This window comes from Heterocephalus glaber, unplaced genomic scaffold (genome assembly GCF_053883595.1).
Source record: "Heterocephalus glaber isolate CG9 unplaced genomic scaffold, H.glaber_assembly_v1.0 deba00001564, whole genome shotgun sequence".
NCBI classification, from domain to species: Eukaryota; Metazoa; Chordata; class Mammalia; order Rodentia; family Bathyergidae; genus Heterocephalus; species Heterocephalus glaber.
In genome coordinates, this window is record NW_028258351.1 from 22,040,918 (window position 1) to 22,112,405 (window position 71,488).

At 39.4% G+C, this 71,488-nt stretch overlaps 3 protein-coding genes and 1 pseudogene across 10 annotated transcripts; 1 reads left to right on the forward strand and 3 right to left on the reverse strand.

The window, feature by feature from the left end:
• Positions 1 to 2,063: 2,063 nt before the first annotated feature.
• Positions 2,064 to 16,885, reverse strand: Sco1 (synthesis of cytochrome C oxidase 1). Of its 2 annotated transcripts, none has more exons than XM_004857544.4 (6): positions 16,622 to 16,885; positions 15,281 to 15,371; positions 12,460 to 12,564; positions 11,508 to 11,600; positions 7,927 to 8,042; positions 2,064 to 2,988 (listed from the first exon to the last, which is right to left on the reverse strand). In XM_004857544.4, exons 1-6 carry the CDS (start codon positions 16,883 to 16,885, stop codon positions 2,842 to 2,844), a joined length of 816 nt encoding a protein of 271 aa, XP_004857601.1. In that variant the 3' UTR covers positions 2,064 to 2,841. The 2 variants fall into 2 exon arrangements, with proteins under 2 accessions (XP_004857601.1, XP_004857600.1); XM_004857543.4 differs by having other exon boundaries at positions 12,367 to 12,564.
• A 4-nt stretch (positions 16,886 to 16,889) lies between these two features.
• Positions 16,890 to 31,909, forward strand: Adprm (ADP-ribose/CDP-alcohol diphosphatase, manganese dependent). 4 transcript variants are annotated; one of them, XM_013076804.3, is made up of 5 exons: positions 16,890 to 17,045; positions 24,658 to 24,911; positions 26,254 to 26,871; positions 28,096 to 28,212; positions 31,144 to 31,909. In XM_013076804.3, exons 3-5 carry the CDS (start codon positions 26,271 to 26,273, stop codon positions 31,446 to 31,448), a joined length of 1,023 nt encoding a protein of 340 aa, XP_012932258.1. In that variant the 5' UTR covers positions 16,890 to 17,045; positions 24,658 to 24,911; positions 26,254 to 26,270; the 3' UTR covers positions 31,449 to 31,909. The 4 variants fall into 4 exon arrangements, with proteins under 4 accessions (XP_012932258.1, XP_012932259.1, XP_004857596.1 ...); XM_013076805.3 differs by having other exon boundaries at positions 24,658 to 24,906; XM_004857539.4 differs by lacking the exon at positions 24,658 to 24,911 and having other exon boundaries at positions 16,948 to 17,045.
• On the reverse strand, positions 20,358 to 23,298 carry LOC101701423 (la-related protein 7-like; annotated as a pseudogene).
• Positions 23,040 to 49,432, reverse strand: Tmem220 (transmembrane protein 220). 4 transcript variants are annotated; one of them, XM_087191838.1, is made up of 7 exons: positions 49,310 to 49,432; positions 48,819 to 48,848; positions 44,264 to 44,324; positions 42,985 to 43,053; positions 41,778 to 41,901; positions 40,646 to 40,705; positions 23,040 to 23,421 (listed from the first exon to the last, which is right to left on the reverse strand). In XM_087191838.1, the coding sequence occupies exons 1-7, from the start codon at positions 49,400 to 49,402 to the stop codon at positions 23,343 to 23,345; spliced, it is 516 nt and encodes a 171-aa protein (XP_087047964.1). In that variant the 5' UTR covers positions 49,403 to 49,432; the 3' UTR covers positions 23,040 to 23,342. The 4 variants fall into 4 exon arrangements, with proteins under 4 accessions (XP_087047964.1, XP_012932260.2, XP_021094147.1 ...); XM_013076806.3 differs by lacking the exon at positions 23,040 to 23,421 and adding an exon at positions 34,232 to 35,606; XM_087191839.1 differs by lacking the exon at positions 23,040 to 23,421 and adding an exon at positions 38,454 to 39,290.
• Positions 49,433 to 71,488: the final 22,056 nt, after the last annotated feature.

Consider the following 71,488-nt stretch of genomic DNA (forward strand, 5'->3'; position numbering starts at 1 on the left):
ATGGTGATTTAAATTTTTTTTCCTTCAACTTTTCTGTATGTTCCAAAATTTCCTATAGAGGATGGTATATTTATAGAAGAATGAACAAGATTTAAAACACATCTTAAAAATAAACAGGTGTTATTAGGAAGATCTGACTAAAGAGGTAATATTACACCTTATTAATAGGAATAATCACCCTTATCACAGAGTAATGTAACTCATAAATAAAAATATAACTCAGCAATAAAAAGTATAAACTAAATGAATGAAAAATGCTTCACGAGTGACTATTCTTTTGAAAGAGGACTTGCACTCACGTACACATACACATTTAAATTGTATAATAGGTAAAAAAGAAAATAGTTGTTTGGGAGATTATGGTTAAAATTTTAATTTTATAAACCTTGTATTTAAAAACATAACAGATTTAAAAACATGCAGATGCATTTACAACTTCAAATCATTTTATTGGGTTCCTGTAGCCTTCTAACTCAGGTGGGTGTTTTACTGGTACCCAGCAAATCTTGTACCCAAGGTATCAGCTGCTTCATGAATAGCCACATGCATTACTTTCATGCCTCCTGCACTCACAGGATTCTTACATAGTTTTCAAACAAATGGCATTTCTTAAAATATTAATTGCACTAAAGTAAAAACTCTAACCTATTCAGATCTGTGAGACCTGACTGAATGGCAGCCCTGACTTTGATTTCCCAGGATGCAGAGTCAAGAGGTTGTCCCTCTGTCCCATGGAACCCCAGAGTTGGATGTGTTCACATTGTCACCCCAGGCATCGCATAGCAGTGGAATGAGCAGGAACCAGAATAGAAATTGAGACTCAAGTTTTGTGCCTAATAATCTAGGCATGCCCTTTCATTGAAAAGGATCATTTCGGAGGCCCCCAGCCCTGCCTCTATCCTCCTGGCTCTGAGCCTTTAAGCTTGACACTGGAATAAAGAGCAAGTGAAACATTTCTTAAAAACTGCTGTTCCCTTTCTGGATCATTACTCAAGCTCCAACCTGCAACAGCTGAGAATGAAGACTACATTTTATGTGAGAGCAAGCTTGCTGCAAAGTGATCCACACAAATGTCTGTGGCTTAAAACAGACCATCTTTTTAAAACGTTTGACATTTTAGATCTTTAATCTCTTTCTTGTTAGAAGAGACCAGTCTTAAAGTTCCTCACTTTCTTGGTAAGGTTCCTGAGAAAGTCATTCCAAACCAACTACTTTTGGGATGAACTAAATCTTGTATTGTTTAATGAATAAGTTATTGTACTGGTTTGCTAGGGCTGCCTTAACAAAACACCACAGAGTGGTTAACCGGACATTTATTTTCTCAAGGTTTGGAGCTTTTAAGTCCAAGATCAAGATGCTAGCTGGGTTGGTATTTCTGGAGGCTTCTCAAGACTTGTGGATCTCTCCTGTGTTTTCATGTGGTCCTCTCAGTGTGTTGTTTTCTTATTCTCTTGACATCAATAATATTAGCTTAGGGAGGACCTATCACAATAGCTCCATTTTAATTTACTTACCTCTTTAAATCCCAATAGAGTCATGTGTTAGGGACTTCGACCTAAGAGTTTTGGAGGACACAATTCAGCTTAAATAATTAGTTTTCTTCCCCGCCCCCCTTTGATACATGTATGGTGGTACCTTGGTTCACAAACACATTTGTGAATAATTTGGTTCAAAAGCAGAACTGTTTGGCAAAATTTTGGTTTTGTTTGCAAACTCTGCCATCAGGTGATGAATACAACCATGGCCATCTTTTTTGCACGAACACGAACATGGTCATTTTCCCCAGAATTGTGGGCCTACTTAAGTTCATGAACTGGGGTACCATTGTATTAAGTTTAACATTTAAGTGTTGAGCTGTCCCCAGCACCTGAGTCGCCAGAGATACTAGTTTGGAATGCAGGTCTCTGAATCCTACCCAAGACTCAGTGAATCAGCTCTGGCCTGGGAGCTTGTATTTAATGAGCACCCATCTATCCACTCAATGAGGGTCTCTGTGCTGTGTGCTATAGGCTGGTACCCACACATCCACTCTTTACCCAGGAGAGAAGTCATGCTCGTCCAAGTTGCAAATCTGAACACACTTTTATTTCACACATAGTAAAATCTGGTAAGTGCAGAAAAATATTCTGCATCGCATTTTCATGATCAATCTTCTTATTTCCATTTGGCATAGAAAATCTAGCAGATCATTCAGTCAGAAAAAAAAAAAAATCACAAAAAAACCCATGGAGGAATCAAACTAATGGTTTTCTCCAAACAGTAGATTTTTCCTCCTCACTGGTCAAATCAGCATCTGCTGATGGAGGAATGATATGCAACATGACAGTGATGCTGGTTATCACTAAATTTTTGCTTTCAAGTTTAAAGATTAACTTTGAATAGCAGAGAGCCTGACCTAACAGTTATTAGCCACAAAGAACTCAAGATGAGAAAAGCAAGAGCACTATGGAAATTACATTCTTTTCTGTAAAATTCAGCTCTACAATCTGTATAAGAAAGGGTCCAAGACACTGACAGGTGGCAATGTTGCTCAGAGGGCCCTATTCCCAAGGGGACTTGCACCACAAGCCTCTCCCTGCTATGGCGCAGTGAGGTAGGCTCTCCACTGGCCTTACTTTAACTTGGTCCTCTGGACCCACAGTGGCTACTTGGGAGACTGGTGCAATCTTCAGTTCCAAGAATCTTGGCTGAACTCTAGGTAATATGCTGTGTAAAATACATATGTTTTCATGGTATGAAGGCCATTCTTTAGGTTGCACATATGTATATACTAGTTCTTGGGAAGACAAAGCTTCCTTCCTCTTTGGCGAAAGAACACTCTACCCAGCAATGCAGCTTTGGCTAGCTCTTCTTCATATGTGCCTTCTTGTGGGCCCGCATGTGTGCAGCAATCGAACCAGCTATTTCTGCATTCTTCTTGTTCTGGCCAAAATAATCTAAAAACTCACCATCTGGTCCAATCAAGTACATTATTATTGTATGATCCACCTGCAGAGACAAGGGAGGAATGTGTGACAAAAAGATCACCAACATAAGCTGCTTATTTTACTGAATGAATGCTGCAGGATAAGAGAACTTTTTGTTAACACCTAAATAAGCATTGCAGCATCTATTATTTACAGAACAAGCCTATGCTTATTATAGAAAATTCACAGCAATGGAGAGCCTAAAATTTTTTGTGTTCCAGAAATCTGCACCAGCTATCGTTCGTAACACCAGCGAGCATCTGTAATTCCTTGAATCTTTAACATACTCAGGCATGAAGTCTCTGGACAAAGCACTCACCTTCTAGGATATGGTTGCTGCTGGTCTTTATAAAATGCTTATGGAATAGTACACTTTTGAGTAAAAATCTCTCCTTTGTCTCCTTAATCACAGTATAAAGAGATGCCATATGAAATTAAAGTGCTTCTGAGAAACTACTTTCTTTAGTAAGTTCTTGTATATATTCTTGTATGTTTTAAGAAGAACTGGTTCTCAATCATTACTGCCTAGCTTCTGCTTATCATGTTTTAAGTGAAGTCAGAAAGCTAACCACTGGTTCAATTCTAAAATCTATAAATCCTAACATCATATTTAGTCCTGATATTAGTAATTCAGTCACAAACAGGAAGATGTGTTTTTCTCTACTAAAAAATTTTTATATCCTACACGGAACAATCCTGTCTGAAGTAAATCATCTGGAAATGCCTCAGAAGCCATAAATGGTACACCCCCGAGGAGTCCTCTTCAATCTATCATCTATTTCTCTGACAAAGTTCTTAAAACATTCTTAGCTCTAACTGAAGTTTAGATTGGTCATCATTGTTTTTAGTTAGTTGCTTCCACAAAATCCAATTTTAAAAGAGCCAATTTGGCACTGTAAGTTCGAGGAATTTATTGCAGTCTTGACTGCCATTTGGCAAGACAGGAAGAAAGAAATGTGATCACACATACCAAACTAGAGACACTCCCCTAAAGATACCCTGACACACATTATATGTCTGTGAGGTTATTCCTTTATATATATACACATTCATAGGAGACAGCAAATGGAAAGAGCCACTTGTCTACCCCATAAGGAAAGAATGCCACTGAGAGAGTTCCAACAGCTGGTGAATTCATGTGTTGTGAAAGGATTTACCGTAGGGCAAGATGGGGCTTGATGGTCTCCACACATTTGATAGAAAAATCAGAATTAAATCTCCAGATCTTCCTTCTAGACTTACTCTGCAGTTTACATCTCTCCTTTCCCCATTTCTTCTTTTTCTCTAGTCTCTTCCTTAAAAAGCAGAATTGTAGTATGTGGGACTTATTTTCTGAGTGTTTTTAATGTAAATTATTTCTTATACATAAATAGAAACCTTCTATCCATATCTATCAATCCTGTCAGTGATCACTTCTTAGTATTCATTTGGGATGGGGACAGAACAAATTGATATTTGTTCTACTACAGAGGTACTCAAAATTCTAGCCACTCCTAATATAGAAGAAGTAAACAAGGAATTATTAACACATCCATTCATGTCACCTCACACCTGAGACAGGTATACAACAGGCTGGAGTGCGTAAATTGTATAACCAGTGAATGCCTGACCTGAGACCTCTGCCCATTTTCAAAATCACAACCTTATCATGCTATCATCATGTTGCCACCATCTCTAATTCTACTGGAAAACAGCAACTCAGTTTTTCTCATGTGTAACTTTCAAAAATATGTATTTTTATTGTTTGAAATGGTATATACATGCACAAAAAAATGCAGTACCTTTATATACTTCTTTCTATTCTGAACTCCCAGAGTATCTCAGTTATTTTCAGAAGGGACCACTGTACTTTTCAAGAGGTATGTTCTGCATTTACTGTTATACATGTATATGTATACATCTACTACTACCTATTTTTAAACACAAGTAACATGTCATAATTGCTTTCTTATTTAACTATATATGTCAGTGTTCTAGATCAGTCCAGGTATAGCTTTTTAAAGAATAGTTGCAGTGGGCATGGTGTCACATGCCTATAATCTTAGCACTCTGGAGGCTGAGGCAGGAGGATCACAAATTTGAGGCCAGACTGGTGCAACTTAGTAACTTAGTATCTCAAAATAAAAAATAAAAATGGCTGTGATGTAGTCAAGTGTGAAGGCCATAGGTTCAATCACCAGTAATGCAACTAAACACAAATGAACAAAAACAACAATAAAAGCATTGTTCCAAATTAACTCCAACTGTGTATTTCCTAGTTTTCCAATTTTGACAAAAGGTTTTCAAACTTTTTGACCATATCTTAAGTAATGAGTGAAAAATGGCATCTCATTAAACTCATATTTCTTTTATTGTGAAACAGCATCTTGTGTTTGAAAGCCAATTGTATTCTTTTTTCAAAAGTATTTCCTAATTTTGATAATGCAATAACATACAGATTTAGATTTCTAAGGAATCCTAAATGTTTGGCATGCTCGTTTATACATATTATCAGTATGAAGACTCCATACAAAAATTCTGTAAGTTTACCTCCTATTGCTCTTGCCTGAGATTATGAAAATCTCATTCCATTATAACTCAAGGTTAATCTTTAAGGCACCCCATCACTCATGGGTCCTTAAATCTTAGAAGTTTCTCAGACCATCTCCTACATAAAAATCGGAGGCCTCAAAGCACAAATTCATAATGAAAGCCTAAGAAGCTGGAGAGTATCTCCCCCTATTGGTTGAGTTAGCAAATGTACAGCAGTGAATTCACTTTTGTCAAAAGGTCAAATTCTTATGGCAGTTGACTAGTATTATCTCAAAACAGGATGAATTATAAAAGGTCAAAGAAGTCTCCATAAGTCTTGCATATTTTCATTTTAATTTTTAAAATAAAAAAACTAATATCCATGTTCTGCATTATCTGTGTTATGAGTACAAATTTCAGGGCCCAAACTTGTGTTTATGGCTTCACTGCTACCTGGCTGTAAACTACTAGTTTATAAGCAGATCACATGAAAATGTTATGTTTTTGCTGCATCAAGATCAACCAGTCAAAGAATAGTACACAATCAAAGATTCCAAAGTATTTAAAAAGGAAGAGAAAATTGTGGAGGGGCGGTTGATGGTATAGTTGGACATCTGACACAAAACCCATTCCTAGGAGCACTGTTTTGGTTTCAGTAAAGTATCTCATCACTTTAACTGAATGTTTTAAATTTGAGTTTTATAAGCTGTTTGATTTTATTTATAACATTTCTGACTATAGTCATGAACTGTTCACACAAGATGAAAGAGTACTAACTAGTTTAGGATTGTAAGTGTTTACACAACTTAACAAAAATCCGTTAAGACTGAAGTCAGACTGAAGTGCTCCACCATTCCCACTGTCATCCCCAGTTAAACTCCAAACCAGTTAATGCAATTTGTAGAAAAGTAAAGAAGTCTGAAAAGTCCTTTTTTGCCCATGGCTCCCTCTCTTAGCCCCTGCTCCCCTCTGTTCTTCTCTCTTGCTTCTCATGCTGCCAGTACAGCAAGAGGAAACCACAGCAGGGTCTATCTACTTTCCTTAAACTTAGGGCTAAAAGGAAAAATGCTTTTTTTCTCTTGTCCTTTTCTCTCATGATCCAAGTTTCCCTAATGCTATCAGGCATCAGATCTGGGAGGTATGATTACTGTGTAGGCTTATTTGAGGTAGAGGACCCAGAAGCCTTTTAATTTAGGCCTTTGGGTACACAAGCATACAATGTGCTCTGGGTTCAGTGACGGAGAAGTCACAGTGGGCAGCAGAGACAAAGTACCACAGTGAGATGTCACCTCTGTGTGTTGCTCTAGGGACAAGCTGGTGGATCCATGATTCAAGGTCCTAGCCATCGTTCTTTCCATAAAGCCAGTTTTGCAGCTGGAAAGCCTCTTATGATTAATCACTTTGCCCAACTAATATTATGGGAAAACCAGAGTATGAAAAAGAAATCTGCAATACTACAATACAGTATCAAATCTTAATGCGATAGGAAACTGTCCATACTAAAAGAAAACTCTGTGGGCAGGGGCAGTGTTTATGCCCTTGTTGCTACAACATGAAAGTACCGATAAGAAAAAGAACAAAGTAGCTTGGGCATCAGTTTAAGATTTGTGGGGCAGCACCAATGAACACGAAGACAGCTCTTTAACGCAAGTGCTACAGGAATACAACTTAAGAGAACTTCTGTTCATTATTAAAAAAGCATATAGTAAACCTAATTGTTCAAGGCACACAGCTGATATCCAAGTAAACCTTAGAGAAAGCCTACTTTCTGATAGCTTGCATCTTTCCTCTTGATTTTCAGAATATTCATTCAACCTCAACTTGCAATTCCCCGTGGCCTAGAACTGCTTTTATAAAGGAGGATGGATATTCTTACACCTCCTCATTGAGGACTCAGAGATCACCAATACAGTGTTTTTACCTGCTTAACAGTTTACTCTAGCGTCACTCGGGGCAGCATGTTTCTTTACATACCAACTATCTCGAGTGTCACCTGGGCAGGTGTCATTTCAACCAGTAGATTCTTATGTTGAATAAATTTGATAAAATTGTTGTTTTTATATGTCCTGTTATATTACCTTATAAAATTAATGAAAAAATATGCAATTTTGAGTCATCTTGTATTTAAATAATTGGACTGGTAAGTGGTTAAAATGAAACTAAAACAAGCTTTTTCTCCATTTGATGGTCCTCTTTATTTCCAACATTGTATCCAAATAATGATTTTATAGTGACTCAAATTTTATGCACCACTAGAAAAGAAGTACAGGCAATTAAATTATGAGTAGTGAAGATAAACAATCATCTTTAAAAATAATGCTTATTTTCTTTCAAATATCCAAAATTCTCAAGGAATCTGTAATAATCTCAGAAGCCAGCTATTTAAAACTATATGAATATTTGGGGTCTGGGAGCCAGCCCCTGGGTGGAAAGCTAGGTATTAACTTACTATGTAGTCTTCATCTTCATCCTTGGGGCCAGGGCTGTAATATACTCTGTATGCTCTGGCCACTTGATCAATCTCCTCTTTTGTGCCAGTCAAGCCAATCAGTTTGGGAGAAAATTCTAAATAAAAAATGAGAAAGGTAAAGAAAAATGAGAAGCAAACAAAATAGCCATCTCTACCTCAAAAAAACAATACCTGCTATAAGGCAGCCCTAGTGTTTTCTTCCTGTGAGTCCTCAAACATTTCTTTTTTATTCAAGGGAAAAGAAATTCACATAGAACAAACTGAGCTGAGGGGCGGGGATTTAGCTCAGTGGTTTCACCTCCTGCCTAGCAAGCACAAGGACCTGAGTTCTATCCCCAGTACCAAAACAAACAAATTGAGCTGAGCCTGGTGGCCCATGCCTGTATCTCAGCACTTGGGAGGCTGAGGGAGAGGGATCACCATGAGCTCAAGGCCAGCCTGGGCTACATAGTGAGTTCAAGGCCAGCCTGAACTACATAGTGAGACCCTATCTCTGAAACCAAACCAGAACAAAACAAAAAACAAAGAACAAATGAAAATTCTTCTTTGTAATATATTGTATGTCAATTTTTTATGATGGTCTAGTAAAGATCTGGAGGGAATAAATTTAGTTATTTAATTCACATTTTCAATTCGTTTAAAAAATACATGTAGTTGACATAGTCAAGTTTAAAACTATTATTATGAATTATGTACCACAGTTTTTCACTGAGTCATGAAAAAAAGTTTGCTTCACAATTAAGATCATATCACACCACACCAGATTATTTGCATCTTGTTTTCTAGCAAATAATCTCAATACAGGTACCAGGTTCTACTTTTACTTTTGATAAGGAACTGAACAATTAATATTCATCATTCCAAAACAACAATTACAATAAAGTTCAGGGCTAGGAGTAAGTCACTCATATTACGCATGTGCTGTTAGGTTGCTGGAATGTACATAAGTGGCTCAGTGGAAAAAGTCACTTAAAAAAACTGGATTCATGAGGTTACTGAAATGACAGTTCAACATTTGACAGGACCTCCTTCTTCTAAAAGTATAGAAGCCTTTGTTCCTTGGCTAATTCTTTTTAAGTTGGCTACTAAATTATTCAGGTGCTGAAGAAAGCAGGCTGTCTTGTCTGTCTTTTCTGCTCACTCGAGTAAATAATAAGGGTGAGTGAAGCCTGAGTTAGCTACATATCCAAACATATTTTAACTGAATTGCTGAAACTGCAATATTTTCTAAACACTAACTTAAAATTTTTCACTCTTCCACTTGAAAAACAGAATTAGTAATGCATGTGCGTGCTGTTGAAGAAAAGTATTGTAAGGTTTTGGCATTTCAGTTAGGTATGGCAATTTACATGTCTACTCATTTGGGGATATTATGGTTCAGTTAATATATGATAAAAATAACTGCCAATATAACACATTTAAATGTATTACCCAGTGAGTATATTATATGTGGTGCTTTTTATTGCTTTATGAAAAAACTTTGTTATTGCTCAAATTTCTGACAAACCTGCAAATTGTGGGCATAAATTATACTTAAATATATAAGTAAAACTATAAACTTTAAAGAGAAAACATAACCCTTGTAACCTTGTGTTAGGCAAAGATTTCTTATATATCAAACAAAAAGCACTATATATAAAGAATAAGCCAATATATTTGGACTTAAGCTCACAAAATGTGGGGAAAAGATGTGGACACCAAGGACATACAGATAACAAGAGGATGAAGGTTCTGAGTGTTAATCTTCATTACAGGTATCATTAAAATCATAATAAAATACCACCACAAGCCTACCAGAGTGGCTACAATTAAAAAGACTGCCAGCAGCAAGTGTGGTCAGGATGTACAGAAACTGAAACTCTCACCACTGCTGGCCACAGATGTAAAAATGTACAACCATCTTAGAAAACAGTTTGTCAGTTTCTTCCAAAGCAAAACATACACTACCTGACCCAACCACTCCACATGTAGGTGTGTACTCTGGAAAAATGAAAGCATGTGTCCACACAAAGATTTGTACATGAATGCCATCTGCAATAGCCAAAAGCTGGAGAAAACCCAAATGTCTACTAATGGACTAGGGCTCAGCAATAAAAATGAACAGGCTATGAACATGCTACAACATGGATGATTCTCAAAATAGTTTTTTAAAAAAAGTATAGTCTGTATAATTCCATTCACATAAACTTGTGGAAGGCAAACTAGCTTATTTTGACAAAAGCAGTTTAATGGTTGTCTGGAGATAGGAGGCAGAAAAGGGAATTGGGGTATAGAATTAGAAAGGGCACAAAGAGCCAGGCATGATGGCCTATGCCTGTAATCTCAGCTCGGGAGGCTTAGCATGAGTTTGGTTTGATTAGCCTAAGCCACATAGTAAGACCCTGTGTCGCCCCCCTGCCCAAACCAAAAAGTTCTACTCCTCTTTCTTCTTCTCCTCATCTCCTCCCTCCAGCCTTCTTTCCTCTTCCAGTGCCAGGTACTGAACCCAGGGCCTCAAGTATGCTAGACAAGTGGTCCACCACTGAGCTACAGTACTAGTCCTGACAGGATCATTTTCTTGATTGTGGTGATGGTTTCACAGGTGCATACCCACATCACAAGGTAATAAACTATACACTTTAAATATGTACTTTTTTTTTTTTTTGGTACCGGGGATCGAACTGGGGACCTTACGCTTGCAAGGCAGGCACCAGAACCACTGAGCTAAATCCCCAGCCCTAAATATGTACTTTTTATTATACACCAATTATACCTCAGTAAATCTGTTAAAATAACAGACCCTTCACAAAACAATTTTAAAATAATCTCAAAGTTCTACAGGATATGCATTTCCATGTGTCATAAAGTAGGCATTAGTTTTTCTGATCAGTCATTAAATCAATTTCACAATACTTTAAATTCAAATTGATTTTTAAGCACTTACACTGAAGAAGCTTGAGTTTACAGAAAGTAAACTTGCCTAACCTTACAGATAAACTAGAACCTGAGGACTCACCCTCAATTCTACTACAATTTATCATCAATAAAATCACCTAGTAGATTTTAATCTGCCTGTACTGAGACATTTGAATCAAAATTTGTACATTAAAAATTATGAAGATGTTTCTGTCACAGTACATGTTTTGGCTTTTCAAAACACGTTGAGTTCAAAGTATGTTTACATCTAGTAATTCATCTTTAATCTTCCAATGTATACATTCTCAGAATGTGTGTTTCTCCTAATTTTACCAAAAGAGAATGAAGTACAGTACTAGAATTAGAAGCAATATATCTTTACTCCTAATTCAAGGCTCTATGAACTTCGTTGACACGAAGTTCAAGTCCAAATCCCTCCTCTCTGACAAAAGAAAAAGAGTGCTGCACAAGGAACTGAGAAACCATTTTCTCATTTATGTATCGACTAGCCATAGCCAAAACTCTGAGCACCCTCCATTTATTTGCCTGTAAAATCAGTCCATTTGTTCTGCCTATTTCACGAGGCATGATAAGGTCCAAATAAGTTGATATTTCAAAAACTGCAAGAGCTAAACAGATGTGAAGTAATTATTTGTAAAATATACCTTTCACATAATTTGCAATGGTTTCTTTTGTGTCCCTTTCTGGATCAATGGTGATGAAAAGTGGAGTTAAATCTGGCAGACTTGGAATACTATCTGAAAGAAAATTCCAATTAGTCAGTATTCATATGATAAGGGAAAAGACAAAGAAAATCAACAATGGCAGGAGAGGGTATTAAGTGCTATAGTGCGGTATTAAGGAAACACAGGGAAATCTAACATTTGAGTGGAGAAGACAGGAATGAGTAAAAGTGGATATATAACCCTGTGAAATGCCTATGCTGGAATTAAACGTTACCCTGGCTATATTCTCTTATCCAATCTAATCCAATATTTATAGTGTATTCTTCACCACTTATTTAAAAGGAGTAAATTATTTAAAAAGAGTATTCTGAAACAATTTAAGATTGTTTAAACTGGTGCTAATAAAATACTGCACCACTGACTATATATCATTGTAGATCTCCTAATCTAACTATTACTGGAAAAAAGGCAATGGGAAGACCATAATAAAGGAACACAAAAGCAAAGTTTAGGGAGGCCCTGGCCATAATGACATTTTTTTTTTTTTGGTACCAGGGATCGAACTCAGGACCTTGCACATGTGAGGCAGGCAGCAGAACCACTGAGCTAAATCCTCAGCCCTACTGACATTTTTAAAGTGATCTAACATTTAGTATCAAAATAAGCTTTCTTTGATGGCGAGTCAGGTCACACAATCAAAGCAACAAACAAGGTGAATGTTGAGATTTTATATTTTTACAGATCAAATAATTATACCCCCTAACATAACACAAAAATGTGAAAATGTAGTAACATTAAGTAAAAATACACAGTGGAGAGTTAGTAATGCCTTTCTTACCTATTTCATCCACGACTTGAATCATTTTTTCTAGTTCTTCTGGACAGATATCAGGGCAATGAGTGAAACCAAAATAAATCAATACCCACTGACCCAGGTAGTCCTTGTCAGTTTTGGGCTCTCCAATATGGGTTGTAAGGGAAAACGGTCCCCCAAGTAAAGGCTTCCCAATGCTTCGATGCCGTTTCTTCTCCAGCTCTTAAAGAGACACCAAGAATGTCATTCTAAGCACAGGTACTTGAATACTGAACATACAATCAGCGCTATTCTAATAATTGTGTGTGGGTAGGGTATAAAATATGGAGGAAGTTGTTTCAGTTTTCAAGAAATCTTTTCAGAAAAATAACCATAAAACAATAAAACAAGTTCAAATTAAATTCTATGGTATGTAGTGAGCACCATAAGAAGGTACTTTTCCTTCCAGAACAATTCAGTCCCACGTCATTAGGTGTGGCTGAGAGTGGGGCAAGGGTCAAAGGGACCTAGAACAGAGTCTGAGACCAAGTTGGGTTAAGAGTGGTGGCTGGCAGGGGATCCTGGGCCTGAGTGGGCAGTGGTGATGGGAGCTCATTTACATACAGATGATTGATTTTAAAAATTAAATATATTACAGATAAGAGAGTTACAAATGGAAAAGGAATAAAACTATGGGCAGGGAAAGAACTACAATGAACCTTGAAGCATTAGAAAGAAATCTAAAGTACTAGTCTGTTTATGATTTCAATTTCAATATAGTATATACATTCTCCAACTAAAAGGAAACAGATTTTTGGAGAAATGGCTGATAGCAGGATTGAGGCAGAAGATGAGCCTGGACCCTCTTGTGGCAGAAGTAAGGAAGAACTCAAAGAAGAGGAGATATGTCAACTGACAAGAAGCCTAACTGAAGGGGCTCCCACTAGCTAACTTGGGACACTCTGAGTATCAAAATAAAGAGAATAAACAATCACTGTATATATAGGACACCATGAGCTCATATTGACATAAATGAATAAATTCAGCATTTGACAGGAAAAACACATGCAAATAAAATGTGAAAATACCTATCACAAAATACATACAAAGTCAAATTTTCAGGAGAGAAGGCTGATAGACATCTTAATAAAATGATCAAACGGAACATTACCAATAATGAGACAAGGTGAAAATATGAGGCATCTGACTAGATGCAATGAGGACACAGCACTGCTTCTGTGATATTTCTGCCAAAGAAGCATGACTTCACTCCAACCTGGAGGAATCATCAGACAAAACTACACTCCAGGATATTCTACAAAATAAGCAGCTTGTAATCCTTAAAGCTGTCAAGGTCACAAAAGTCAGGTAAAGTCTGAGAAACTGATGGAGACTAAAGAGTCGACTAGGAATAAGGTGTGTTTCTACTATAAAAGATCTGAAGTAAGGCCAGGTGTGGTAGTGCACACCTGTAATCCCAGCACTCTGGGGCTGAGGCAGGAGGACTGCTGTGAGTTTGAGGCCAGCCTAGGGTACACAGTGAGTTCACAGCCACCCTGAACTGCATATGCCCAGACTGTCTGAAAAAAACAAAAAACAAAAAACAAAAAACCGAAAACAACAAAACCAGGATGTGAAGTAGCAAAACACGAAGACTAAATACGAAATTGTCCTAAGACTTAAGAGTAGTAACCTGACTGCTAATCTGTTATTTTTCTGATTTTGATGTTATATTGTAATTATACTGGAGTGTCCTTGTCTGCAGAAAATACAAGATGCTTTACTGTGTAGCTGGAAACAATGAGGCATCACGTTACCAAATACACTCAGATAGTTTAGGAACACTTTAAAGATTGTCTCATAGTAAACTTTTGAAATAAAACAAATATTACTATGGGCGAAATTCCAAACTAAAGTCAAAAGAAGCTTGTGTATTTTGAAACTGTCTCTGCTGTTACTTTTCTAGCTTCTAAATTTTTTGTCTGTGTGAAACTTAAAGGAACTTGCTAATTAAAATGACAATCATATTAATACTGCTTATTATATAGTCACCTTTTTATACCAATAGCATTACAGAACCTATTTTGCTAAAATTCTAAAGCTTATGATTTATCACCTCCAGATCTGAATATTACCTTTTTTGAATATAATGGCATCAAATAAGATGCTACATAATTAAATCAAATATAAGCAGTAAATGAATGATTTACCTGAAACTTCCTATCTTAAAAGTTCTGGAGCAGACACTAACATATTAAATTCCTTCCTTTTTTTTTTTTTTCCTCCTGGACCTTTCAAGATGCTACTTTAGAGCAGTAATTGGCTTTCTTCAACCATGGTCAGCTTCTGGCCTTTTCCTCTGTGGATAGCCACTGGCGTACAGGATCTACTCACACTGTTCTACATGCCTGACCCCTAGGAAGCCTTCTCAAATGTGAAGGTTGAGCCTTTCTTTGGCCCTCAAGCCCCAGTTTGCTCTGAACCTCTCCTCAAAGAATCTCATCTAGCGAAAGCCTTTACTTCTGAGTCTGTTTCTCCATCATGTGTACCTCAAGTGTGGGGCAGCATTTGGCCATTTCTCTATCCTCTAGACTTCATACTGCCCACATTCAAATCTATCCACGATAAATCTTTTAGCATCTTTAATGGTATCCTGGACTGGATCTTGGAAAAGCAAAAGACACTGATGAAACAATATGGGCAATCCCCACAGACCCTGTAGTTTTAGTTTTGTATCAACATTTTTTTAAATTTTGATCAATGTGCCATGGTTATGTAAGATTAACATTATGAAAATCCGGATGAAAGCTATACTGGGAAAGTTTTATACTGTCTTTGGAACTCTTTCTGTAAAGCTAAAACTATTTCAAAATAAAAAGTTAACAAATAACAAAAAAAAGATGCTAATACACAGCCACGCAAGATTCTGTTCAGACCTGAACAGATGATATCTACTTACTTTCTATCTTTTCCTTCTTGAAGTACTTCATTCCACCCAGTAAAGCTCCTCCAATAGCAAATGTGATTGCTAAAGACCTCCAGGAAACAGGCTACTGGGGCAGAGATTTCAAAAATAAAAATACTAGTAAGATGAAAATATTTAACCATGCTAAATTTATGATAGTTTTTAGTATACATACAAAGACCATGATTTTGTTCAATATGCATAACGTTTCAAGTTAGTCCGGGATGAGAAAATGCTGAACGTTTCTGAGAATGAGGCTTATATCCGGGCTTTGCATATATACAATGACAAAAGCACTCATAATTTAATTTCCTGTTCAGAGGGAAAATTAACACAAAGAAGCACAAGTAACATGATTGTTATTATGTGCAATCCTGGCTTCAACTTTTTATTTAAAAACCAATTAAACGTTCCCCACAGTGGCTCACACCTGTAATCCTAGCACTCTGGGAGGCTGAGGAAGGAGGACTGAAAGTTCAAACCCAGCCCGGGCAATTTACTGGCACCCTATCTCAAAATTCTTAAAAGGAGATGTGGGTGGGGTTTGCTGGGGACCTAGTCCTCAGTTCAAGCCCAGTACTGCACAATCAATCAGTTACCACTTGTGCTGATACAGAGACTATATAAATAAAATTAATAAAATAAGAGAGGTTAACCTAACTCTGGCTTCCAGAAGTAGTAACCAAAGTAGAAAAGATATCTAAAAGTGGGGCTTCTTGCAAATCGCAATCACTTCTTTTTATTCCTCCAAGTCCCCAAATAAGGAAGATGTCTGTCACCTAGGTCTAACTCATTAACCTTGCTTGCCCTAGTTCTGAAAACCTACTTCTCTTACCTATCACTACAGAATAGTGGTTTCAAGTTCTTTTTGGGTTAGAATTATAGAGCCGGAGAAAACCGCAAGAAAAGTGGCATATCCATATACAAACAAGATCCTCCATTTCAATTTCAAGATATTTATGGAAACCCTGAAGGGGGCATTCAATTGACAAAAATTTTAAAAGTGGTTTGACTCTTCAATCATGATAATCTTAAGGTTGAGGTCGTTAAGAAAACCTGTAACTTATTTCACTGGCGCAAAAGTTAATTTAAAATCCAAACCCGATTATCTAACCGCATATAGAGGGTGTAGCTTCTAAGTTCTCTCTCCAGGCGTGGGGCTACCGGCAAACCAGGGAAATGCAGATGAGAGTCCAAGACCCGGGAAGCTGACCAAGTTGAGAACACTTCGAGGACAGGCCGAGTAGCTTCTGAGGTTAGGACCCAGTGGGATGAAAGGCCACAAGGACGGGGGAGCCGTAACGAGCACTGCAAAGGCTTCAAGTGTACACTCACCCCGGGCTTCCAGGGGCGCGTGGGGTCTCTGTGACCCTTAGGCTCGGGCCCTGATGACCCCGCGGGTGGCGGTAGCCCCGTGCTGAAGGGCCGGCTTCCCGGGCAGGTGACAGCGCTCCCCGAGATCCGCCGCACCTCTTCCTGCCGCGCACAGAACTGCCTCAGCAAGACCTTCTTAGTCCTCTCCGCCGGGTTCCAAAGCCAGAGTTCGCGAGGCAGAAGACGCCAGAGTTGGCCACTCGGAGACTGCACCAATACAGCCATGAGTGTAGCTGACCGCACATCCTTTGATAGGCCCCGTTATTTCCGGTACCCTTCCGCTTCCGCCGGAAGTCGCAAAGAAGCCGCTCTTTCCCCTTCTCTCGGTGATGTTGTGGTCACCTAGCCGGTCGTTAAGGAGGGCTGGAGGAGGACGCTGCGCAGGGTAGGTGGTGCCTGTCCTCTGGAGGCTGGTCCTGCGCCGGCTGAGGGGCCCTGTAGTGGGGACCGGGAGGGGTTGGCCGCGGAATCACTGAGGGTCTGCCTGGGCTGCGCGACCGGGCCGAGGCCTGGCGGTCCTGAGTTCGGGGGGGCGTCCGGCCCTCGGGGGGAGGGATGGGTCTCCCCGAACGCAGCCTACTCCGCCCTTGGCTGGCGGGACTGGGTGGTCCCTGCACTCCCATCCTGTCTGGTGATCCTAGTCCTGCCTGGTTTAGTGGTCGGCCAAGTAGAATTACAAGTCGTTGATCCCTTCGCATTCTCAAAAGTAGAACTTGACTCTTTATTCTCCAATCTTTAACCTAAAAAAATGCTAATAATAATTTGGTAAGGGTGGCAAAAGCAAGAGATGTCTGAAGTGCCCAACACTTCTAGCTACCCGTACCTATCACAGTCTGATTGTAAAGCGCAGCACTGTACGTAAGAAGCATCTATTGCGTCACGACCTCCCTTTAACTTAGTATCCTGCGACCCTAGTTTCCTAAAGTGCACTGACTGGCCTCTGATCCCTTCAGTTTCGTAATTTGAAATTTGATGATGGCTTCTGGGACTGCTTATGTTACTCGGATATAACTACATAATAATGAGGCTAAGAGCGTTTGTAGGTTTATTTTATATTTCCTGGGAGATTTAACTCGAATTCATTTCATCTGCTTTTGTTTATGTCTCAATATCTGAAGTCTTCTCCCCCCACCCAATGGATTTGCAAAAATGCAGGAAAGTCCCCATCTGGCTTCCTTAATTACAGTTTTCACTCTTATATGTCCCCCCCTCCTCCAGGGGGCTTCAGAGCAGAAGGAACTATTGCTCCAGTGATTATTGGATTGAAGCATAATTTTGTTTTTTCTTCTGTCTCCCTGTGATTTGGCCCAACTGACCAAGTGTGCTGCTCTCTGACACATTAAGTAATGCAGTTTAATAATACTTGTTTCCTGATTCTGAAATTGAGCTGGAGTTTTCTGAAAGTTAGCTCAGTTAAAAGAACTCCCCTTTTCCTTACTGGGAATTGGCCACAAGGACTCAAGCTAAACTACATTTCCAGGCCTTTTTAAAATTTTGAGACAGGGCCTAGTTAAATTCCCCAGGCTGCCCTCTAACTAGAAAACCTCCTGACTCAGCCTTATGGGTAGCATGAGCACTTACCTTAGAAAAGTTCTCACATGTTTATTCAGCACTTCATATTGTTAATCAAAACCAATTTTTCTGTCTTGAAGTTGCCGGTGGGTAAGATTTTCCCCTCTGATTTCTATGTATTTTTGTTCAAGGAGTTTTTTTTTATAATTGACAAAATGACACAAAATACCTTGCTTAGTCAGGAAAGGAGCATCCAAAGTTATTGTTCATCTCTTTAATTGCTCACTTATAGGTTAACTGATCAAGTACACATCCTATAAATTAAAATTAAGTTTGATGATCCTTTTAGCTGGTCTATTTAATTTTCTTTGTCAAAGTGATTCTGTTTACCCTTTAATTTACCAAAGCATTCTTATGATATTTTCATATTAAGATGTAGTATCAGATAAACTAACATCTAATTGTAGCTAGGTATTGGGTGAATTGCTAATAACACCTCTGAGCCTGATTTCATGGACTCATTTTAAAAGGTACCTAAAGTGTTATATCTATTGTAAATCTGTTGCTTTTATTACTATTGTGACCCAGCAAGAGCACCATGTGAGTTTGTTTTCATTTTAGGTCCTTTTTTTGAGGGAGACAGGGTGTGGATAATACCATCTGATACTTGTTTTTTTGTTTTTGTTTTTGGTTTTTTTTTTGGTACCAGGGATTGAACTCAGGTCTTTGCGCTTGCACAGCAGGCGGCAAAACCACTGAGCTAAATCCCCGGCCCTGATATTTGTTTTAATAGTGATAAGCCTGATCAGATTTTGTGCTTGACATAATTTTTAGGACTGGTTTGACTAGGACAGCTAAGCCCAAATTTGTAAACTTCTTAGTACTGTAGTGAGGTGCTGAAAATTTTGAAATTGAAGACCTGCAACTGAAATATAGTTCCAGTTTTCCCCAAAGCAAAAATACTCCTAAAAAAAAAAAATCCTCACTAGGTTGCTGTGTGATTCAGCTGAGTTATAATGCAAAGCAACTGCTTTGTAATTTTCTGAATCATAAAGCACCACATGTGTTTAATAAAGTGATTTTAAAATTATATGTCAAAAAAAATTTATGTCTAATGAGTCTCAAGATGACTGAAACTACTGTGACTTCTTACTGGAATGGAATAATGTAGAAAACCTTACAGTATTTTCTCTCAAAGTGACTACAAAATGTCATGATGCAAGACATGCAGCTTAATCTCTTTCTTTAACTGCTGCAGTCTTTCTTCAAAGTCATGAATTTTATTCTCTTGCTTCATGAAATTTTGTGAATGTGTCTTCACATATGTAATCCACAGTCAAAAAATGAAGTCCCAATTTTCTCATAAGATCTAAAGTTTCATCTATTAATTTTTGTTGAATCAAATGAAGTTTGTCTAATCTGTTTTCAAATAAGTCATTAAGAAGTCCTGCTGCCTTACATTTTAAGAAAAGAAACTTTTATGATTGTGTTTGTGTGGTTGCAAGCTCACCCTTCAGTTTTCTTCCAGTTCTGTCCAGCAGATGGTCTCAGCTGGCAGTACAGGAGTGCCTGCTGAGGGGTGTGCTTTGCTTTTCACTCTTCAACCATCAACACTTTGAGTGATGGTTGATTTTGGAACATGTTGTTGACATAACCACTTATAAATTCCTTGAGCTTCATCAGCTTGTAGAAATGCATGGCCTTTTTTAGCATAGAATTTTAAATCACATCCCACAGTGACTCTGTCCCTAAGTGGCTCCTCTTACCACAAAATGTGTATTTCAACTATTTTCCTCTCTGGATTTCTTTCTCTACTGATTACACATCAAAATTTCCATCATTATTAGGTGACTCATGACTAGCTTCAACAGTTTTTTATCCTCTGCACCTATTTTGTGGGTATGTATTTGGTAGAGGAGAGGACTATTTTTAAAAAGTTCCATGCCATTAGAATGCCTACTGGTTCTCCATTTCCCCACTGGAAGTCATGCTGAGGTTTGTTTTTTTTTGAGGTTGACACATAATTTCAACAAATAAAGTGTTTAATGAAAAACTGTAGTATACAATGGACTGATCTCTAGAAAAAGGTCTTATTTACAAGTGAGCAGCCAAGGTGTTTCCTTTCATTAAATGTAGATTTTAAATGTTCATTCAGTGCACATTTGTTATGGTGCTACTATAATAAAATGACGTCCAGAGAACTACTCAGGACCCAGTGAACAGGTGAGCGCTACTCCTCAGTCATATTCAGAAAATCGAATGTGTTTACTTGCTTGTTGAGTCTTTTCAAATCTAATCTTTTCGGCTTTGGTGATTAACTTCTCGGTGCCTCTCTTCTTTTCCCGAGGCTGATTGAGCTTGGCCTGTCTGTTTACCAGAATCTTCTGTCAGTATCTCTTCATGATCACCAGAAAGGGCCTCCAGTTCCCAGCCATGCTTCTTTTTAATCTCGGTGACCTGGGCCACCTCTGGGGTTTTAAACCTAGCATGACATTCTGTGTCTCTTTCTAGCAGATCAACATATACAACTTCTGAGATTGCTGCCAGCATATTCTGGACTTGCTTCCTGCCAGGCAGAGGTTCTGGGCTAGTGATCTTCACAATGACTCCACTCACATACTGTGGTCCTGGTGGATTAACCTTCTCCTGAGGACGACACTCTGGACCATTGACTTCTTCCTTTTTCACTGCAATCTTACTAGGTACTCCACTATCTGTTTCCCTTTCTGATTCTGATTTTATTTGGGATATTGTCTTTTTTAAAGAAGCCATGATGGCTTTTTGCAATGCCAAATACTCTTTTTTCAAATCCATCCATTCGTTCTTGGATAAGACTCGCAATCTCACAATGGTGTAACTTCTTCTCCCATTTTATGTCTCTCTTTTTATTTTTTCTTGTACTTCCTTTTGGTTTTTAGTAGAGAACCTTTTATATGTCCAGTATCCTTTTCCTCTTCTGTAGAGAATTCTAAATCTGTTTTCTTTGGAAACTTAAGCCTCCTTTTTTTTTTTTGTATATCCTTTTATTGGTACATTTTAGGTGTACAATATAATGACATTCATCATAGGAGAAATGCACCTTTACATACTCTCTTGGTTCTTATTTTTTTTCCCCTTCCCCTGCCCTCCCTTCAACCCCTCCATCCCTCCCTATTTACAAAGACTTTGTTTCCTTTTTTTCATTTTCTCGTATTCCATTCCCTTCTTGCCTTTCCCCTACCCCCCCCCCCACTTCCCCTTCTCCTTTGCCCCTTTTCTTCCTATTTCACATTATCTGTTATACTTTTTAGTCCTTATTTACACTTTCAGTTTCTTGCCCTAGAGAAACTAGTCGGCATTTACACATGTGTGTCCTATTTATTTCACTTAAGAGTATTGCCTCAATGTGCATCCATTTAGCAATAAATGTCTCTTAATTTCTCATTTTTGATGGCTGAGTAGTACTCCATTTTATTAAAAAACCCCACATTTTCTTTGTCCAGTCTCCAGTTGATGGGCATTTGGGCTGTTTCCAAGTTTTAGGTATTACAAACTGTGCTGCTGTGAACATGGGTGCACATATATCACTGTGGTATGATTCTTTTAATTCTTTGGGGAAGGTACCCAGCAGGAGAATAGCTGGGTCAAATGGGACTTCCAGTTGTAGGTCTTTGAGGTATCTCCATCCTGATTTCCACAGTGCTTGCACCAGTCTACACTCCCACCAGCAGTGGAGCAGGGTTCCTCTTTCCCCACAGCCCCACCAGAATTTGGTATTGGTTGATTTCTTGATAGCAGCCACTCTTTCTGGGATGAGGTGGAATCTCAGTGTTGTTTTCATTTGCATCTCTTGAATGACCAGTGATGTTGAACATTTTTTCATATATTTATTTGCCATTTCTACTTCTTTTTGTGAGAAATGTCTGTTCATTTCAGATGCCCATTTTTGGAATGGGTCTTTAAATTTGGGAGGTCTGATTTTTTTTAAGTTCTTTATAGATTCGAGATAGTAGACCTTTGTCTGAGGGACCGCTAGTGAAAATTTTTTCTCACATTGTGGGTTGTCTCTTCACACTGCTGGTGGTTTCTCTTGCTGTGCAGAAGCTTTTTAATAAGAAGAGATCCCACTTATTGATTGTTTGTGCTAATTCACGGGCAACTGAGGTTTTGTTCATAAAGTCTTTTCATACACCAATGTCAGAAGCCTCTTTTTTAACAATTTTCTGAGCTATTTTCTTGATTTTTGATTTGGGAGCCAGACTTTCGGCATCTGCAGAGCTGCTCCTCTTCCTCTTCCCGGGTCTGCCTTCAGGTAAGCTGGATACCTCGGCTCTGTCCCGTTTTTTTCTTTTTCTTGTTGTGTTGCTTTTGGGGTTCTGTACTTTCCATTTCAGAGCCCTCAGATGTGGTCCTAGAGGCCTTCACTTTATAGATGCTCATGCTGGTTGTGTCCATACTCATCCCTTTTTCCTGGACATTGTCTTCTTTCTTCATTCTCTCTTCTTCTTTTTCTTTTTCTTCAGCTACTCTTAGAACTGGGATGGGCTTGTTTTTCACCGTCTTGGGAAATATGTCAGGTTTTCTTGATGATGCTTCTGGTGGGTTAGGAAACTTAATAGCTTTTGCTGCTTGTTCTTTTGTTTCAAATTCCACAAAGACAAATCCCTTCGGATCTCCAGTAGACTTATAATGTGGTTGACTTATATAAACAACATTGCCACATTTCTCAAACACTTTTTCAGTCTAGCTGTGATTAACATTTTTAGGAAGTAATTCCAAATACACAGTGCGCTCATCCTCATCCTTTGGTCTTTCACCAAGAGGCTTTTTCCTTCTGATTCTGTACCTTCTAAGTCCAACTCAACAACAGCTGAGCTCTTCAATGCTCTAGCCATTAACTTTCCATCAGTAGTCAACTTTTTCATTTTGTTAAGACACCAGAATGGAGATATCAGTGTATCCACTCTAGATTTTTCTGTCTGTTCTCGAAGAAATCTACCCTTGTGAAGACTTGCATCCCCAAACCAGAAGTCCACTTGCTTAGCAATATCTGCAAGCACCTGCTTAACTCTAGAGCGCTTCTTCTTTTCTACTTCCTTCTTTTCACTGCTTTCTTCCATGGCTTGATTTCCACCTTCAGCTTCCATTCTTCACTCCGTTTCCGAAATATAGGGTCAGAGGCTTGCGTCCTTCAGCCCTTTCCATCTCTCCCATGTTGAGTTTTTGATCTCTCCACCAGGACCAATCTTTCTGAGCCCCCTGGCATCTCCCTGAACCAAAAAAAAGGAAAACATTGACTAGCTAGGAGAGTAATTTCCTTGCTCATATGTTTCCCTCTGTCCATCTCCCTGCTTTACCTTCTGATCCTGTTGTCCCTTCAAAATAATATCTTTACTCAATAGAATTGTATGCCACCTCTCTATCCTTGACCATTAAAAGCTGGAAGTACGCCATCCTTTGGTCTGTTTTCTTCCTCTGAATGATTATTGTTTTGAAATATGAGTCCCTGGGTATTTTGCTCCACATTGTGTAACTTTCTTTAAAAAGTTGCCAAATTCTGTAATAGCCTTGACTTACTGAAATAGCCTTGAGTAAACTGAAATTGTTCCAGTGGAAGGTGTTTTTGACCAGATTTTGGTATTAAATGGTAGAAAATCTACTTCATTTACATTTCAGCTCCAAGGGGAATTTATTTGCTGGAATAATTAAATGACTCAGGGTAGTTCTGTTAGGGGTAGGTGGATGTAGGTTTTCAGCAGCTGTTTCCAAGAATTTTCTGCTTTCTGTCATTTATCTTTGTTTCCTTTTATGTTGGATTTCTTCTCAGTTCACTTTTCCACAGAAATTCAAGTTTTAGTTGTCAGCAAAAGTAGTACTTTTGGGTTATGTGCTTGGGTATAAGCTTACCCCTAACTGGTGAGAAGGAAACTGGGCTTTTACGAGCTAGACCTGGGTTTCTGTTTGCCACTGTCTTTCCTCGGTCCCGTCGTTCCCTCATTCCCTCAGAAATCAAATGACAGGAAGTGACAGTAGGGAACTGGGTCATGCCTAAAGGAAAACTGGAGTGCTGTTACTAGATGGGAAATGATTGCTGGATAGGTAAAAGTAACAGCTATTTAATATGGATGGAAGATCAAATTGATGGATACTAAATCCTCTCTAAGAGATCCACAGCACATACTGTCACCCTCAAGGTTCTGAGTTTAAATATAAAAACAAACATGCTGATTTGGCAGGGAATAAGAACATCCCCAGAAATGATTTTCGTTTAAACTTTGGTAAAAATATTCATATTCCTTCTAATCTGTACTTGGAGGCACAGGTATTTAAAATTATGACTGGAGATTTTTAGCTGACATGTATTTCTTTTAATTGTACTATCTGAGTTTTCCACTTTTCAAACCAGACTTTTTCATTTATAGAAACAAATGAAGATATCACCCGTCACACATATCTACTAACTTGATATCTACTGAGGCTTTTTTTTTTTTTTTTTTTGGTATCAGGGAATCAAACCCAGGACCTTGCGCTTGTGAGGCAGGCGGTGGCATCATTGAGCTAAATCCCCAGCCCGTCTACTGGGATTTTCAGATGGACACTATAAGGAAGAAATGAAGAAATTTAAAAAATAATATGGGAATAATCACTTTTCAGAATTTCCTTTTTCTGGTTCTGTTTCACCTGTTTTGGAGCTAGTTACATCCAATCAGATTAAGGAAGAACAGAAAGCTAAAGCTCCTAATCCAGTGGACTAGGTAAGGTGTGTATCATTAGTGACAAAAATTTTAGACTGAAGAGAACCTCCTAAGTTCTCAATTAAGTTCACTTGAGTCTGATCCCCCTTCTGATTATGGAGTTGTATCCTCCACCTCTGTTAGGAGTGCTCTTACAACTGGTATTTCACATGTCTGTAGAGGATTTTGATCTAAAGTCAAATGAATTTTGGATTTTATTTTTTTAGTACCAGGGATCAAACTCAGAACCTTGCACTTGTGAGGTAAATGGCGGCACCACTAAGCTAAACCCCTGACCCTGAATTTTGGATTTTAGAAAGTCAAATGAACTTTTAGAAACATGTGGATTTGGATAAATTCAGACACCACCACCACCACTACGATTTATTACTGTAGTCTTTAAGCAAAAAAAAAAAACCACTTGATAATTTAGGGTCTTGGACTTTGATTTTTTTTTTTTTTTTTGGTACAGGAGATCAAACTCAGGACTTTGCACTTGCCAGGCAGGCGGGGTGCCACTGAGCTAAATCCCCAGCCCTTGGACTTGGATTTTTTTGTCTTAACACTTAAGAGTTCTTGGTTGCTTTAGCAATTGTAAGTTTAGATTGTAAAGGGTAGAGATCATGTAAGATGAAAAGATTTCATGTTTTCTGGTTTGGTTGTGGGGCAAGAAAGGTTAATATTAAAATTTAAAAAAAAATCTGGTTCACATTAGATTCTTAACTATTAAAGAAGCAGGAACCACTGTTCATGGAAATGACAGTACACTGATTTCATAGTTAAAATTATTCCTCCATTTTCATATCTTTACTGTCTCTCCCAGTTGCTTCAGATATAAAATATGAGAAGCTTATTTCAAGTGTCCCTACCCATCAGCAGAGAGAAAAGGCCTAGCCTGGCACAAAGTAGTTCATAATAGGAATCTTATGATCAGTACAGTGAATGGGTGAGTGTAATATGCACCTTTCCAAAAACCTTGAAGTTTTGATGGAATTATTTGATGTTTGTGGGAGAGGATACATGTTGTATTTTAAAATGAATACATATTCTTAAATATCAGAAATTATCCCAGGTTTGAATTTGGCTTTACTAGAATTAAAATGCCTGTTTATTAATAGGATAATACCCTTATAAATTGTTACTCTTCTGAAGGACAGAGTTTATTGTCTATTTTATGTTGGAGAAAACTGGACTGTTTGAGTGCCTTAGTATTTTAAACCTAAGACTGTCAAGTGAGTTCCAAAGTCCATGCACTATTTTCTGTCAAGCTGCCTATTACATTTACTATTCATTTTACTGTTTTCTTCAGTCCAAGTAGAAAATTAAGATATTTTGAACTTTGTTATCTTTTTCACTTTCTTTATATAGAAACCTGTTCAGAGGTTATGGCTGAAAAGCCCAATCCTGGGACCCCAAGTGACAGTTCAGAATGGCTCTTCTCCTTTGGAGTTATAGCAGATATTCAATATGCTGATTTAGAAGATGGGTACAATTTCCAAGGGAGCAGGCGGCGGTACTACAGACACAGTCTTCTTCACCTAATGGGTGCTATTGAAGAATGGAATAAAGAAAGCAGCATGCCCTGCTGTGTTCTTCAACTTGGAGATGTCATTGATGGCTATAATGCGCAGTATAAAACATCAGAAAAGTCTCTGGAACTTGTTATGAACACATTTCAGATGCTTAAAGTCCCAGTTCATCATACATGGGGAAACCATGAATTTTATAACTTCAGTAGAGACTATTTAACAAACTCTAAACTTAACACAAAGTTTCTAGAAGACCAAATTGTACATCATCCTGAGACTGTGCCTTCAGAGAATTATTATGCTTATCATTTTGTACCATTTCCTAAATTCCGGTTTATTTTACTTGATGCTTATGACTTGAGTGTCTTGGGCATAGATCATTCTTCTCCAAAATACCAGCAGTGTATGAAGATACTGAGGGAGCACAATCCAAATACGGAATTGAATAGTCCTCAAGGTGAATTATTCCTTTGAACTGACAATCTAATACATTGTCTTTAAATTCTTCAGCTACCTTTTATTCAGCAGGAAAATGGATGATTAAGGTAAAAGTAATTTGTCACTGTTGTTCAGGGTCAGAATTTCGCATAAGCCTGATGTCACATGGTTGATTGTAATTGTTTCAGGTTTCATTTAACATAGCTGCATGCCAGTCTGGGCCAACATATCTGGGCAAATCACTTTTGTTTTTTACCTTGTGAATGGAATGGAGAGAATCAAAGCAGTAGGTGGACAGGACATTTAATAAAGTATTAACCTTCTATCATGATAAAATACCTGAGATAATCAACTTTTAAGGAGGAAAGGTTTATTTTGGCTCACAGTTTCAGAGGTTGCAGTTCATCTTCACTTGGCCCTGTTGCCTTTAGAGCAAGCTCCTTGCCTTATGGCATACTCTGTGTGCCATACACACAGTGTGTATGAGGGAGGGGCTGGGGTACAAATATCCCATTCAAAGTCACACCCTTAGTGACCTAACTTCTTCCCACTAGACCCCACCTCTAGAATAGTCCACTACCTCCTAGCAGCACCACAAGCTGGGGACTAAACCTTTAATACGTGGGGCTTTGGGAGACATTTAAGACCCAACCTGTAGCAGTATAAAACAGAAACATTATTTCTGCAACAGTAAGTGCTGCCAAGAAAGTGGAGTGTATTGTTATAGGATTAGGGATGCTACTTTAGATTAGGTGATTAGAGGAAGGCTCTCCAAGAAGAAAATAATTTAAGCTGAAGCCAGTATGTAGATTACAGAAAGGAGTTACCTTAGGAAGAATGAGGGATAGGAAGTCAGAAGACAAGAGGGAAAAACAATTGCATAGATACTAAGTGGAATAAGACTTTGGCATTACTGAACAACACAGAAAAGGGCCAGTGAGATAGAAGATGATTTTGAAGAATGAACAGGTGCTAGAATATCTCATGGGGCTCAGGAGACATTGCAAGGAATTTGTGTTTTCTTTTGAGTGTAATGGTAAGCCAGTAAATAAAGGAATGTCAAGACTAGGAGTAAGACACAATGTAATTTATTTATATATTGCTCAAAATTCTTGTGACTTTCTATTTAAAGTTTATTGCTGGTAATCAAATTTCCTAAAGAAAAGAACAAGTGTCCTTGTTTGAATGCCCAAATGAGGGGAAGAATGACGTTTGATGGGTGTGACTTACTGAATTCATTCAGGACTATTTGAGACCCAGTTTGTCCAGTTCAATGGAGGATTCAGCCAAGAACAGCTGAACTGGTTGAATGATGTTCTTACGTTCTCTGACACAAACCAAGAAAAAGTGGTGATTGTGAGTAAGTATGTAAATTGTTTATCTGATTACAGCAACATTTTAGAGATTGGGAAATGTTAGCTTTTAAAGAATACTAACAATATGTATGGTTTGGTATCCTCTTTCTAGAAAATGGATGCTTGCTTTAAAAGTTCTTATTAAAACAACCCAAATCCAAGATTAATATTTTTAAAACACAGGAGAGAATTGTAAAACAACAAAAACCATCTTGCTGTATAGTTGAGCCCGTGAATTGTCCTTGTAGGCCTTAAAGGAGAATTTTCCCAAATGAGATTAATGTAATAATATTTATTTATTTATTTATTTATTTATTTATTTATTTATTTATTTTGGTACTGGGGATTGAACTCAGGACCTTATGCTTGTGAGGTAGGTGGTGGAACCACTGAGCTAAATCCCCAGCCCTATGTAATAATTTTTAAATGAGAAAGTCAGTACAGACCCCATTCCAAATCCCAGTCTTCAAAACTCTGGCTGTCAGTGAAGTGGCCAGCAAACTGGCCACTGCTGCCCAGGTGCAGCACAGCTGATGTCTCACGGTATGAGCATGACTGACTCAGATGACAGTGAGCACTTTCTGTCTGTATCAACCACACAGTCCCAAGGAAATTGGATTTACATTATTTCCATTTAAAATCATTTTTGACAGATGCCATCATCTGGGATTCTGGGAATCTGGAAGTGCTTAAAACATACATGTGTGCATGTGCATACGTGTGAAGAACTGAATTTGGATTTGCAGTAGGGAAAGTAGACTTGGTTTGGGGCTGACATTACAGCCCTTGTTTGAAAACCAGTGTGACTCAAATAGATGAGAAGACTGAACTGAAAACCAGGGGATGGAATGCCTTTCTGGCTTTCATTTATTAGATGAACTATGTGGCCCTGGAAAAATATTGAACATATGAACTGCAGTTTTCTCAGTATTATAGCAAATAAAATTATGACTGTGAAAACCCTTTGAAAATGATAGGCAATTCACGTAGGTGATACTATAAAATTGTATTTCTGTCCATAAATGTAGTTTTTGCATATTAATCTTCCACTGTAAAAACAGATGGAGGAGTGTTTGTGCTGCCATTTGACTGTCAAATGTCAAGACTTGGAAAAGATAGGGTTCTCTCAGGTTACTGGCATGTCCTGACACCATTTGACTCTACAGTAGTGGCCTCAGAAACTGGGATGCTTCCTGGCTTGTATCTACGTTTTGGTTTGCCACTGCCAAGCTATTTCTGCTGAACGCAACCTGGAGATCATGTAGGCCAATCTTTTAACTTTTGAAGGTAAAGAAACCAAAGCCCCAAGAGATTAAACTACATAGCTAAAGTATCCCAAGCCCCTTCCCCTCTACCCTGCTTTCTTTGCATTTCTTTTTCTTTTTGTTTTTTTGAGACAGGGTCTTTCTGGTAGTTCAGGCTGGCCTTTTATTCACTCTGTAGCCAAGGCTGGCCTCTGTCTGTCCTTCCACCTCAGCCTCCTGAGTGCTGGGATTATAAGTGTGAGACAATACACCCTGCTTCTCATCACTTTTGACTATTGGTGTTAAACCTGTCTACTTTAGCAGTTTCTTAGATTTCTTTACTATTTGCTGAAAGTTTGGAAACTGGATAAGCAAACCATTAACAACTGAGTGCCACAGCCTTCCTTTAGCAAAGTTTAAAAGTTAAAGTTTGATGATGGCTACTTAGAGGTCATTTTGAGTTTGGAGTTTTTGAGTTTGGGTCATGTAGTTGGAAGTGCCGAATAGCCACTAGTTGAGGTGAGGAACACTGCAGACGAAGAGAGGGATGGGATCAGGGTTGGACATACTAAGTTTCTTATGCCTATTAGATTTAAAGATGTGAAAATCACGGGGAGATCACCAAGGCATAAGTGTAGATAGAGAAGTCCAAAGAGCAAGCATTCGGGTACTCCTGACAGGATGCAGAGGAGAAACCAGGAGAGGAGATTGAAAATTAGTGGTCATTGAAGTTGGAGGAAGACTAGCGGCATCCTAGAAGCCAAGTACTTCCAGGAGAAGGGGGCAGATAATTGTGTCATTTGATACATGGGTCAATATAGCTTCTACCCAATTTGTTGAACTCTTAGCTCTTATCATAGGTAATTTCTGTGTGTGTCCATCCTTTTGACTTGTATTATAATATATTTATAAAGAGAATATTTAAATTTTAGAATAAAAATGAATAATAACAAAAAAAAAGTGTTTTATTGAGATGAAGCAGAGTTCAGTGAAAGCAGTGTTCTGTGTTCCTGGACATCAGAATGAAACTGGCCTGATATATGCCTGGGTTCACGTATGTGTTGGCTTCAAAATTCTCCTGCATCTACTTCCACATCTCATCTATGGGGCCCAATATAAACTTTTTCTGCTTGTATTAGTTTTCTCATCTGTAAATTGGATATGGCTACCTTGATTGCACAGGGGTATTTAAAGTCTCATTAATCAGTTCTATAGCATTGTTTATATAAATGACATGTAATCCATGGCCAATCCCTAAACTCCTATTTTAGTTAGTATTACATCTCCCTGAATATATATCATTCATATATAAGGAAATCAATAAGATTGAGTTCCAGTATGGCATCTGCCTGATTTCTGGCAGACTTTACAGACTGCCCTACACATGAGGCCCTTGATCTTTGGTGTTTGTGCAACTTGAGACTCTGTGTAGGTGTCAGAGATCTCAGGCAGTGGCCTCTGTCCTCTCCCACCTCATTTGTGGTGGTATCACCCTCCTAACTGTGCACTAGAGATGTGACTGTAAATTATCTACTTCTTTATATGGATTCTCTCTGGTCTTTTGTCTGTTTGGATAATGAAGCTGCCATATGCAATTTATTTATTTTTCCCTTAGTAGTAGGTTTTAGCCATTTATCTTGACGGAAAAGATATTTCTCAATTGGCTCATAACTTCTTTTCTTTAACTGACAGGCCATATCCCCATTTACCCAGAGGCCTCTGATGCTGTGTGCCTGGCCTGGAACTACAGCGACGCCCTGGCAGTCATTTGGTCTCACAAGTGTGTGGTGTGTTTCTTTGCTGGTCACACACATGACGGTGGCTACTCTGAGGATCCTTTTGGTGTGCATCATGTCAACCTAGAAGGAGTTATTGAAACAGCTCCGGACAGCCAAGCTTTTGGCACAGTTCATGTCTACTCTGACAAAATGATGCTGAAAGGGAGAGGCAGAGTTCCAGACAGAATTATGAATTATAAGAAGGAATTCCCTTTTTAGTCGGATTTACTTTGTTTGCCTTAATAGAAAGAGGATGACCTTGCTTTGTGCTTGTTTCAACTACACAAAAAGGAAAACAACAACAAAAAAGTACTCTGTTTTGTATTCTGCTTGCATCACCAAATGTGTTTGTGGCTTCAGAGTATGTTGATAAAATATTCAGAAATACCACTTTTGGATAATCTATCCATTCCTGAAAATTAGAAAAAACAAGGGTGGAGACTGCAGTGGGGGTATATAGTTGTCTTCACCTAAAAAAATTTTGGTTTTGATTTATACAAGAGAATATATTCATGTTAGCTGTATTACTTAAAATACGTAATAAAAAATAAAGCTTGGGTAAGCTTTTTCTGTTCACTTTGTGATATAAATGAGCTTTGAACAGGTTTTGCTCAGAATACCTATACTTGGACTTTATAGGCTTACATTCCCATTTTGTGAATAAACACTATAACAAGTTACTTGGCTAGTGAACGTCTGTTGCCTGAATCTTTGAGAACATCTTTCAGAAGTCATGTTGTCCTCTTGTGACTGCAATCAAAGCAGGACAAGTGCCAGTGCAGCTGTGTGCCTGCTACCTTGGTCTGTTTGGGCCACCACAGTTCACAGTGAGCCTACAGTAGATAATTTACCCTTGACTCTTTAACTAGACAAACGGACGTGTTTAATTCAGTTGCCACATATACCAAGGCTTATCTGCAGAAAAACTAGATGACAAATGGGGGAAGTTTGATTTGGGGCCTAAAAAATAATAAAACACTAGTCAACGCAAGTGTGCCTGCTAAGTACATAGGCACCATAAGGATATAAAGGTATATTCGTTTTCTGTGGATGCTGTAACAAATTCCCACACACTTGATAATTTTCAACATGTGTCTATTATCTCACAGCTCTGGAGGTCAGAAGTATGGGATCACTTTAACCGGGCTGAATCCCAGGTGTTGGCACAGTCACGGTCCCTTAGGAAGTTCCAGCTGGAATCTTTGCTTGCCTTTTCCAGCCTCTTGAGCTGTACTCTCATGGTCTTTGACTCACAGGCCTCCTTACCTTTGCAGCCAGCGGTAGAAGTAGCATCTTTAAATCTCTCCGCTTGTTTTCACTTCACCTTTTCTTATGTGCAGTTACATCTTCCTCTAAGTGCACTTGTGATTGTTAAGGCCCACCTGGATGATCCAGGCAGTCTCTCCACCTCAAGATCCTTAATCACATCTTCAAGGTCCATTTTGTAATATAAGGCAACATAGGCTGGAGGGATTAGGACCTAGGTATTTGTGAGGCCCACATTCAGCTGGCCACAGATGAATTATTAATGAGCTCCCATAATCACAGATCTTATGTTGTGAGACAACAGATGTGTGAAATTGGCTGTCATTTGAAGAAAAGACTTGAAAAGATTTAAGTTTTATTTGAAGGGATTAGGGATGGCATGAGAAAGGAAGGCATGGTTTAAGCGGGGAACATTTCAAGTAGAAAAAGGCATCAAAGAAGCTGCTGAATTTAGGAGCAGCAAGTAATGCTATGAGGATTCAACCAAAAGCTGCTTGGGGTATAGTGAGTAAGCATAAAAGGATAGACAAGTGCTATGTCGTGAAGGCCTTTGAATGATGAGCTAAGAGAGCTTCACTTAATGAGGTGCTCTCAGATTGTGAGCCAAGAAATTTTTTTTTGTTTTTGGTACTGGGGATCAAACTCGGGAACTTGCACTTTCGAGGCAGGCAGCAGAACCACTGAGCTAAATCCCTGGCCCAGGAATCCTTGACTAAATGTGTGTCAGTCCAAGCAGTAGACAGTGGGGCTGAGGTGTGTGAGGGATAATGGGAAGAAAAGCATTTGTGGGTTGGGGGTCGGGAAGACATTTTGAGAACTGAAATATGAAGTTTACTAATAATACAGTAGCAAAATAGAATTTCAAAGGGTTGCTTACTAAACTCTTAAAATATTGAGTGCTCTGCCAAAAGTGTCTTTTATATGCTTAACTCTGGAGAGGCAAAAGTACTACGAATATTTACAGAATTTATAGTCTGATATGGGAAATGCAAACACTATGAAAATATACCTTGAACATTACTGTCGTTTAAGCACAGAATCAAGTATGATTTGGAGAATGGGTAGGCCCTACATAGAATTTGCCAGTGAGTTCATTTCTTTGTGTGTGATTTTAATAGTTAATTCTAACAAGTATAAAGGCCATAGATAACATATGAACTAGATGGAAACTACAAATCCCAAAGCCTTTACTTGTATTTTACTGACTCTTAAATTATACTGTAACTGCTTTAATAGCAACAAGATTATTTTTCCTTAATAGAACATATCTGACTTCAATGGCCACTGTGTACAAAACAAAAACATACCTACCTCCTTTAACATATTTATAGAATACTCATTATTATATTAAATGGTATAAAAACAAAGAGACAAACTGTCAGGGTCATTCCATAGTACTGCAGATTGAACCCAGGGCCCTCACACCAAGCTATAGCCCCAGACTTTAAATTTTTTTTTACTTTAAGAAAGGGTCTTGCTAAGTCACAGGCTCAGCTCACAATTTCTGTTCTCCTGCTTTAGCCTCTTGAGTCCTAGGATCACAGGCTTGTGCCACCATACCTGGCTTACTAATTCTTTTTAAATATTTCCTAAACATTATGAAAACAGTACCTGAGTATAGAATTTGAAGCTAGCATGTGTAAAAAGGTTGCAGTGCAGATATCTCACTGAAATGCAGCATGAATCACATAAATAACATTCTATCAGTTACATTTAAAAAAACTAGAAAGATGAAATCAATTTCAATAGTACTTTAATATATATTAAAATATCTTTAATGAGATCAGTATAAAAATATTTTACATTCTTCTTGGACAATTTCTTTAAAAACCGATGTGTATTTTATACTTAACAGCCCACTCATTTGAACACTAAATTGTTGTTGCAAATACTAGATCTGCATGTAGATACCAAAATTTGCAGTTGAAAAAGTAGATTCACATGCCCAAGTTGTTCAGGCCCACTTAAATATTTTCTGATAATTGAATATCACTTTTAAAATGAAAATGCAAAACATTAAAAATTTACTTTCTCAGGCACCCTAGCCACATTTCAAGTGCTCAGTAACAGCATGTGGCTATTTGGCTGCCACAGTGGAAAGAACAGCTTTAAAAAATGCTCTCCTCCCTAGGGTCACTTGGAACATTCATTTATTAAAATGTGGACATTTTGGCCTTATTTCTCATTTATAATAATGAGAAATTAATCATGAGTAATTGATATTCTCAATTTTCTTCTTGATTGGTTCCACCCTCCCCCCTCCTTCCTTTGGTTCATCTAGATTCTTTGTTCAATTCCTGCCACTGAACCAGTTCAGTATGAGATTACGGCCTCTCTTGAACCTACCTCTGTTTCAAGGTTACTCACTTTTAATCATGTGCAGCCCTTTGTAATTTGCAAGTACTTTATATTTTCAGAGTAACATCTAGTTTGATTGTAGCAACTGTATAAGTAAGTAGCAGATCTAGTATTCCATTTTATAGATAAGAAAATAACTAACAGGAGGTTTATAGAGTCTATTTGCCCAAGTCACATACATAATAAATTTATTTTTATGCTTTATTATCTTGAGTCCTTGCTGTGTTGCCCAGGCTGGCCACAAACTCCTGAGCTCAAGTGATCCTCCAGCCTCAGCCTCCCGAGTAGCTAACGACTATCAGGCATGTGCCTTTGTGCCCAGCAAAACCCAGATTTCTTAACTTTCATTCTAGTGCCTTTTGACTACACTGTAGCACAATATCCTCCAGGAAAGGCAGCCAGAGAATATCAGGCCCCATTCTTAACTTGTTCTGTCCAATCTTCAATGTATTATAAGCAGTCTTAAAAAGTTCTCAAGACCTTTTAAAATTTGTTTTTAGATCAACTCTTGTATCAGCTTAAATTACCTGAAATAAACTGGAAAACTGTCCTGTTACCCCAATGTTTATAAAAAGTTGAATATTCTCATTTTTAGAAAACATCATTCTTGGATTCATTTAAATTACTGTCTTGCAATGTGTTGGCCAAGAAGACCGCATGTCTTTGTTTATGTATATGTAGACCCATGAAATAAATGGGAACAAAGCTATTGCAGTGGCAAGAAGCAGCTGAATTCTTCCACCAACTGGATTCCTATGAAGACATGCAAAAATTATTATAAGTAAAAATTCAATAAAAATTATGGGTTGCTTGGGAGACCAAGGATAAAGATTGAATTGGTAAAACATAATTATACTTTATTTTTTCTCAATTCTTTTAACAAATTTTATTTAGATTATGTTTGCAGTACATAATGATTACTTTCATTATGGGGAATTGGCACATGTTAATTCTTTTTACCTTCCTTTCCTCTCCCTTTCCTACATTTCTTGGTCCCTTTGTCATTGTTATCAGTTCTTTAAAATGTAACTCACTCATTTGTGGAAACTTGCGATATATACTTAATACAACCCTTACTGTTTATATGTGTTGCAAATATCTTGTCCCAATCAAATGATTTCTTGTGAGGACCACTGATTAGACAATGTTAAAATTGGCATTTTCCAAGTGTTTAACAAATCTTTTCCTCCCCAAGCTCTTGAAAATATTGTAAACTTCTCTAGAAGTTATATTGTTTTCCCTCTTTTTATTACATCTATAATCTACCTGAAATTGATTTTTGTGAAAAATTTGAGGTAAGGGCTGTTTCACTTGACTCCATATGGATATAGACACTCTTCATTTAATGACCAAGTTCCCTTCCTGTGACTAGAGCATTAAACGAATTGGTCACTAAATGAGGAATTATATATAGTATGTACATTACAATATTCAGAACAAAGAACTGGTCTAAGGAAGCTCCAAGTTGGTGACTTTGCTTTTATTTGCCTAACTCCTAGAGGCAGTATTGTAATGCATAACAACATAAAACTGCAGTATTGTACTGTACTGTACAATGAACAAAAATTATAGCACTGTAAACAAAGTGTACTGTACCAAAAAAAGACATGAAGGCTCTATAAACAAGATGTACAGAACTGTATCCAAAAAAAGACAGGTCATAAATCCAAACACTGAGCCATGGTCATAAGTCAGAAGAGTCGTTAAACAGGTAGATCGTTAAAAAGGAGTATCTGTGTTCGATTGTTCCAGGCACTATTTATCGAAAAGTCTACTTTTCTTGGGTACCCAGCACCACCTTTAGTATGAGTCAAGGACCCATATGTGTATGGATCTGTTCTGCACTGTATTTTATTAGTTTATTTATCACGTTACCAGTATAGGTTTATCTCCCCAGTTATTTAAATTTTCTTTAATTTTCCATAATACTTTATAATTTTATGTGCAAAGATTTTGCATGTTTTCTAGATTTATTTTTAGAAAGCTAATTATTTTGGTGTTACTATAAATGGTAACCTTTCAAAGTGGTGCTACTTTCTCATAGAAATGTAGTTGGTTTTTGTACATTGACCTAGCATCTAGTAATCATGCTAAACTCACCTATTCCAATAATTTTTTAGATTCTTTTAGATTTTCTATATATCCAATGATGTCTTTCACTCACAAATTATGAAAATTTTATTTCCTTCCAATTGTGCTTTTTATTTTATTCTTGCCTTATTGTACTAGAGCATGTTGAAAAATGGCAGTAATGGCTGATCTCAACTCATTCCTGATCACAGAGGGGAAGTTCTCAACTGCCCACCACTAAGTAAAATGCTTTAATGTGGATACCCTTTACCTGGGTATCTAAATCTGTATTCAGACCTGTATTCTGAGAGCTTTTATCATGAAATAGATGTTGAATTTTTTTGTATGTTCTTTACAGTTCAAGAAGAGTTTACTTTTTCATTTTATTTTGCTAACATAATGGAAAACATTGGTTTTAAAGTGATAAACTAATTGTATCCTAGAATGAAACCATCTTGATCATTGGGTTATATTTTGCATGTTTTAATTTGTTAATATTTTGTTTAGGATTTTTCCATCTATAGTCATGAGTAGGACAGCTGTATAATTTCCCTTTGTTTTGTAATGCTCTTGGCAGGTTTTGGTGTCAGGGTTGTTCTGTCCTCAAAAAATGAAATGGAAAGTGTTTCTTCTTTTTTAGTTTCTGGAAGTGTTTGTTGATGGTTGGTATTATTTTTTCCTTAAATGTTAGAGTTCACCAGCTATGCTACCTAGGTCTACAGTTTTCTTTTAGGAAAAATTTATGTTATGGATTCAATTTCTTTAATAGGTATGTGACTTCTTATGTAAGTTTTGGTCAGTTGAATTTTTTAAAAAGAATCTGTCCATTTAATCTAAATTTTCAAATTTAATGGCAAAGTTTTTTATAGTATCCTATTTTTGAAATATCTGTCAGGTATATCATAATGTTTTCTCATTCCTGATTTTTTTATTTGTGCCTCCTCTTGTTTGCGCTTGCTATTTTATTTATTTATTTTTTTCTCTTTAGTCTTGTCAGGGCTTGTCAGTGTTATAGATCATTTTAGAGAATCCATATTTGGCCTTATCAGTGCCCTCTTTTTAAATTTTTTTGGTGCTGGATGTTGAACATGGAGGCTTCGCACTGAACTACATCTCCAGCCCTTTTAAAAATTTTAAAATTTTCAGACAGGGTCTTACTAAGTCACTAAATTGCCCAGGTTGGGTTTGATCTTGCAACCCTGCCTTATCCTTCCAGTTTTGGAATGATAGGTGTGGGGACTTCATTCTCTATTTTTATGTCAATTTTTCTTTCAATGGATCTCTGCTTTTATGTTTATTTTCTTGCTACTTTGGGTATAACTTGCTGTTCTTTTTCAAACTTCTTGAACTGGAGAATTCCTGACTTCTTTGAAGTTTAGCTCATTAATTTTCAGCCTTTCTTGCTTTTTTTTTTCTTTCTTAAATATCTTAAATGTATGTAAATCTATAAATTTTCCTTTAATTATTATTTTTAGTTACATATCACAAATTTTGGTATGTAGTATCTCCTTATTCAGCTAAGAATATTTTCTAATTTCCATTTTTTAAGTAAAACATATATTGGTACATTTTAGATATATATATATATGATAATATTCATGATAGAGAATTTGTACCAGTGCATGATATATCTTGCTTCTTCTTTTTTTCCCATTCCCCGCTCCCTTATGTACAAAAGCTTTGTTTCCATTTCTTCCTTCAATTTTTTTCTTGTCCCTTCTTTCATTTCCTCCTCTCTCCTCCCTTGTTCCCCTTATCTGAACATTTTCTTCCCATTTCCCAATGTCTTTTGTGGACACAAATGTTATGTGAAAGGTTATTTCCTAACTTCTAAATATACAGTGGTTAACTATCTTTTTGTTAATGATTTCTAGCTTAATTGCACTGTGTTCAAAGAACATATTCAGGATTTCAGTTCTTTGAAATGTGTTCAGACTTTTTTTTTAAATGGCCAGTCTATTTGTAAATATTCAGTGTGTGTGTGTGTGTGTGTGTGTGTGTGTGTGTGTGTGTGTGAAAGAAGATGGATTCTACCATTCTTATTTGGATGTTTTATGTATGTCCATTAGGTCAAATTTTTTATTGTGTATTTAAAATCTGTGTTTTCATTGTTAATCACTGCATTAGTGACTAAAAGAAGTGTGTTATGTTTCCCAAAATAATTGTGGATTTTTCAATTTTTCCTTTTAGTTCTGTCGACTTTTGTTGTATCTATTTTGAGGCTTTATTAGTTGGTACATAAAAATTTAGAATTGTTTTATGTTCTTGGTATAAGCTGTTGTCATTAAAAATTATCTTTTTGGGCTGGGGATTTAGCTCAGTGGTTTCGCCGCCTGCCTTGTAAGCGCAAGGACCCAAGTTCGATTCCTGGTACCAAAAAAAAAAAAAATTTATCTTTTTGTAGCTGCTTAAATCCACTTTTAATAAAGTGGTTCTGAGGTAATCAGATAACCATGTGAAAAAAGATAATGTTGGATTCTTTCCTTCATTTCTTTAGGGTAAATTTTAAATTGTGTGTGTGTGTGTGTCTTGTGTTTTTATTTGTTTGTGTTGGTAATGATACTGGGGATCATACTCAGGGCCTTGAACATGCTAGGCAAGCAAGTGCCACTGAGCCATGTCCTCGGCTCAATTCTAAAGATTTAGATGTAAGAATGAAACTATGTATTACAAGAAAACTTATGTAAATTATTTTACAACCTGAGAGGGAGGCATGTTTTCCTTACTATACTCCAGATGCAGAAATAATAAGCAAAAACATGGATAAATTTGGCTATGATATATCAACAGTAACCAAAAAAATTCTTTTCATGACAAAATATACTTAGCATTAGCAAAGCAATAGGATAATAACAAAATACAAAAAGTATTTTCAGCTTATAGACAAAAGGTAAGAGAACTAATATATACAGAGCTTCTAAAAATAGAGAAGACCAACAACCTGAGAATCAGGTTAAACCTGTATCTCTAGAGGATATGCCCCTCTCTCCCTCTCTCCCTCTCTCTCTCTCTCTGAAAATCTCTGACTCGATTATTTAGTACATCTGCATTTAATGTAATTTCTGAAACATTTGAGTTTGAATCTCTATCTTACCATGTGCTTCCTATTTGTCTACTTGCTCTATACTTGTACCCATTTTTTCTGTCTTCTACATTCAATTTCTATTCTTTAGAGGTTACCCTAAAGCCTACAAAATGAATCCTTGACTTATCAGAGTCTAATATAAATTTGTACTTTAACTTATTGCAGAAAAATCCAAGATCCTTAGAATACTTTGACTCCATTTAGCCCCTTCCAATCTATATATTACTGTTGTCACGTATTTTCATTCTATATATTTAAGCTCCACCAAACATCATTATGCCTGTTTTATAAGTTAATATTGATTTATTTGTACATACCCTCCCATATATCTTTTCTTTGTTCTTCGTTTCTGAATTTTTAAAGTTCCTTCTAACATTGTTTTCCTTCACTTTGAAGAATTCTTTTTAGGCTGACAACTGCCTGTGACTATGTGATGTGGGCCTCATAGGAAACTATGTTACTCAAGAACATATGAGTGATCATTAACATTTAAATCAACTGATATTCGCTTTCCTTCAAAAAGGAAAGATTTCTTCCAAAAGATTCCTGTTTTCATTTGTGTATCAAAATTTCAATGACTGCCTAACTTGATTATCCTGAAGATCATCTGATTTTAACTAAAAAGTTGGAAACTTACTTTGAGGACTTGTGGCAGAGGCTCGTCCATGCTGTGATAATCACCAGACCGGACAGCTCCCTATAAAATAGCATATATTTCATATTCTGAAGTGACTGCAACATCACGTATTTCAGGTCAGTGGGAGGAACAATATAACCAAGAAAACAATCCTGCATTTGATTTGTTATTTTTACATTTTCAGAGGCTTAATTATAGGGTGAGCTCAAACCAATCCAAAACTGGAGCACAGACTGCAGGAGACTGGAGGAGACTGCAGAGGGAAATGGTTTGTAGTATGAATCAACGATTAGGGCGACTATGTGCTTTTAGTTACATGTACTGTAAGCCCATATCTTTTACACAGAATAAACAACAATCATTCAGACATGGTGCCAGTAGGAGCCCCTCCTTGAATTCACCATATCTCCTGGGCTTCAAGTTGGAGGCAATTCAGCCCCTTTGGTCTGCATTCCCATCTGCAGACTGAGCTGGACTTCTCTAGTTTTCCATGGGTAGCAAAGCAGTGCCTCATCCACAGTCCCTAACTTACAGGTCTCTGAAGGTTGATGTTGGCAGGTGTCAGCAGAGAGGTAAGAGAAAAGAGGATTCTTAATAAGACCAAGAGTCATGGGTGGGAGGAAGCAAAGGAAGAGGTGATAAAATAGGGACAAATGGGCATGACATAGAGGAGATGACATGAGACACACTGAAGCAAGGCTACCAAAAGTTTGACTTAACATACTGGTCTCTGACATGGCTCTTCACACTTGTAGATAAGAGTTCTTCTTAGCCAGGGCTGAATCAGAGTGCTGACGGAGTTTTCACCCTATTAGGTTGGACTGAACATTACTGTATGTACTCTTGCTGGTTACAAGGAGGTCAAGGTCCTGAGACCTTGAGGGTAATATAACGAAATAAGTAAAGACTGCTTGTAGTAGTAATAATGGAGTTGGGTAGACAGAGCTGGGTTTGAATCCTGGCTTCATCATTTTTCTCAGCTTATAAATGATATAATACCTTCCCTGCTCTGTATGGTACAGTTGGGGGAATTAAATCATCATTGTGAACAGACAAGATGAGGTTTTAAAGGAATGAAAGATTTCTCAGTTCTACCCCTACTCCCAGCCCAAGAGCAAAAGTCACTGCTCACCTGCCTTCTTCCTCGTGTACGATGTTGTGCTGTGCATGAAGCAAGAGGGAGTATGCCAAGCCGGCAGCCCACACCAGGCAGAACAAGGTGTGTATCGCAGAAACACTCTTCCAAATAAAGCTACCTAAAAGTAGATACCCGGATGCTCTTAATCATGGAATCACATCCAGAAATAATGATCTCTCTGTTCCTGTTTTGTCATAATCTGCTTTCAGGAAGGATACTCCAGAAAAGAAAAAAAAACTTTATTGAGGGGCAACATAGAGATTAGAGCAGTAATTATAAGTGGGCGTATTTCCTTTCCTATGACAATTACCCTTATTTTCTTTGGGAACTCAACCTCACCACACCCCTAGGCTGTGTCCCAGTAAAATGGACCTTAGGTCAACCAAGCACTTATCACCTTAGCCACAGTGATTTGGCTCACGACAAACAGATGATGATCCAGGCAACAATTCAGCTTTGACACTTTGATAGAGTGAAGAAACAATCTAGCTGGGCGTGGTGGCACACACCTGTAATTCCAGCATTTAAGTGGCTGAGGCAGGAGGATTGATAAACTTAAGTATCTCCCAGGTAATTTAGCGACTTGGCAAGACCCTGGTTCAAAGCAAAAAAAAGTTTTGGCGATGTAGCTGCGTGAAAGCCTTGGGTTCAAGCCCCAATACTGAAGAGAGGAAAAAAAAAAATAGAGGAAGGGAAGGAGGGAATCTATGTTCTCTGGGAACTTCAGGGTACCACTTGGAGGCCAGGAATGAAGTCAGGGCAGCACACAGAGTGAAGTCTGTGTGCATCAATGCCTGGCATCAGCACTACCCACAGCCTTTCCAGGAAATTACACCAGTATATTTTCTTCTTAGCTTACAGTACATGTGAGTTTAGTTTGGTTTTTTTTCCTGGCTTATAATCAAAGGAACTCCACTTAACTGATCCACCCTAAAGATGTAGACAGCCAACTAGGAGCCTAATCAAGGAGCATGGCCATCTAGAGAACCAGAATTTTCCAAAGTGAGAATCAATAGTCTTTATCCTAAGGGTTCTGAGAACTTTCGAGCCCCACATGTAGAAGCTGTTTTAATTTTCTGTTAAGAATTATCTTTCAGGATTAATAATTCCTGTTCACAACAAAGTGCTTATAGCTGATGTAAAATATACTTTTTTTCCTGTTAAAAGACACCATTTTATAGTATAAAAGTGTTTAACTTACAATTTGTTGAGTCTCTTAGGGCCATGAAAGGTGAAGTAGCTACCTTTTGCCTAGCATTGGTTAGGTAGTCTGTAAGTAATACAAATCTTTTTAAAGTGAATGTTTCACATACATAGCCAGCTGTAGACATAATAAAAAGTCCAAGGAGCAGGGTACAGAATAAATATGTGATTAAGCTTCTGTTTACAGCCACCTGTGACGCGCCTGGCCATATTACTATGGTTTGAACACTTATGTCTCCCTTGAGTTCATATGCTGACATCATACCCCTAAGATGAGAGTACTGGGAGGTAGGGCCTTTGGGAGGTAATCAGTTCATGAAGAGGAGCTCTCCTGAAGGAATTAGTACCCTTATAAAATGAGAAATGTCCCTTGTCCCTTCCACCATGAGAAGACAAAGAGAAAGGAGCTACCTGTGACTGGAAGCAGGCTCTCACTCAACACCAAATTATTTGCTAATGCCTTGTTTTGGAATTCCCAGCCTCCAGAAATAAGAAAATTAAATTTCTGTTGCTTATCAACAACCCAGTTTATGGTATTTTTGTTGTAGCAACCTGAACAGATTAAGACACACATCTAATTTATGCAAAGACACACATCTGGGCTTATGCAAAAATATATAAGACATGATCCTGCTTTTAAGGGGTTTAGAGCCTAGTAGAGAAGACCATACAATACATTGCTGCAGGTACTATGGCAGTATAAGGGGAGATTAGAAAGGGTGACGTTTAATGAAACTCTAGATATATTATAGACATTATTAACAATTTCTATATGTAAGTGTTACTTCATATACAGACTTTGAATAAATTAATAAAATAATTCACAGGCCTGGTGCTGCTCTAAAAAGAATTTGTAAAGAAAGTTGATCTGGGTTGTATACAATAAATACGTAACAGGCATTGATTGCCTTTGAGTATGAGAACACAAGAAGTGCACTTAGATTGTTGCTGATTTCACATGAGTTTGGTGGCTAAGGAAATCAATGCAGTGACTGAAACTCTTCTCTCATGAGCTAGACAGCTTAACCAGCATTCCACATTGGGCTGAGAGGTCTTGGGGCCAAACTGATGAAGAATGGCTACATATAACAGGTCCTTCTGAAGTTTTCCTAAAGATGGGTCAGGATGATCTAGATTAGAAGGAGCCCCTCTTTTTATCAGAAATGAGAAGGAATGCTGAGAGTCTTGTTTTTCTCCTGAAAGTTTGGCAGGTGGATTCTCATCATTATAAGAAAATCTGATTTGCTGGATCTCCATTCAGAATCCAAAGTTCATACCTGTGACAAGAGGGTTAAGTCCAACAAGCAGGGTCAGCACAGCAGGTATCATGTACACTACCTGTTAGCAAAGAGAGAGGAAATATGTGGGTAAGAAGTATGCCCATTACACAAGATGTTTACAGGTATCTAGGAAGTGAAGAAACTTGAGATCAGTGGTTGTCATGTTCCATATTTACCCTCAGGTTTCAGTAACTGTTGGGGAAGTGGTAATCTCTGCTCTTGTGTAATCTGATAACCATGTCAGGTTGTAATTCCATCTCCTTCCTTCCAGACTGTTGGTTATTCCAGGGAAGACTCGTTCATCTTCAAACTTGAGCACTAAGCATAGAGTTTTGGTCTGAAGACATGCTGAATTCCTAGTCTCTCCCAAACAACTTTCATGCCCACATAGCCATCCCCACTTGCATAAAATTAAAGGTTCTTTGCAAAGTGGGGAAGAGAGGTGGTCACAGTTACATAGATGGCCTTGCTGGGTTTGACCTCATGGAACATCTGGCCTAATGGTCCATCTCTGCAACTGAAACCACAGAAAGTTTTCTAAAAGTGAATGGATCAGATGTGCTATATACCAAGAGTGAGCTCTTCCCTTGGACACTGCTAAGCTGGTTAGGAAGTCAGAAGACTGGACCTAGGGTGGTCCTATTCTCAAGCCTCAGAGCAAGCAATCTCTGGTCAAACTTGGTATTGTGTGTGAGCATTTTGTGGGCAGAGGGCAAGTAGGGAGGGTAGGTTTATAAGAAGTCTGGAGAATTTTCAAGAAATGTAGTTGCTTGACCACATCAGTTGTATTGCTTACATCAGAAACTTTTAGTTTATTTGTAAGTTGTGAGAGCTGAACATTTTAAGTGATGTTTTTGCTTTAAAGATATGTCTTGACCTTGGGAAGAAAGAATATTTGTATTACAGACCTTTCCTTCTCTATCCTTAATGATTACTGGAACATCAGCCAGTACTGACATTTGCAAGTCAGGTGATCTATCAAAGGTGGACAGTTGTGCTGCTTAGGGTTAGCCCAGCATTTAACAATCTTTAATGTGCCCGGGATCTTAAAACTCAGATTTCAATTTGGGAAGTTTGAGGGGAGGCTCCAATATTCTGCTTTTCTAACAAGCTCCCAGGGTGCTACTGCAGTTGTTCCAAGGGCCACACTTGGAACACTAAGGGGTTACATCCCCACCCCGTGAAAAACTACGTGACTCAGCCACACACACACACACACACACACACACACACACACACACACAAGAATGAGAGAACCCAAAAGAGCCTGAGAAAGACTGATAGATAAACACACACATCATACAATGTTTAATTGTGTACTCAATAAGAAATGTTTGGCAGAGATTTTTAAAATGTACATTCAATGGATCATACATCTGTCATTAACAGATTAAGAGGTGTAAAAGGAGTATCAGTGCATTGTAAACATACGAACAAAACAGTCCTTTAAGCTAAGTAACAGTTTCGCTTGGCAATCCTGACACATTAATTCGTATTTAAGTGCATTTCTTTATCCTAAATGAGAGAAAAGAAATTGAAGGTAGAGAAACTGAAAATAATTTCTTTTTGTACAAAAGTTAAAAGAATGCACAGTAAAAATATTAAAAAATGAACTTAGTAGAACTCACTTATAATGGCCTTTTAAAAAACATTTTAGTTGGATTTGTAAAAAAAGAAAAACTTAAGGGCATCATAATACTCAATGGGCATTGAGTACCATGGCACTCATTCCCAATACCACTCTTCCTTGTCCACCTGTCACCAGGAAAAGTATTTTCCTAGTTCCTTTCACAGCTGGGAGTAGTCACAGTTCCAGCAATGAAACATAAGGAGTCAAATTCCAGGAGAAAGGCTGATAATCTACAAAGCATTTAACAGCTGGTATGGATCAATCAGAATGGAACCCCACAATATACCTTACTGATGAGTACAAACTGAATTCCAGCCCTGTCTGAGTGGCTTCTTATTATTAAAAAGGATGAAAACACCAGAAGGAAACTTATTTTGTTCCTGCTTCACTTCTTTTGACTTGGAGATGAGATGTTTGGAGCTGCAGCAGCTATGCTATAAACCTGAGGATGGCAGAGAAGAAAGTTCAGGCCCTTGATGATACTGTTGACCACGAAGCATCTACCTTTGGGAATCTTAGTGAGTTTTTCTGTATTTTCATAACTGATACTAGTCATGTTTTCTACTGTGTACTGCTTTGTGCATTCTGATACTGATATCCTCCATGAACACAGTGAAGTAGGGAACATGGAAATGAATTGGCTAAAGTGACAGTCCCTAGAGTACAGTAACCTATCTGTGTGTCCATTCACTTTTATTTAAGAGTCAACACAGGCCAGCCTCAGTGGAGCACACCTGTAATCCCAGCTACTTGGGAGGCTGAGCCAGGAGGATGGCAAGTTTGAGGCCACCTTGGGCAATTTATTAAGACCCTGTCTCAAAAAATATAAATAAATAAAAGAGGGCTGGGAATGTAGCTGACTAGCAGAGAGCTTCCTTAGCATGTGTGAAGCCCTGGGTTCAATCCCCAGGACTGGGGGTAGGTGGGGGAGCCAACACAGGAAGGACTTCTATAATGCAAGCTCTATATTAAGTTGCTAAAGACTCCCGAGAAGAGAGAAGAACTTACCCTTGTTCTCCTGGAACCTGGCACGTACAGAGCCAACTCCAGTGCTTTAATGTGAAGCTGAACGTGCTGGTGCTACAGTAAGTTTTCAAAGGAAGAATGCTCAGAACCTATGGGAAAGATGCAGAGTTTGTTTTTTCAAAGAGACAGTATTTGGAGACTGTCCTTGAAGTTGGATAGACTATGACACACAGGAATTCTGGGGCCAAGATACAGTGACTATCACTGCTGGGCTGGCTTCGAAGACCAGGCTGGGAAGGTGGTTGGGGCCATACTGTGGAGGTCCTCAAATCCAAGTGGAGTTTCAACTTAGAGAGCTTGGGAAATGACAAAAGATTTTGTGGCAGACGATGACCTACAGAAGGGTCCTAGGAGCAGAAGAGATTAGAAGCTGACACAATCAGGAAGCCGTTCCATAGGGCTGAACTAGGAATGGGGCAGATTGTCAGGATGTGGGGCTTATTTTCCTATTGGGTCATCTAGACATGAAGTGAAAGGTAAGATGACAGGTGCCATAAAGATAAACAACTGGATCTAGATAGTTTCATTTTGGGGGTGGTTGAGACAGGGTCTCACTTATGTAGTTCAGGCTGGTCTTTCTTGTTGGGTTACTTTTTAAATTTTATTTTGTTTGAGGGGATCTCAAGAGGCCACAGTAAGGAACAGATAGATGCTAAAGAGGTTTTTTAGGCAAGGATGACTCAGTGAACATTCTGCTGAAAACGAATGGCTAAGTCAGGAGGAGGAATGGGTTTGGGAGGGAAAGATGCTGGGGAGAACCTTAGGCATATTTGAGGAACAATGTGATGTTTAGGTGGATATATACTGGAATCCTTTACAAATTCGATATTACGGGTATCTGACATTTGGTCTATAGGGTCTAGACTTTCACATCGTAATCCCCACTGCTTTCATTTATTGCTCATCTGTACATGGTCAACATTACTCTAAAGGGAAGAGTCATCTGCTTGTTGATACTGTATAAGACTGTGCATTTGTATTGAAAGACTGCACAAAATCCCAATGTTTCAGGAAATGTATGGGATGGTCTCCCCCTCTCCCAAATGGTTCAATTCAGAGCATTGGCTGAATGAATACTGTAGGTTTTATGGACTTTAGTTTCTATAAAAGTAACTCACTGAATTAGCAGAATCACAAAACTTAAGCCTGCCATTTAAATATTTACTAGTTTCTGACTAGAAACTGATAAGATCGGTCAGTCGATCTCGAGGTCAACTCTAGGCCCTCAAGAACGGTGTCTTCAGTGAGGTCAGCTACCCAGAGGGAATACATCTCTTGCTGTCTGTAGAACACTAGTTTCAGGACCTCCCCGCCCCCAGCCTCACTGCATGGAGGCTACAAAAATCTATGGAAACTCAAGTATTTCCATATAGCCCCCACGTGTCGTAAAGGTTAGCAATAATGCATGTGAAGTGGCTAGCACATTGTAGCCACTTAGTAAATGATAGGTACTCATTATTGTTATTTTTTAAAAGTTAATTATTATTGTAAGACAGGGTCTCGCTAAGTTGCTGAATTGCCCAGGCTGGGCTTGAACTTGACATCCTGCTGCCTCAGCTTTGTAGAGTGCTGGGATGATAGGCGTGCGCCACCGATTGGAGCTTCAGCTTGTTATTAAGCCTGCTGTAATTAATGTGATGAGGTTTGCTGATATATCTCTCTGCCTGCTGTGGGAATACCTGTGTCTCCAGAAAGTTCAGAATTTACACACACACACACACACACACACACACACACACACACACACACACTGATCCCTGTCCCCACCCCCCACCCCCCAAAATGTAGGGAAAAGAATAGCAAAGGGTTTGATTTGTAAGATATTAAGTAAGGGAAGCAGAAAGAACCGTGTGTTTTGTGCAAGGTAGGACGATTCTGACAGCGGCTCGCACTCACCACCCACAGCTCGGCGTCAGGATCATTGACCTGGAAGGCCAGAAGAGCAGCTGTTAGCAGATGCACCGTCCCACTGCCTTCCCACTCTGCGCTTTTTTTCACGTTTTATTCATTTGCTAAGAGGCGGGCCGCAGTAGGCCCCAGGGGGCAGAATACGAATAAGACTTAGCCTAGCACGAGTCAGGACGGCTGAAGGGGCTCTGCCCACACCACAGGCGGGTCTGACAGACACATAGTAATGAAAAGAACCGTGGGGGCCTCGGAGAGGACGCGCCGAAACTTGACGGGCATTTTAGGACCTTCCAGTTTCAAGAGAGGAGGGACCCCAGTGCGGGCTGGAGAGGACAGCCACGCCGCCGGAGGGCTGACCCGGGACTGCCGAGGCCCGGGCGGCCGCGGGCTCCGGGGTGGCAGTGCGAGCACCGTCGGGGCCTGGGCGGGGACACCCTGGGGATCCCCTCCCGACCCGCCCGCGCCCCCGACCCTCTGACCTGCACGACGGCCGCCAGCACGAAGAAGGCGGCCATGAGCGCGTTGCAGGCCCGCCATAGCCCGCGCTGCCAGCGCCCTGCCTCGGGCGCCATGGTTGGGCCTGGCCCGCCCGCTCCCCGCCCCTCCAGGCCAACGCCAGCCGCGGGCGTGTCCGCGTCCCTGTCCCGGCTCCCAGATCGGGAAGTGAGCAGAGGCCTTGGGTAACTTGCCAAAGGCACAAGGCTCTGGGGCATGCAAGGGAGTCGTATTGGAACCCTTGTAGGTCTAGCTCGAAAGCCTGTTTTCACAAAGGCCAAGGCTACTTTCCTAACATAAATTTAAAAAGAAAGAAAGAAAGGAAGAAAAGAAAAATTGGGCAGGTGATGCATGCTTGTAACCCCAGCCCTCCAGGAGGCTGAGGCAGGAGGATGGCAAACTGAAGCCTAGCCCTGGCAACTAGCAATTTAGCAAGACCCCAAGAGAGCATGGTGGAGGATAGTATGTGTGGGGTGTGGAATGAAAAGGAAAAGAAAGAAAAAGGCCTAGCACGGGCCCTGTAATCCCAGTTACTCTACATGGAAGACTGAGGCAGGAAGATTGCAAGTTAAAGGCCAGCCTGGGCAATTTAGACCTTATTTCAAAAGGAAATTAAAATCTGAGGATGTAGCTCAGTGCTACCTGGGTTCAGTCCACACCACTGCCTCCCGGGGTGGGGATCACATGTCTTGTTTTCTGGTGGTATTTATGCATTTCTTCCCCAAGCCAGGAACCTGCAAAGCCCTGTAAGCATTATGGTAATTTCTAGAGTGACGACAGTTATATTAACATCCTATACAGCTCACAGCTTTTCTGCAGACAAGCTCATTTATCTTCATGGGCTTTTATTATAAAAGGTATTTACATATTATACATGTTTACAATTCTCCCCCACCACCAAAACTAACAAAATTTCCAACACGCCTTGCTTATGAATTTCTTATGAATGAGAGAAACTGCAATATTCACTGCTCTCACTGTCTTAGTCTTTTTGTTTTGTAATTTACCCTTCTGATTAGTTCTTCCCAGGGCTCATTTGCACATTCATAGGCCTCATCATTTTTTCATCCCAAAGAGCCTTTATCACTTCAAATCATGAGCTTGTGTGCCTGTCCTCCTTTAGCTAAATCTCTTTAAACCATTTAGGAGGATTTTCGTCCCCTCTTATAGTTTCATTCCTTTCAAGAAATAATTTCAGAAATGTGGTCATTTGCAGGGTGCCTGGGCTGTGCTAGGTGCTGACCCAGGCTGATGTGCTGAGTCCTCTAGGAAGGGAGGTTTGGGGCCTAGGGGTGGGGATAAGATGCCAGGGACTGCCTTTGCTTGGGGTGCAACAAGTTTTCTTACTGAGTCCCACCACGTCCCAGTCCTGGGGCTGGGGACAAGCCACATCACTCTCTCCATTTATCTTGATGTGAAAAGAGTAGAGAGGGAGACTTATGGGCTGAATTGAGTACCAAGTCCCCAATCCACAAATCCGTATGCTAAAGCTCAAACCCTTAGTTCCTCAAGCTGTCACTGTGTTTAAAGATGAGAGTCCTCAAAGAAGCGATTAAGTTAATCTGAGGTCATAAAGGTAGGTCCTATTCCAACAGACTGGTGTCCCTACTTGAAGAGGGGACAGAGACACAGGACACACGAAGGACCGAGTAGTGACATGGGAAGCTGCCCCTGCAAGCCAAGGAGGGTGGCTTCAGAGGAAACTGCCATGCCAACACCTTCACTGTGCACCTCTGGCCTCCCTGACTGTGAGATAATAAAGTTTTGTTCTTTAAGTCACAGCACTGTTATGATAGCCCTAGCAGATTAATACAGGGAATGATTACAGTACCTATAAAGAAAGAAAGGGATGGAGGTATGGTTTGTCTGGAGAGGGGTCATTCCCCTTATTTCTAGGGGCAGCATCTTGATTACTGCGGGAAAACCTGTTCTGGTTTAGATGGAGAATGTCCTCAAAGGCCCCACAACCTCATAGGTGGGGGTTTGGGAAGCTGATTGAATCCTGGGGGTGATATGGCCGACTTGCTGTTAGGAGGTGGGGTCTGGATGGAAGAGGGGGCTCGCTCGGGTGTAACCTGGTAGGGTGTATCTCCCAACTCGTCTGCAGGTCTCTGCTTCCTGCCACCATGACATAAGCAGCTTCTCCTCCTCTGTGCTCCTCCACCATGCGGTTCCTCCTTGGAGCCAAAGGACTGTGTATTGAAAATATGAGCCAAAGTAAACCTCTCCTAATTGTGGGTGTGAAGTATTGTATCCCAGTGATGAGAAAGTGACTAAGAAAAGGCCCGTTTGCCACCATTGCCATATGTGAGGTATAGGGCTGACCCTGCTCTCTCTCTCTCAGGACTCTTCAGAGGCCCTCAACTCACCAGCTGTCGCAATACAGGATGCTTGGAGTTTCAAGTCAAGATTGAGGGACTTTTCAGTATGACTATGTCCCAAATATTTGCTAAGTCTGGTAACCCTGGTGGATTATTAAGGAGAAACTGCTTTCACTGAATGTGTTGAGCTGGTACAATGTGGTCCTGGAGTTGTTAAGAGAAATCTTTTCAGGGAGAAAGACTTTCTGCGCTTTTGTAGAAGTAGAGCTGAAAGGTAAAGAAAGGTAGGTGCCTGGTGGCTGGATGTTCTGGATCCAGCCATGCCTGAAGCTGGAGCTACCTTTCAGCTCTTCCAAAAGTCCCTTGTTTACATAAGCCCATGTGAATTGCATTTTTGTAGTTTGCAACAAAGAATAATGACTTGTCAAGTGAGTATTCAATGCTTGAAATCCTCTAAACCCTCCTGCTGTAGGTTTGTCCAGACTTGGCATAGCTAAGGAAGGGAAGAGAAGGCTTAGTTGAGAAGTAATGAGAAATAAGTTTAAATGAAGCTAATATCTCAAATAGCTCTGCTTGAAGAGTAATTTCATTTTTCTTTTTAATGAAAGACAGTGTTGGAGTTGCATAGAAGACACCGAATCACCCCGCTGCAGACAGGCAGCCACCTGATTCCACAATACAAAGACACAGAGGACACCAGACCACCAGACCAAGGTACTGAATCCCACTGTTCCCAGCCCAGAGGTAGGGGCTTCTGAGCCATCGTCCCACTCGTCCTGGTCCAGAGGAAGGGGCTTCCCAGTCACCATCCCTCCTGCTGCTCCCAGCCCAGAGGAAAGGGCTTTTGGGCTACCTTCTGTCCCGCTGGTCCTAGCCCAGAGGAAGGGGCTTCTGAGCCACCATCCCACTGCTCCTGGTCCAGAGGAAGGGGTTTCCCGGCCACCATCCCTCTGGCTGCTCCCAGCCCACAGGAAAGGGCTTTGGGGTCACCATCCCTACCGCTGCTCCCAGCCCCTGTCCCACCTCACTCAGCTCAGAGGAGGTAATCTGTGCAGGCGCTAACAGCCCCCCGCCCCAGTCGAAATGAGAAAACATGTAAATAAGTCTCAAAACCAGACTTCCAGATCACCTACAGAAACCCCAAAGGGAAATGAGATGGAACACTCTGATACTCAACCACCTGGACCCACTGAACTGGCAACAAAAGGGGATCTGGAAAAAATGAAATCAGAAATAATTTCTCAGATAACAGGAGAAATTGTGCCCCTAATGCAAGACATGATTAATAAATCTAGAGAGGAGCTGAGGAACATGATGGAATCCCAACATAAGAAACAAATGGAATCCATAAAACAGATGCAAACAGATTTCCTGGAGATGAAAAACTCCATTGAAAGTCTACACAGCACAATGAGCCAATGTGAGGACAGAATTTCAGATATAGAAGATAAGATTGCAATCAGTGACCAGGAAAAGAAAAATTTCTTCAAAATTATAAGGGAACATGAGAAATCAATCCAGCAACTGCTAGATGATGCAAAGAAGAATACCATAAGACTGATTGGGCTCAATGAAGAAACAGGAGAGAGTGCAGATGACATAAAAAATCTCTTCACAGAAATAATGGCAGAAAACGTCCCAAGCAGGGGAAAAGAGCTTGACATACAGATAAGTGAGGCATATAGGACTCCAAATAGCCTTGATCAAAAAAAAATCTACACATAGGCATATAATTATTAAGATTCCAGAAACACAAGAGAAGAACAAAGTTCTCCAAGCAGTGAGAGAAAAGAAACAAATCACATACAAAGGAAAGCCCATCAGAATCACAGCAGACTTCTCAACACAAACCATCAAGGCAAGAAGAGCTTGGAGTTGTATATTCCAAGCCCTAAAAGAAAACAGCCTCCAACCCAGATTGATGTACCCTGCAAAACTATCTTTCAAAATGGATGGAGAAATAAGATACTTTCATGACAAAGAGCACCTTAGGAACTTCATGAATACCAAACCAGCACTCCAAAGAATTTGACACAATATCCTAGGGACAGATATTGAGGATCACAACCCCAGGAAGCAAAGCAGAATGTACCCATCTGGCATGACAAGAAATTAAATGTAAAGGGGGAGAACCCAACAAAAAGAAAAAGTCATGACAATGACAAGTCAATATGTTTCAGTTATAACCATCAACATTAACGGTCTCAATTCATCAATCAAAAGAAACAGACTGGCAGAATGGGTCAAGAAGCAAAATCCAACAATATGCTGCATACAAGAAACACCCTTAATTCAAAAGGAAACTCATAGACTGAAAGCTAAATGGTGGAAAACAATACTCCATGCAACGGGAACCCGAAAAAAAGCAGGAGTAGATATCCTCTTGGCAGATCAAGTAGATTTCAAACCAACACTGATTAAGAGAGATGAAGAAGGACACTACATCCTTGTAAAGGGAAGAATCCAAGAGGAAGAGATGACAATCATAAATATCTATGCACCAAACCCTAATGCACCCAACTATATAAAACAAATACTAACGGACATGAAAAGTCATATATGCACTAATACAATTGTGGTGGTGGACCTCAACACCACACTGTCACAAATAGATAGATGAATTAGACTAAAAATAAGTAATGAAATACTAGAACTCAATCGAACTCTTGAACAAATGAACTTAACAGATGTTTATAGAGTCTTCCACCCCACAAAATCAGAATACACATGCTTCTCAGCTGCACGTGGGTCATTCTCAAAAATAGACCACATACTCACACACCGAACATGTTTAAGTAAGTGCAAAGGAATTGAAGCTATCCCCTGTACATTATCAGACCATAGTGCGATGAAATTGGAGATCCATAGCAAAAGAAACTCAAAAAATTTCATAAACATGTGGAAATTGAACAACACACTTCTGAATAACCAATGGGTCACAGAGGAAATTAAAGAAGAAATCAGAGAGTTCCTTCAATTAAATGACAATGACAATACAAAATATCAGAATCTATGGGACACAATGAAAGGTGTCTTACGAGGGAAATTTATAGCAGTGAATACACATATTAGGGAAACAGAACGAGCCCAATTAAACAACCTGATGCTGAACCTCAAGCTTCTAGAAAACGAAGAGCAGGACAACCCCAAAGCTCATACAAGGGAGGAAATTATAAAGATCAGAGGAGAAATCAATGCAATGGAGACTAAGAGAGTGATACAAAAAATCAATGAAGCCAAGAGTTGGTTCTTCAAAAGAATCAACAAAATTGACAAACCTTTAGCCAACCTTGTCAGAAAAAGGAAAGAAAAGCCCCAAATCCATGCAATTAGGAATGAAAAGGGTGAAATGACAACAGACCCAGCAGAAATCCAGATGATCATCAATACCTACTTCCAGAACCTATATGCCAATAAGATGGACAACACAGAAGAAATGGACAGATTCCTAGATACATATGAATTACCAAAGTTGAACGAAGAAGACCTAAAAATTCTGAACAACCCAATATCAACCAATGAAATTGAAAATGTAATTAAAAACTTATCAAGTAAGAAAAGCCCAGGCCCTGATGGCTTCACTGCTGAATTCTACAAGACATTTAGAGAGGAACTACTGACACTACTGTTTAAACTCTTCAATGAAATTGAAAGGGAAGCAATACTCCCAAATTCATTCCTGGAAGCAAGCATCACCTTGATCCCCAAAGCCAAGAAAGACCCAACTGAAAAAGAACTATAGGCCAATCTCACTAATGAACATAGATGCAAAAATCCTTAATAAGATACTGGCAAACAGAATGCAGAAGATCATCAAGAAGATCATACACCCTGATCAAGTGGGATTCATCCCAGGGATGCAGGGATGGTTCAATATATGCAAATCAATCAACGTAATACGCTATATCAATAAAGCCAAGGACGAAATCCATATGATTATCTCCATAGATGCAGAAAAAGCATTTGACAAAATCCAACATGCATTTATGATAAAAACCCTCCCAAAAATTGGAATAGATGGTCTCTACCTCAAACTGATAGAAGCCATCTATGAAAAACCAACAGCCAATATCATACTAAATGGTCAAAAACTGAAATCCTTCACACTAAAATCAGGAACAAGACAAGGATGTCCACTATCACCACTCTTGTTCAATATAGTTCTGGAAACATTAGCCACAGCAATTAGACAAGAGAAAGAAATAAAAGGAATAAAGATAGGAAATGAAGAAGTCAAATTGTCATTATTTGCAGATGACATGATATTCTATATAGAAGACTCCAAAAACTCCACCAAAGGTCTTCTAGACTTAATAACCAAATTCAGTCAAGTAGCTGGTTACAAGGTTAACACACAAAAATCAATAGCATTCCTCTACACCAATGACAGACTCACTGAATGAGAAATGGGGCAAATAATTCCTTTCACAATAGCATCCAAAAAACTGAAATACCTAGGAATCATCCTAACGAAAGAAATCAAAGACCTCTTCTCTGAAAACTATGGCATTCTGAAAAGAGAGATTGAAGATGATATCAGAAAATGGACAGACATCCCCTGCTCCTGGGTAGGAAGGATTAATAGAGTGAAAATGGCCATACTTCCAAAACTGCTATAGAGATTTAATGCAATTCCAATTGAGATCCCAGCAGCATACTTCATAGACCTCGAGAAAACAATTCAAAAATTCATTTGGAGCAAGAAGAGACCCAGAATAGCAAAAGCAATTCTAGGTAACAGAGACATGGCAGGGGGTATCACAATCCCCAACCTGCAACTCTACTACAAAGCTACTGTGATAAAAACAGCATGGTACTGGCAAAGAAACAGACTTGAGGACCAGTGGAACAGATTAGAAGATGCAGAAACAACCCCAGACACACTCAGCCATCTCATCTTTGACAAAGGAGCCAAACACCCTCACTGGAGGAAAGATAGCCTCTTTCATAAATGGTGCTGGAAAAATTGGGCTTCAACTTGCCAAAGATTAAAACTAGACCTGTATCTCTCACCATGCACTAAACTAAAATCAAAATGGATTAAAGATCTAAATATTAAAATAGAAACTCTGAACCAGTTGGAACAGAGGTTAGGTAGAACCCTTGAAGACATCAGTGTAGGAAAAGATTTTATGAACAGAACCTCAGTTGTCCATGAACTAGCACAAACAATCAACAAATGGGATCTCTTCTTATTAAAAAGCTTCTGCACAGCAAGAGAAACCACCAGCAGTGTGAAGAGACAACCCACAATGTGGGAAAAAATCTTCACCTGCTCTTCCTCAGACAAAGGTCTATTATCTCGAATCTATAAAGAACTTAAAAAGATCAGACCTCCCAAATTTAAAGACCCAATCCAAAAATGGGCATCTGAAATGAACAGACATTTCTCAGACAAAGAAGTAGAAATAGCAAATAAATACATGAAAAAATGTTCAACATCACTGATCATTCGAGAGATGCAAATGAAAACAACGCTGAGATTCCATTTCACTCCAGAAAGAATGGCTGCTATCATGAAATCAACCAATAACCAATGCTGGCGGGGCTGTGGGGAAAGAGAAACCCTGCTCTACTGCTGGTGGGAGTGTAGACTGGTGCAACCACTGTGGAAGTCAGTATGGAGATACCTCAAAGAACTAGGACTGGAAGTCCCATTTGACCCCGCTATTCCACTGCTGGGGATCTTCCCCAAAGAATTAAAAGAATCATACCACAGTGATATATGTGCACCCACGTTCATAGCAGCGCAGTTTGTGATAGCTAAAACTTGGAAACAGCCCAAATGTCCATCAACTGGAGACTGGATAAAGAAACTGTGGTTTTTTTTATAAAATGGAGTACTTCTCAGCCATAAAAAATGAGAAATTAGAGACATTTATAGCTAAGTGGATGCACATTGAGACGATATTCTTAAGTGAAATAAATAGGACACACATGAATAAATACCAAATAGTTTCTCTGGTGTGAGAAACTGAAAGTGTAAATAAGGACTAAATGTATAATAGGTCATGTGAAATAGGAAGAAAAGGGGCAAAGGGGAAGGAAGTGGGAGGGCTAGGGGAAAGGATAGAAGGGAATGGGATTAATATGAGAAAATGGAAAAATAGGAACAAAATCTTTGTAAATAGGGAGGACTGGAGGGGTTGAAGGGAGGGCTGGGCAAGGGTGAAAAAATAAGAACCAAGAGAGAATATGTAAAGGTGCAAATTGCCAATGATGAATGTCCTTATATTGTATACCTAAAATGTACCAATGATTAGAATGAATAGTCGACAATGCAAAATAGGAAGAAAAGGTCCAAAGGGGTAGGGGTAGTGGGAGGGGCAGGGGAAAGGAAAGAAGAGAAAGGAAAAATGATGAGAAATGGAAAAAATGGAAATAAAGTCTTTGTAAATAGGGAAGGGTGGAGGGTGTGAAGGGAGGGCTAGGAATGGGGAAAAAATAAGAACCAAGATGCATTATGTAAAGGTACAATTCCCAATGAGAAATGTAATTGTGTTGTTTACCTACAATGTACCAATAAAAGAATTTAATCCAAAAAAAAAAAAAAAAAAGAAAGACAGTGTTACATGATTGTAGAGTTGATTAAGTTCTAAAAAGAGTATAGACCTGGACAAATCAAAATTGGCTTTCCTTGGCAGAAAATTGCAGTGCCAAGGACCCTGGTCCTTCTGGGGTCTCTCTGGCTACCAGGTTAGTGACAGTGTCATGAAGGCAATCAAAACCACAGTGTGAGGTGAGGTGGACTTGCTTCTCTACCAGAACCCAACAGTGGTTGGGCAGCATGTGGATATCTCTCTTCCAAGAAGTTGGAAAAAAGATACTTGCTTGTTAGGATTATAAATCCAATAGTGAGAGGTGGAACAGAGCAGGCAGGAGCATATATCAATGCACATGGCCCCCCAGACCATCCAATCAGGGTGGCAGAGAGGCTGCCAATTGCACTGACATATGTCAGAGAAGCAGAGGGGGACAGGTGGGCTGTGGAAGCCCAGCAAGGTACATAAAGCCGCAATCCAGAAGACAAGTGGGGCCAAGCGCTTCCACACAGGCTGAAGAGGATGCTTTGCCCTGTGGGAGTGGACACTCAGGTGTCCTTGGTCAGGTCAGCCTCATGGGAGCTGAGGGGCTGAGTGGCAGCTCACACCCCACCCCTCCTTTGGCTGTGATTCCACAGAGCTTGGCTTGCCACCAAGCTCCTCTCTGCAGAGAGCTGAGAAGGTGCTGATCCCGTAGCCATTGCTGGTCCCCAATCCAGGTGTGTGTTGATGGAATGTTGTTCTCTGCACAACACTGCTCACAGAGCCAGGTGTGTTCTAAGTGTGTGTTGATAGAATGCCGTTCCCTTCTACAGACTCCTTTGCTTTGTGGCAGTGTCCATCGCCAGCCCTTCCAGGTGTGGTCAGCTGCTCTGCAGTATGGGCGTGGGGTGGCAAAGTCTGAAATAAGATCACCATTGGCAAGTGGACCCTCTTCCAGCGGGGCATCTAGATTGTGGGTCCTGGTTGCACTCACAAGATAACATGTTGGGGGAACGTGGATGACAGGGGTCAGCATCCCTGCCCATGTCACAAGCTGTCCCATCTACCTTCTTCTGCCCAGCACAGGCCATGCATGCAAAGGCCAGGCCATGTGCTCTCTAGTCTCTGCTCATCGCATGTAGGGCAGCATTGGAGAAGAACAGGATTCAGAACAGAACTCTGTGTGTGTGTGTGTGTGTGTGTGTGTGTCTACTCTGGGCTGCACCTCTTCTAAAGTATCTGAAATCAGACATGGCCCTCACCACAGGATGGCCTGATATGCTTCTCCAAAGCCCACCTGGTCTCAGGTGTCTACTCTTAGCCAAACAGCTCACAGTATGAAAAAAGCCCTAAAGTTAACTTATACTGATTAACAATGAAAGATATCTGGCTCAAAGGATGTTTCTCAAATGTCCCCTTATGTCACTGGAAGGAGAATATAATTCAATAACCCTCCACATGTATTTATATCCATCCTATCTTCTTCATTGGTGTGAGACACTCATAGGGCCATTTATTTCATCCATTTGTTAGATGGTCATGATTTCCTATGTATCAGGCACTATGCTAATAACTGAAGATGCGATCACGAAGGCAAGAGCCACAGGCTTTAGTAGACTAGACACTATGCTAGTAAGTAAGCAATCATAGCAGGCAAAAGTGGTGAGTGAAGGAAAAGGAAGGGCTGCTGTATTAGTCACCTTTCCATCACTGGGACAAAATACTTGACACACATTCCTTAAAGGAGAAAAGGTTTATTATGTTGACGCATGACTTCAGAAGTTTCAGTCCATGGTAAGCAGGCTCTAAAGCAGAAGATCATTGTGGAAAGGTGTGGTGGAGGAAAGCTGCTCCCCTCATGGCAGTCAGGAGGCAGAAAACAGGGGAACAGCACCAGAGAGGAAGTGACCAGGGACCACATATAGTCTCCAAGGCCATGACCCTATGCCATACCCAGAATTGTGCTTTACTTATCTCCTAGATGTCTTTCAAGCCAATCAAGTCAACATTAAAGGTTAACCATTACAGGTGCTACAGAAATGTAGCACAACTACCAGGGCGTCTGACTTCTTCCAAGGCATGCAGAAACTTCCTGAGGAGATGACTCTCAGGTCATGACCTGGAGGATAAATGGGTGAAGGTGGGTAAAGACTGCATAGACCTGGGATTAACAAAGAGAGAAGCAGGAGTGAGAAAACCCTGGGTCCTGAAGGTCACCAGGGCCGGACCATGGGGTATGAGTGGAGAAGGAGGAGGTTGGGAAGGTGCAGGTGAGGAGTTTGACTTGTGAGGGCACCAATGATTGTGGAGCAGTGAGCAGAGGAGCGCAGGACAGGAGATGTGCTTGGACTGCAGTGTGGAGGATACCCCAGGAGAGCCCAGAGTAGAAGCCAGGTCAGCCATGAGGCATTTACAGGGACCAGAAAAGAAATGATGCTGGCCAAGACTAGGAAGATCGCAGTGACTATATTGGAAGGAAACTCAAATGAATGGCATGGGAGAGATAAACCCAACAGGGCTGTATGCAGGAATAATAATAATAAAACACACCCATTTTCTGCCTGAAAACAAAATTAAGTTTTTGAACCTACTTGGCAAAAGACAGGCTGGAACCCAAACCCATCATGGAAACAGTGAACCCCTGCCCTGCTGCCTTTGTGCCATACCAAGTCCATTTGCTGATAGTTTACCTGGCTTTAATTACACTTCCCTAATTTCCCCCTCTTATTCCTTCTAGGAATAAGAATTTTTTCTCCTGCTCCTCCCTACACTTCACTTTTGTTGCTTTTATAACATTTCTTAGCTTTTGACTCACATCGACTACTATGTACATACATGTATTGTTCATGCTTGACTGCCACAAGTTCCAGGAGGTAAAAACTATGATTTATTGTTTTTCTTTCTCTTCCACAGTCCCTTATATACTTGTATACCAACATTATCCAATGTGAGAGGGAATGTACTTAAAAGTACTGTAAGGATATTGAGTCTGATGGTTAGGCATATAATAATTGTCTTAAATTTACTGGGCTAGGCAATATACTAAGCACTTTGTATGTATTAACTCATTTTTGTAGGCACTTATTAACTCATAATATTAGGTAGATATTATTATCCCCATTTTATGGACGGAGAAACTAAGGCATAGAGTAGCTTTTCCCCTTTGCTTTTAATTAAATTTATTTTTAACTGGTACATAAAAACACAAAACTTGTACATATTAATGGGCACCATGTAATATTTCAAAACATGCAGACATGGTGTAATCAAGTTAAACACAGCTATCTCCTCAAACATTTATCATTTCTTTATAGTGAAAACATTCAAAACCCCTTCTTCAAGCTTTCTGGGATATACAGTATACAGTGAGTGTGCAATAGCACACTAGAGCTTCTTACTCCCATCTAACTGCAACTTGTGACAAACTGATTAACCTTTCTCCCCCACCCCTTGCTGTCTTAGACCAGCTTTTAAATACATGGACAGAAAAATAAGGGGACCCGAGAGCAGACTTTTTCAAGCTCACACAGGTTTATGGCTTTATGAAAGTAGCAAGTGGAGCAGGTATCTCTTCTGTGGGACTGAGGAATTTTACTAAACACGATTTTCTTCCATGAACTGCAGAGCCTCAGGGGCTCATCATGAGGGTCTCAATTCTCCAAAGTCTGACAGAGTGATTCTCCAGGGCCTGCTTTCATGCCATTTGGCTTACTCCTTGCTATTTTAAAGACCAGATCACTTGTCGCCTTTTAGAGTCAATTAGATGAAGCTGTGTTTGGAAGGAGGACGACAAGTGGCCTGACTGCAGCCATCTCCTCTGATCTGGACTTTTTGATTCAGGGCTAGGCTGTTGGAATCCCGTGTGTCCACAAGATGGCGGACTTCCGCTGCGAATAGAGTCCTGTGGGCGAGAAGGAAGGAGGGAAAAAGGGAAAGTGGCTCCCATTGGGCTGCTGTTGTGATACAGATTTTCGGGGTGGGTATAAAGTTGGTATCAGCCAGAGGTGAAGAAATACAAATAGAACTTTGTACCAGGAAATGTTGATGTTCAAACTGGGGTATTGCAAAGTACATGCTAAGCTTTACTGTGGAGTTGCCAGAATTTAAACCTGTTTGCTGTGCCAAGATTCCAGAAATCTCAGATATTCTTGCCAGGAGCAATAGCTTCTAATATAGGAATATCTCAGAAGGAAATAATAATAATAATAATAATAATAATAACAACAACAACTATCATTGTTGAGTATTGACTATAAGGCTGACCTTGGCCCCTGCACCACCTTGGCATCTTGTTAAAGCCACCACAGACTCTACATTTCTAAGTGGAAATTCCTGCTCTTCCTCCTACCCCATAAGACCTGGTCCCCCCTCCGGTTATGAATATTATGAACACCTATAAAATTGCTGTTTCTATTACTTTCTTAGGGCTGTATAAGAAAATCATCACTAATTTGGTGGCCTAAAACTAAAGAAATTGATCTTTCACAGTTCTGGAGACCGGAAGTTGAGGTGTCAGCACACGATCATTCCAAAGGCTCAAGGCTAGAATCCTGTCTTGCCTTTTCCAGTTTCTGGTGCTCCTTGTAGCAACATCACACCAAACTCTCTGTCTTCACTTTGCTTTCTCCATATAGTTGCCTTTTCCTCCTCTCTGTCTTGTAAGGAGATTTTTCACTGGATTTAAGACCCACCAGGATAATCTAGGAGGTTTACATCTCTGGATGCTCAATTTAATTGCATTTCCAAAGAGTGATTCCAGATAAGTTCATGACCACACATTCCACAGGCTAGGACATGGAACACAATTTGCTCCACTACACTCACTGTAGATACCCAGGACTTATCCCTGACATCCCTTCTTCCCCTCCATCTTCAGGCTGCCTGACCTGGACTCTGGTAGACTTCGCTGTGCAGAGTCCTCTGATCTTTTTGCCAACACAAGGTTTAAACTATCAACATTCTACTCCTAGACTGCAGTGACCTTTTAATTGGTTTCCATGAACCCACCCTGTTATGGGCTGAATTGTGTCTTCTCAAAATTCTTATGTTATTTGGAGATGGGACTTTTTAATGCAAATTTACTAGTGAATGTTAATTATATAGAATAACGGGCTTCATTGTGGAATTTTCATACATGTACATAACATACTTTGCTATATTTATTCTCTTCTATGCTCCCTTACCCCAACCATCCCCTTCCTGTTTTCTCATAGTTTCCCTACCCGCTTTCCCCTCCTCTTTTTTTCTTTCTAGATTCCGCTTATGAGAGAAACTATGCAATATTTATCTTTCTGAGTCTGGCTTATTTCGCTTAACATGATGATCTCCAGTTCCATTCATTTTTCAGCAAATGATGTGATTCTTTCCTTCTTCGTGGCTGAGTAATACTCCATTGTGTTTAAGTGGCACATTTTCTTTATCTATTGTGGGCACATAGGCTGGTTCCATAACCTGGTAGTGTTTGCAGTGCTATAATAAACACAGTATACAGGTATCTCTATAGTAAGGTAACTTTAATTCTTTGGTTATTTCTTAAAGCATGGTATATGATCATATGGTAACTCTATTTTTAGTTTTTTGAAGAACCTCCATACTGATTTCCATAGTGGCCATACTAACTTACATTCCCATCAATGTTGTATAAGGATCCCCCTGCCCCTGCATCCTTACTGGCATTTATTGTTTTGTGTTCTTGATATAGCCGTTCCGACTGGAGTAAGATAGAATCTCAATGTAGTTTTGATTTGCTTTTCCCTGATGGCTAAAGATGTTGAACTTTTTTTGAATATAATTGCTGGCAACATGTAATGCTTATATGAGAAGCTGGAGGCAGGGGTTTTAAGGAGATAATTAAGGTTCAACGAGGTCATAAGGGTGGGGGTCTAATCTGCTAGGACAGGTGTTATTAAAAGAAGAGAAGGAGAAAGTAGGAATATCATTCTCCCTGCAGATGAAGTCAGAGAAAATGCCATTTGAGGATGCAATGAGAAGGAGCCTATCTAAAGCTAGGAGAGGAGTGTACCCCAGACATCCACCCTGAGGGTTCATTGATCTTGGACTTCCAGCCCCAGAGCTGTAAGAAAATAAATGTCTGCTGTTTAAGCCACCAGGTCTGTGGTACTTTGTTACGGCAGCTTGAGCAGATGGAGCTTATGTCCTGAGCCTCCTCCTGCCCAGCTTCCTCTGCATTGTAGCCAGTGACCTGTGTAGGACATAAATCCACACTTCTTCTTAAAACCAAACCCTCCTCCTTGTCTGCCTCCCTCTCTTGTCTGTTCCTCCCTTTATTTCTTTGATAAATCGATGCAGGGCACTTGTCAGAACACAGGGGATTTAGCAGCGAACAAAACAGGTAATTCCCACCTGCTATTGCCGTGTGAAGTGTGCAATCCAGCCTCCCTTGGATACCCATGGCTCTGGGGTTAAAGACCAACATTTAGAGCAGTCTGCAAAGCCCCGAATGGCCAGAACTCTGCCCTGCCCAGTAAGCCTGCCCTTGTTCGCTGCTCACCTTCCTGCCCCACCACTTCAGCGCACACACCCCTGCCCTGGCCCTTCAGTTACACAGTCCCTCCCAATTTGCAGCGCTTCTTGCCTACAGAAAGCTTTTGGGCCTCGTGGTTCCTTCCTGCCTGGAAGGCTATCCTTCTGCCTACTTAACTCTCACTCATCTTTCTACTCCCAGCCTCACCGAGCAGCCCTGTCTCCCACCCTCAACATCTGCCACATCACCCTCGAAGCACTGATCACAATAGCAATTCAATAATTAAATGCTTAATTAGTTGCTTAGTGTCTGTGCAACCCACCAGACTGTAAGCCCCATGAGGACAATGTCTATGTCTATTTTATGGCTTCCTTTTGCTTCCCCAGGTTTAGCATGGTTGGAAAATAGCAGGTGCTCATTAGCTATTGTTATAGGAATGAGCAAAGCAATTAATGAACTGCTCTTATCCTTGTAAGCATTTCACATCCATTAGATTTTTCATAGATATATGAAAAAACATGCATATGTAAATTCAAAGTGAATCAACGGTGACACAACATAAATTTGTATTTTGACACTCACCGAAATAGTCCCCTGGAAAAACCTGTTTTTTGTTTCAAAGTACAGAAGTCTTGATCATACTTAAATCACTAAGAACCAGGATGGAAATACTATTCCAAAATGTAGTAGACATTATATCCACAGTGTTTTTTTCCAGTTCTTACTGTAGTATTGCATAGTGCAATTGCTGTAGGATGACCTTTAGCTATTTGCATTCCCAGTTAATGAATGTTAAAGGAGGATATTAGGTAGCTGCTCTTAGATCACCCACTTACTTATAGGTAGAACTGAGTTAAAAATTCAGAGTTCTGTGATTTCAAAAACAAGCTCCTAATACCTGTGATTCAGACCCAGATTGCTTTAGACATTGAGAGAATTTTTAACAGAAAGTCAGAAGCAATCCTAACTAGAAATTGAGTAAAGAAAAATGATTTTCCTTATTAAACACATTGATAGACTGTGATGTATTCATGTAACGGAATACCACTAGCAAAGACAGGAAGTGAACTACTAATAACACACCATTGCAGCCATGAATTGCAAAGTCACGCTGAGCTAGAGGAGCCAAACACAGAAGAGACATACGCTGTATAATTCTATTGACATGAAATTCTAGAACAGCCAAAACCATCTATAGCAGAACCCAGCAGATCAGGTAGGCGTGGGGACTGACTGGGAAAGAGAACAGGAGAACTTTGTGGGTGACAGCCGAGTTCTATCTTTTGAGGGAGGAGTCACTTATCCACATGTGCTTGTCTTTGTCCAGACTTTGCATCTGTACATGAGATTTGCTAATTTCTCTATTTGCAAAGTTCGCCTCTGTCTCTGTCTCTGTCTCTCTCTCACATACACACACACACGCATACCCCTTAAGCAAACATTGAACTCTAGTTAATGATACACATGCTGAAGTGTTTAAGGGTGATGCATAGGGATGTTTACAACTTAAAAATAAAATGGATTGACAGTGACCAGAGGGAGGAATGAAGGGATAGATGGTGATAAAGCAAGGAGAGTGCTTGCGTGGATGGGTGTTTACTGTACAGCATTTTCCAACATTGCTTTATGTATGAACATTTTCATAATAAAAGGTTGAAAAATAAAACATAGAAAGATGAACAAAATGAGTTCTACAGTAGCTTACATTTATTGTAATGAGTAAGATAATCTAAAGGTGAATGGATAGAAAATTACCCACTGTTTTTTATACTACAGGATTCTCTCTTATCTGTGGGGAATACGTCTCAATATCCTCAATAAATGTCTGAAACCCCGTATATGCTATGCTTCTTCCTATCTATACATACCTGTGGTAAAATTTAATTCATAAATTAGGCACAGTAAGGGTAACAACAGCTAATAGTAAAAAGGACAAATCTAATAGTATACTATAATAAAAGTTATGTGACTATGATAAAAATATTAATATTTTCAGGCTGTGGTTAACCAGGTAACTGAAACTGTGGGAACCGTGTCACTGGTCAGGGGGAGCTGTGGTAGTTTAAAGGGGGTGGCAGGCAGGGAGGACTAAGAGAAGGGCCTCTGAGTACGAGACTGCGGGAATTGGGCGGGACTAAATCTTGGCCAAACCTGGAAGAGAAGCCAGCCGGTGGGACCCCTTGTTCAGGGCAGAGAGGGGGAACACAGGACTGGGTGGTCCAGGGCCTGCCTGCTCCTTCATGAAGGCCTCACAGGCAGCACTGTGTTAGAACATGTTTGACCTCTGGCCTCCTCAGGAAAGCTGGCTCCTCTTAGGAAAGCTGGCATTTCTCTTAAGAGCTATACTGAGAGCTAAGCTTAGCAAATTTTAGAAGAGAAAACAGAATGAATTTCCTGGATTATGTATGACTTGGGTCAAGCTGTTTTCTAGAAGAACTTCACACTGACATTTCCCACCTGCTAGTAACATAACATTAAGACTGCACCCTTAGGGATCTCGTAAGTGACCTGCAGCATGGCCAGGGTGTGAAGGCTTTTACGGTGGATGGTGCCAGGGACATCTGTGCTCCAATCTGCTCCCCAACACTCACTGGCTATGTCACCTGGGTGTATCCCTGAATCGCTTCTTGCCTCAGTTTCCTTATTTGTAAAATGGAGACAATGGAATTTAGCTGGCAGGGTTGATACTGGAACTACAGATTATAACTGTATCAAGCTGTGTCTTATCAAATCCAAGGCTGTGCCTCAGTCTCTTGCTGCATTTACCAGTGGCTTGGATACAGTTGTTTAGACGTTCTTCCTTGAAATACAGTCTTCCCTCTGTATATGTGGGGGTCTACACCCATGGACTCAACCAACTCTGTCTCAAAAACATTTGAAATAATATTGCACCTGTCCTGGATGTGTACAGGTATTAAAAACAACAGAGTGTAACAACTATTTATATATTATTTATACTATATTAGACATTATAAGAAATTTAGAGATGATTTAAAGTGTATAGGAGGATGTGTGTAGATTATATGCAAATGTTACGCCATTTTTTATAATAAGTTTGAACACCAATGGGTTTTGGTAGCTGCAAGAAGTCCTGGAATGCTCTGAGGATAATAGGGACTATTTGCTTTTCTTGGTCATGAAGAAGCCCTTTTGTTGAATCTCCTCCAACCTCCTTGGCTACTCTTTTTAAAAATTATTATTATTTTTATGTTTTTGTTAGTTCATGTTTGCTGAACAAGATGTTTACATTCATCTTAGGGAGGAAGTAGGTACATGTGCTTAACATATCTTGATTCTTTTTATTCCCTTTCTCTTCCCCACCCTCCTCCCTCTCTCTGTCTCTAGATGCCCACCCCCATTTTTAGTGTTATTATTATTTTCACTGCTACTACTATTATGGGAACATATAATGATTCCATTCATTGTGGGTAGCTGGTACATGTACATGACACATCTTCTTAACCTCCTTTGCTGAATCCTCATCTTCCCAGTCACTTGTGAGCTTCCCCAGGACCAGCCTTCAGCCTCTTCTTAGCTCTTCTTCGTCTTCTTTTTTTAAATTTTTTATTTTGGTGCTGGGGATCGATCTTGGAACCTTTTGCTCGCGAGGCAGGTGGCAGAATCACTAAGCTAAATCCCCAGCCCTGTCTTAGCTCTTCGTATACCTTGCACTTATCTCATTTCATTTTAATGTGTCCAGAGCCAAATTCTTTTATTATTATTACTTTATTAATTTTTAAAATTAAATTCCTTTATTGGTACATTGTAGGTATACAACACAATTACATTTCTCATTGGGAATTGTACCTTTACATAATGCATCTTGGTTCTTATTTTTTCCCCATTCCTAGCCCTCCCTTCACGCCCTCCACTCTTCCCTATTTACAAAGACTTTATTTGCATTTTTTCCATTTCTCATCATTTTTCCTTTCCCTTCTTTCCTTTCCCCTGCCCCTCCCACTACCCCTACCCCTTTGGACCTTTTCTTCCTATTTTACATTATCGATTATTCATTCTAATAATTGGTACATTTTAGGTATACAATATAATGACATTCATCATTGGAAATTTGCACCTTTACATAGTCTCTCTTGGTTCTTATTTTTCACCCTTGCCCAGCCCTCCCTTCAACCCCTCCAGTCCTCCCTATTTACAAAGATTTTGTTCCTATTTTTCCATTTTCTCATATTAATCCCATTCCCTTCTATTCTTTCCCCTAGCCCTCCCACTTCCTTCCCCTTTGCCCCTTTTCTTCCTATTTCACATTACCTATTATACATTTAGTCCTGATTTACACTTTCAGTTTCTCACACCAGAGAAACTATTTGGTATTTATTCATGTGTGTCCTATTTATTTCACTTAAGAATATCATCTCAATGTGCATCCACTTAGCTATAAATGTCTCTAATTTCTCATTTTTTATGGCTGAGAAGTACTCCATTTTATAAAAAACCACATTTTCTTGATCCAGTCTCCAGTTGATGGGCATTTGGTCTGTTTCCAGGTTTTAGGTATTACAAACTGTGCTGCTAAGAACATGGATGCACATATATCACTGTGGTATGATTCTTTTAATTCTTTGGGGAAGATCCCCAGCAGTGGAATAGTGGGGTCAAATGGGACTTCCAGTCCTAGTTCTTTGAGGTATCTCCATACTGATTTCCACAGTGGTTGCACCAGTCTACACTCCCACCAGCAGTGGAGCAGGGTTCCTCTTTCCCCACAGCCCCGCCAGCATTGGTTATTGGTTGATTTCATGATAGCAGCCATTCTTTCTGGAGTGAAGTGGCATCTCAGTGTTGTTTTCATTTGCATCTCTCGAATGACCAGTGATGTTGAACATTTTTTCATGTATTTATTTGCTATTTCTACTTCTTTGTGTGAGAAATGTCTGTTCATTTCAGATGCCCGTTTTTGGATTGGGTCTTTAAATTTGGGAGGTCTGATCTTTTTAAGTTCTTTATAGATTCGAGATAATAGACCTTTGTCTGAGGAAGAGCAGGTGAAGATTTTTTCCCACATTGTGGGTTGTCTCTTCACACTGCTGGTGGTTTCTCTTGCTGTGCAGAAGCCTTTTAATAAGAAGAGATCCCACTTGTTGATCATTTGTGCTAGTTCACGGGCAACTGAGGTTTTGTTCATAAAATCTTTTCCTACACTGATGTCTTCAAGGGTTCTACCTAACCTCTGCTCCAACTGCTTCAGAGTTTCTATTTTAATATTTAGATCTTTAATCCATTTTGATTTTAGTTTAGTGCATGGTGAGAGATACAGGTCTAGTTTTAATCTTTGGCAAGTTGAAGCCCAATTTTTCCAGCACCATTTATGAAAGAGGCTATCTTTCCTCCAGTGAGGGTGTTTGGCTCCTTTGTCAAAGATGAGATGGCTGAGTGTGTCTGGGGTTGTTTCTGCATCTTCTAATCTGTTCCACTGGTCCTCAAGTCTGTTTCTTTGCCAGTACCATGCTGTTTGTTTTTTTTTTTTATCACAGTAGCTTTGTAGTAGAGTTGCAGGTTGAGGATTGTGATACCCCCTGCCATGTCTCTGTTACCTAGAAGTGCTTTTGCTATTCTGGGTCTCTTCTTGTTCCAAATGAATTTTTGGATTGTTTTCTCAAGGTCTATGAAGTATGCTGCTGGGATCTCAATTGGAATTGCATTAACTCTATATAGCAGTTTTGGAAGTATGGCCATTTTCACTCTATTAATCCTTCCTACCCAGGAGCAGGGGATGTCTGTCCATTTTCTGATATCATCTTCAATCTCTCTTTTCAGAATGCCATAGTTTTCAGAGAAGAGGTCTTTGATTTCTTTCGTTAGGATGATTCCTAGGTATTTCAGTTTTTTGGACGCTATTGTGAAAGGAATTATTTGCCCTATTTCTTTCTCAGTGAGTCTGTCATTGGTGTAGAGGAAAGCTATTGATTTTTGTGTGTTAACCTTGTAACCAGCTACTTGACTGAATTTGGTTATTAAGTCTAGAAGACCTTTGGTGGAGTTCTTGGGGTCTTCTATATAGAGTATCATGTCATCTGCAAGTAATGACAATTTGACTTCTTCATTTCCTATCTTTATTCCTTTTATTTCTTTCTCTTGTCTAATTGCTGTGGCTAATGTTTCCAGAACTATATTGAACAAGAGTGGTGATAGTGGACATCCTTGTCTTATTCCTGATTTTAGTGTGAAGGTTTTCAGTTTTTGACCATTTAGTATGATATTGGCTGTTGGTTTTTCATAGATGGCTTCTATCAGTTTGAGGTAGAGACCATCTATTCCAATTTTTGGGAGGGTTTTTATCATAAATGCATGTTGGATTTTGTCAAATGCTTTTTGTGCATCTATGGAGATAATCATATGGTTTTTGTCCTTGGCTCTATTGATACAGTGTATTACATTGATTGATTTGCATATATTGAACCATCCCTGCATCCCTGGGATGAATCCCACTTGATCAGGGTGTATGATCTTCTTGATGATCTTCTGCATTCCGTTTACCATTATCTTATTAAGGATTTTTGCATCTTTGTTCATTAGTGAGATTGGCCTATAGTTCTCTTTTTCAGTTGGGTCTTTCTCTGCTTTGGGGATCAAGGTGATGCTTACTTCCAGGAATGAATTTGGGAGTATTGCTTCCCTTTCAATTTCATTGAAGAGTTTAAACAGTAGTGGCAGCAGTTCCTCTCTAAATGTCTTGTCGAATTCAGCAGTGAAGCCATCAGGGCCTGGGCTTTTCTTAGTTGATAGGTTTTTAATTACATTTTCAATTTCATTGGTTGATATTGGGTTGTTCAGAATTTTTAGGTCTTCTTCGTTCAACTTTGGTAATTCATATGT

Coding starts and splice junctions, on each gene's coding strand:
- Tmem220 (XM_013076806.3), bottom strand. CDS start 49,402: ATGGCGCCCGAGGCAGGGCGCTGGCAGCGCGGGCTATGGCGGGCCTGC. Junction 48,849..49,309: donor TGCTGGCGGCCGTCGTGCAG/GTCAGAGGGTCG, acceptor CTGGCCTTCCAG/GTCAATGATCCTGACGCCGA. Junction 41,902..42,984: donor CCTAAGAGACTCAACAAATT/GTAAGTTAAACA, acceptor ATCTACTTTTAG/GTAGCTTTATTTGGAAGAGT.
- Sco1 (XM_004857543.4), bottom strand. CDS start 16,885: ATGGCTGTATTGGTGCAGTCTCCGAGTGGCCAACTCTGGCGTCTTCTG. Junction 11,601..12,366: donor TCAAGTCGTGGATGAAATAG/GTAAGAAAGGCA, acceptor ATTTTCTTTCAG/ATAGTATTCCAAGTCTGCCA. Junction 8,043..11,507: donor CATTGCAAATTATGTGAAAG/GTATATTTTACA, acceptor TTTTTTATTTAG/AATTTTCTCCCAAACTGATT.
- Adprm (XM_013076804.3), top strand. CDS start 26,271: ATGGCTGAAAAGCCCAATCCTGGGACCCCAAGTGACAGTTCAGAATGG. Junction 26,872..28,095: donor GGAATTGAATAGTCCTCAAG/GTGAATTATTCC, acceptor GAATTCATTCAG/GACTATTTGAGACCCAGTTT. Junction 28,213..31,143: donor AGAAAAAGTGGTGATTGTGA/GTAAGTATGTAA, acceptor TTTAACTGACAG/GCCATATCCCCATTTACCCA.